The following is a 55,324-nucleotide window of genomic DNA, read 5'->3' on the forward strand; positions in this document are numbered from 1 at the left end:
CCCCTGGAAACATGAACAAAACAGGCTGTATATTAAGATAAGATAAGACTTTATTGATCCCCTTAGGGAAATTAACTTTATTAAGTTACAGCAGTATGAAGACATGAAAAAACAGAAAGAAATACAACTAAGTTAAAATATTGCACACGTAGTGTGTAGTTATTTACTCAAAAAAAATATCTAAAAAAAAAAATAATAATAATAATAATAAAAAAAAAAAAATAATATAACAATTATTTAAAAAATTAAATAAAAATATTTGTTATTTATTTTAAATCAGTTTGCGCCACAATTGTTTGCACCCCTGCAGCTTTTTGAGGGGATCTTACATAGTTAGGACACTCAGCTGGCGCATTACATTACATGATTTCCGAAGTGCGCTTAAAAGTAGCGTCTTAGCCTGTAAACATCCCTTAATAGTGCACTAGCTAGTGAACATGGTGTGATTTGGGACACTGTGGCCCTGATTATCGTCCTCGTCAACGATGCTAACAGCGTTACAGTTTCCATAGCAACATAACAACAAATAGCTTCAGCCGCGGTAGTGCTGGATACAGGCTGCAAATCTAACTAGCTGTTATCTTATCCATATACACATTTCTATTTTTAATAATACACATTATAATTCTTCTTAATGCTGGAAAGAAAGATTTAACTGCGTTGTTCAGTTTAATGCGTTCTGAAGTCTGACAATATGGTAAGTTGCTTACACGTTTGCTTGTTGTTTAATTAGTTACAAAACCACAGATACGAAAAAAAAACCACATTTTGATCATTTTTATTGTTCACATTATGCGAAACCACCGAGCCAATTAAAAGCAAATCCATAGTATGACATTTTAAAATGTCTGGTCAAGGTCGCTGCGGGTCAGGGCAGTGCGCCAGTCCAGCAAGCAGCAGCAGTGTTTTCCTTGCTATGTCCCATTGTTTCTTTAAAACCAATCAGACCTGATTAAAGCACACAATCCAGACATTCATTTAAGGCTACATGTTAAAATGACAACACTTTTTACACTGTTTTACCCCTCATTTCAAGGCACCATAAGGTCTGGGAATTTTAATTTAAAATGTTCTAAACTTTCTACACTTTTTACATTTTAAAACATTTCTATTATTTTGTAGTTGACATTGTGGCCCAGCAGTCAGAACAGCATTTCACTGCCAGTTGTACTGTGTATGACTATGTACAGTGTATCACAAAAGTGAGTACACCCCTCACATTTCTGCAGATATTTAAGTATATCTTTTCATGGGACAACACTGACAAAATGACACTTTGACACAATGAAAAGTAGTCTGTGTGCAGCTTATATAACAGTGTAAATTTATTCTTCCCTCAAAATAACTCAATATACAGCCATTAATGTCTAAACCACCGGCAACAAAAGTGAGTACACCCCTAAGAGACTACACCCCTAAATGTCCAAATTGAGCACTGCTTGTCATTTTCCCTCCAAAATGTCATGTGATTTGTTAGTGTTACTAGGTCTCAGGTGTGCATAGGGAGCAGGTGTGTTCAATTTAGTAGTACAGCTCTCACACTCTCTCATACTGGACACTGAAAGTTCCAACATGGCACCTCATGGCAAATAACTCTCTGAGGATATTAAAAGACGAATTGTTGCGCTACATGAAGATGGCCAAGGCTACAAGAAGATTGCCAACACCCTGAAACTGAGCTGCAGCACAGTGGCCAAGATCATCCAGCGTTTTAAAAAAGCAGGGTCCACTCAGAACAGACCTCGTGTTGGTCGTCCAAAGAAGCTGAGTGCACGTGCTCAGCGTCACATCCAACTGGTGTCTTTGAAAGATAGGCGCAGGAGTGCTGTCAGCATTGCTGCAGAGATTGAAAAGGTGGGGGGTCAGCCTGTCAGTGCTCAGACCATACGCCGCACACTACATCAAATTGGTCTGCATGGCTGTCACCCCAGAAGGAAGCCTCTTCTGAAGTCTCTACACAAGAAAGCCCGCAAACAGTTTGCTGAAGACATGTCAACAAAGGACATGGATTACTGGAACCATGTCCTATGGTCTGATGAGACCAAGATTAATTTGTTTGGTTCAGATGGTCTCAAGCATGTGTGGCGGCAATCAGGTGAGGAGTACAAAGATAAGTGTGTCATGCCTACAGTCAAGCATGGTGGTGGGAATGCCATGGTCTGGGGCTGCATGAGTGCAGCAGGTGTTGGGGAGTTACATTTCATTGAGGGACACATGAACTCCAATATGTACTGTGAAATACTGAAGCAGAGCATGATCCCCTCCCTCCGGAAACTGTGTCGCAGGGCAGTGTTCCAGCATGATAATGACCCCAAACACACCTCTAAGACGACCACTGCTTTATTGAAGAGGCTGAGGGTAAAGGTGATGGACTGGCCAAGCATGTCTCCAGACCTAAACCCAATAGAACATCTTTGGGGCATCCTCAAGCGGAAGGTGGAGGAGCGCAAAGTCTCGAATATCCGCCAGCTCCGTGATGTCGTCATGGAGGAGTGGAAAAGCATTCCAGTGGCAACCTGTGAAGCTCTGGTAAACTCCATGCCCAGGAGAGTTAAGGCAGTTCTGGGAAATAATGGTGGCCACACAAAATATTGACACTTCAGGAACTTTCACTAAGGGGTGTACTCACTTTTGTTGCCGGTGGTTTAGACATTAATGGCTGTATATTGAGTTATTTTGAGGGAAGAATAAATATACACTGTTATATAAGCTGCACACAGACTACTTTTCATTGTGTCAAAGTGTCATTTTGTCAGTGTTGTCCCATGAAAAGATATACTTAAATATCTGCAGAAATGTGAGGGGTGTACTCACTTTTGTGATACACTGTATGTGACAAATAAACCTTCAGTTTTTTATTATATAATAAAGGGTAAAAGTGTCAGTATAAGAGTTGTAGTATGTAATGTGGGTTACACTTGATAAAGTACAACTTGTTTTGGAGCAATTTGGTGCATATTTAAAAAGCTATTGAAGTTATTAATATGCTGAATACTTTAAATGCTATTGAAGTTATAAATAAAAATCAGTTTTTTATTAAGTAATAAAGGGTAAAAGTGTCAGTATAAGAGTTGTAGTATGTAATGTGGGTTAAACCTGATAAAGTACAACTTGTTTTAAAGCAATTTGGTGCATATTTTAAAAGCTATTGAAGTATTGAAGTTTGCTTCTTAGCTATCAAACACCTTTAGAGTCTGCAGTTACCTTTGTTTAACACATACCATTTAAAAATAAGGGAAATTTTCCGCCGCGCGCTTCGAGCCGTCCCACCAGCCCAACCGAGGTTCAGTATCCCTTACATTTTAAGACAGGTTTACAAGAAATCGAAAATAACCACCTGTGAACCACTTACAAACTACAATTAGATGATCAGAATCTGATAGGCCTACCTTTGTTGACACTGAAATGCTGTGGACATTCCTACATATGTAATTCTTATAATACAGCCTAAATGAAAACACAAAAGGGAATTGAAGCACATTTATTTATTTTACATATTTTCAGCATATATACACATTGCTTGTCTTAAAGTGAAACACATTTTATTTTCTTCTCCTCTTTAGAAAGGTAAGTTCGATGTCCCATTTCTCTAGATATTTACATGCAGTCTTTACTTTTTTGGCAGGAATGCCCTCTCTCTCCTTGCATCCATCCATCTCTCCCTGTTCCAGGTTTGTTCCCGCTGTCCGCACTAACCTCGCGAGAACTGCCACTTGCAGCAGCCTGGGTGGCAGTTCTTGCGAGGATAGTGACATTTCAGTTTGGAGAGGCACAGGAATGTTTTTTAAAATTATAATATAATACGGGAAATCTACGGGAAAATACTAATACGGGAGGACGGCGGGAAAGAGGGGTAAAATACGGTAGTTTCCCGGCCAAAACGGGAGACTTGACAGGTATGGTTTAACATGAGGAAAAATCTGTGCCAAAGAAAGTCAAAAATGTCATCATGAGGCTGGAAAACAAATACAACCATTAGGGATTACCAAATCTGTCAATCAACTGTGTTATATCATTAAGCAGAAAGAACGCAACAGTGAGCTCATTTAATAAAAAGGGGCTGGTAGGCCAAGGACGAGCTCCACTGCTAACAGTAGAAGAATCCTCACTGTGGTAAAGATAAACCTCCAACTACACTGCAAGATTAAAACCACTGCCAGTTACAGTTTGCAAAAAAAAAAGTACTTAAAAGAGGCATAAAAATATCTTGTGGATACTGAAAAATAATCTGTCAAGAATCTATCCATGATCCAAAGCATACCACATCATCTGTGGTACGTAATGGCTTGGACACGCATGGCTGACACAGGTACTGACGCACCTATTGTCATGGATGATATACAGTATCTGCTAGAAGGAACTGTGATAACATCTTCTTTTCGGTTCAGGTTCCAGTAAACGTCTCCAATCTTAATTAGCGGCACTTCATCCTTCAGCAAGATAATGATTTAAAACACATGCGGTTTTTTTTAAAGTAGAAATATCGAAAGTTACATGATTTTAATCCCAACTGAGCATGCATTCCATCCTGAAGAGAAAACTTAAGGGAACAAGGCCCTGAAACAAGCAGATATAGCTGAATTAGAGGCTTGACCAAGCATCACTAAAGAAGATACTCAGCACCTGGTGATGTCTATGATTCGCAGATTCGCAAAGCACTAAACATGACAGCTGGGAACACATAACTCCCAAACTGGCTTCCAGTTCAATACCACACACAGTACAAAATACTTTTCTTGGTCTGTAAATCTTTACATGGTCTGGCCCCCGATTACCTTTCTGCTCTACTTACTCCAAACTGCCCTTCACGTTCACTCCGGTCTGCTGATGCCCACTTGCTTTCTGTTCCTTCACCCAAACTACGCTCGTCTGGCGATAGAGCCTTCAGTGTTGCTGGTCCTAAATTATGGAACTCATTACCACTGTCCCTCCGCACATGTTCGCCACTGTCTGCTTTTACGAAGCATTTAAAAACTCGTGTTTCCAAGTTTGTAGTTACTGTTTTTAACTGTGTATTTTCATTATTGGTCTCTTATGTTTTAAATTTCCCTTTTTGTTTTCTTGTTTGCTTTGCTGTTCTTGTGTTGATTGTGTTGTTACCTATATTTTATTGTACATTATTGGTTGGCAACTGGTTTAAATTTTACTGGAGTTGTACAGTGTCCTTGGGTATCCTGAAAGGCTCTAATAAATTAAATTACTGTATATTATTATTACTGGGCGGCACAGTGGCTAAGTGGGTAGCACTGTCGCCTCACAGCAAAAAGGTCCTGGGTTCGATCCCCGGGTGGGGCGGTCTGGCTCCTTTCTGTGCGGAGTTTGCATGTTCTCCCCGTGTCTGCATAGGTTTCCTCTGGGTGCTCTGGTTTCCTCCCACAGTCCAAAGACATGCCGCTAGGCTAATTGGAGACACTGAATTGTCCCGTAGTTACCTAGCCGCTGGTATGCACAGACCAGTGCATTGTAGTGCCGGTCCCAAGCCTGGATAAATAGGGAGGGTCGTGTCAGGAAGAAGCCGGAAATGCTGACCCCGTAACCGAAAAACAGGACAAAGGCTGAGGAACAAGACAAGATTATTATTATTGTTATTATTAGTAGTAGTATTATTATTAGTATTATTATCACTTCTATATCCCAAACATTATGATGCCCTGAAATGAGAGTGACTGTGTAAAAATGTGTTGTAATTTTAACACTTTTGATATTTTAAAACGTGGAGCAGAGAAGCAAATCAAGAGTGTATTGGTTCCAAGCATCATGGAGATATAGAGGACAAAATGATAGTTCACTTTAGAAATGCCAAACACATTAACCAAAAATTATCTACCAGATTTTACCTACTGACACACTGTACTGACCAACTGGCAGTCCTATCACTATATACTGTATGTATGTATGGTATATACGTAAATACTTTATATGGACGAGACCATGAGCTTGTTGGGTACCCCAACACTATTAGTATATATTCTGAATTGCTCCCTCTTTCCTCTGTAGCTTTAATATCATTCACTATAATCATTAAAGGGATATCTTTTTACAAGAGGAGGCCTGGCTTACAATCCAAGTTTAATTTATTCCAAAGATGTTGAGTTGGGTTGAGAACAGGGCTCTGTGCAGGCGACCGGAGCTCCTGTGCACACAGCGTCGTACCAGCTTTTTAATGCCATCAGCAAAAAATTGTTTCCAGTTAAGCTCGTAGCCAAGTTTGTCCGGGTCCTTTCTGTGTGGAGTTTGCATGTTCTCCCCATGTCTGCGTGGGTTTACTCCGGGTGCTAAAGTTTCCTCCCAAAGTCCAAAGACGTGCAAGTGAGGTGAATTGGAGACACTAAATTGTCCATGACTGTGTTTGATATAACCTCGTGAACTGATGAATCTTGTGTATTGAGTAACTACCGTTCCTGTCATGAGTGTAACCAAAGTGTAAAACATGACGTTAAAATCCTAATAAATAAATAAACTGATGCACCGCTCTCACACATCATCATCAGATGAAAATCTTCTTCCCCTTAAAGCTTCTTTGGAGCTAAATCCGGACTATAAGCGTTTCTCAGTCTCTCAGACACGAGCGATTACTCGATTCCCATCAAAATATAAAAGTGCGGAAACTGATTTGTTCACGTGTTTAGAAATGTTTTACCAAACATCCTTTTCAAATGCAATTCCCTTAACAATTCTGTTAGTTTTGCTTCTCATCGTGAAACGGCACAATGCCACCCACTGAGCCATGGTGCTACCCGCCCTTAACAACAAAAGAAATGTCAACATTGATTGTCCTTTGCAGAAGAACTCAAAACATCAACCACATTTGTCAAAACACACAGAGTCAAACAGGTCCTACATTAGTGTTTTCAACTAGAAATCCCCTGTACATTAACAAGTAAAGACCTACACAAAAATGCTAAGTATTTTTTTCCAAAAACCAAACCAGCATGCTGTATCACATGAAACAATGGTCAGCCTGCTTCCAAACATGTAAAAAGAATGCAATGAATGTTAGGAATTCCACTCATCAGCTGGTGGATATCAAAGCTTTCTCACGCAGGATCTGACTGGAAAATCACATTCTGTGGTTTGGCAAGTACTGTCCTCCGGCCCACCTCGCTCAAAGAAAAAAAGACTCATTTTTTGTAAAGACTTGCCTGTTTGACATCCGTTTCCCATTTCCATTCCCTGTGGAAATGATACTAAGTAAATCATTTTAGCCATTGTTCCCAGGATTCGGCTTTGCTCAATATGAAGGATTTACTACATAAAACTGTATTTATGGATGTGATTAAAACCATGTGTGCCAGTCTTGTCAGAAAATAACTTTGCATCAAATATACACTATAGGGTAAAAATATTACTACAGAGCCACAGTTATTAAGTCGATAAATACTTAGCCACATTCACTACTAACAGGTGCATCATATATACACTATATGGCCAAAAATATGTGGACACCCCTTCTAATGATTGAATTTTGTTATTTCTGCCAAACCCACTGCTAACAGGTGTATAAAAATTCATTTAAGGTAAATGATATGCTTTTAACACTGTGCCAACAATTTAAGGAACTCCCTTTTCTCTTTAAGCACGATTATGCCCCTAAGTATTCCTAATTATATGCTTAGTTATTATAGAAAGAGAGGTTTTCTTTTCTTTTTTTTCTTGCTATATCTGATTTCTCTTCAGCCGAGCAATGTTAGAAAACTACTACATTTTTCTCATTCACAAATTCTATAACATGGCCAAATACTTCATTATCAGTATAAATGTTAAGTGCTTATAAAAACAAAACTTTAATTGAATGTACCATTTGAAATATGTCACAACATTCAAGTTAACCACTTTCTTTTGCTGTATTGCTTAAACACACTTCAATATAATAAAGACATGAGTGATTACTTGGACTTTTACTGATTAGTCACATTGCCAGACAGTTTGATGCTATTACTTTTACATTTTATCCAACAGCTACACACACACAGTTTTATTCTGGTTGTTTTGTGTAATGTGAACCATTATTTTTGTCATTTAAGCAATAGAACACTTGAGGTCGTGTGTTATCGCGATTAACATCACGGCTGTGATTCGGTCGCAGGCACGAGCCGAAAGGCGAGTGCCGTAGATCATCACAGCCGTGATGTTATTCGCGATAACACACGACCTCAAGTGTTCTATTGCTTTTATACAACAGCTTTTACAAAATAAAGAAAGAAAATAAATCAAAGAAGCCCTGAATTTCATATTAAATATGCTTTAATATTGACAATACCATCCGCCAAAAAGTAGTTCCACAACGAATATAAAGTTTAACACTACAAAGCAAACATCCCAAGTTGCAAAAACTCATTTTAGGGAGGTAAGAACAACAAGTAGAAAAAGGCGAGAACCTCCGAAAGGAAAAAAAGAAATAAAAAACCTCTCGCACACACCAAAGGATTATGGATGATAACAGAACTCTTAGGAGCTGCTAACTGGGCTATTAAGCTAATAGCTGTTCGCGTTACAAACACATTAATGTTCCCTACATAGTGCACTAGATTGTGTATCAGATCACGCATTCATGTTCACTACATTGTGCACTAGATTGTGTATCAGATCACGGATTTATGTTCCCTACATAGTGCACTAGATTGTATATCAGATAAAGGATTTAAAACGCGATCGGGAATAAAGTCTGTGTCGCCTGCGTGCGCGTTTGTGTGCATGAAGCTTGTCGTTAATGGCAACGCGTCAGCGGAGTAATACAGTTGTGGTGTGAAAAGGCCGTGCTGTTATCACGAATATCAGCACAGTTAGAACGCTTCTCAACCAATCAGATTGTAAGGTCGGAACTACCTGTTGTATAAAATTTCAATAATGAATATAATAACATTGATTTTGGTCTGTGTGGCCTCAGAGCGAGACATCATCATCTGTACGGATGGCATCGTCATCCAGCCATTCATGGCGTTACCGCACACGTGCCTTAACCTCACAAGTGGACGAGACTCTATTTGGATCAGTCAAAAAGGTGGGTGATAAAAGCTCGCACAGACGAGACTCTATCAAATAAATCAGCATGTTTTTGTGAAGCACCAACTGTGTAGCTAATAAAATGCTTTTCACTTCACAGCAGACTACATCTGAAGGTAAAGATGCTGCAAAAAAGGGCACTTTAAACTCCAGGAAACCGTCTCACTCCGCCCCGGCTACCAAAACACAGAAACCGGAGACAATCCGCATCGTCACCAAGGATCTCATCAGAGACTTGAGGCAAGTGCAGCACAGCAATAATACACATTATTAATGTACATTTCTAGATCAGTGACGTTCAAACTGTGAAGCTAGGAGTGAAGATGTGCTGCTCAGGGTGAAGCTTTTTCTTCCTACATCTATCTATCTATTTCCTCGGCTGCTCCCGTTAGGGGTCGCTGGCAGATCGTGATCCGCATTATTGATTTGGCACAGCCTGGCACAACCCTCCCTATTGATCCGGGCTTGGGACCGGCACTACAATGCCAGCGAACAATAATGGTACAATAATGGTGCACTGGTTTATGCATCCTATAGCGGCTGGGTACCTATAGGATAATTCAGTGTCTCCAGTTAGCCTGACTGCATGTTTTTGGACTGTGGGAGGAAACCGGAGCACCCGGAGGAAACCCACACAGACACAAGGAGAACATGCAAACTCCGCTCAGAAAGGACCCGGACCGCCTCACTTGGGGTTCGGATCCAGGACCTTCTCAAATCAAAATCAAGGTTTATTTGTCACATACATGGTCACACACAGTACAACTGGCGGTGAAATGCTTTTGTGACTGCTCCGCCACAGTAATTACAAATTCTACAAAATAGTTAAAAAATATATTATACAAAAAAATATAGAATGTAGAAACATTAGAAAAAATTTATAATATAATTAAAAAGTGTGTAAATATATTGTGTATACCAATCTATGCATATACATACATATATATATATAAAAAAACTGTATACATGCATATACTTATATACACATACATATGTCCACATATATACACATATATATATACATATAAATTAGATTGTGCAAGTTGTGTAAATTAGTCTTAAATGCTATTTTCGTTGAGGACTCGAATAGCTTGTGGGAAAAAGCTTCTTCTCATCCTCTCCGTTTTGGCTTTTAGAGCACGAAAACGCTTCCCAGACCGTAACAAAGAAAACAGTCCATTACTGGGATGACTGAGGTCCTTTACTATCTTCCTGGCCCTTGTCCATCACCGTTTTCTGTATCTTACTGAGAGGCGACAGTTCCACCCACGCCCTTTTTCTTCCTACTTAACCTTTTTAAATATGCAGCCCCAATATGTTCATGCTATAAGCACTAAAACACCCCCATATCATAACACATGGTTGCTTTTACACTTTGTATTGATGACAGGATCAGGATGGTCCTCCTCATTTACGTGGAGAACACACCATCCATAATTTTGTAAAAACAATTTGATTATACTCATCAGACAACAGCACACATTTTCACTTTGCGTCCAGATGAGCTTCAGCACAGAGAAGTTGGTGGCGTTAATGGATGTTGTTTTTACAAAGCACCTCAAAGTCCATGTGTTTATATAAGTTACAGTACGAAGTAATAAACACCAGTGCTATTCAAGCGATATAATGCATTTAAAATTGCTTTTTGGCATTTCCCTTTATGCAGAGTGATTTTTCTAATTCTTTAAATCATTTAATACTGTTATAGAATATATATAGTCACATCTTTGAATTCATTTCAGGGGTTTAACTGAGACGTTTTTAATGATTTTACAAACTTCCCAGTCTTGTGTCTTACTGGCATCTTGAAACTATTGACCTAATGCCAGCTTAAGTGCCCAACACTAGTACTTCTAATTTATATAAACAAAAATATTAAGTTTTTATTCAACCAGGAGAGATTTGTTTAAGGAATCACCAAATTTTACAAGGTGAAAATAGAGCTGTAATGTTTGAGTCTGTAATGCAAAATAAACATGAAATGTTTTTAGTTATTTTAAGTCATTGTGTTTCACTATTATGTCATAAAATTTTAGACCAAACATGTTAAAATCATGTGTGGAATTTAAGGTATAAATATTAACCCAGCATTTCTTTTTACTAAATCTAAAAAAATATTTATTGTTTGGTTGAACTAGAAATCCAGATAAGGACCCATCTGACCAGTCTATCATCCTCCGTCTGACTGAAATCGAGCGCATCAAGACCAAATCGCATATCCTAACAAAAGAGGAGAAGGAAGCGTCATTGGAACGCCAGCGCATTGAACGAGAAGAAGCCATGGTAAGCAGTGAGCTGAACTAATAACTTTAAGAAGTTTGCTCAAACTCAAATTTGCCACTTTTACCCTCCTTTTACCCTGTTCTTCAATGGTCAGGACCCCCACAGGACCCCCACAGAGCAGGTATTATTTAGGTGGTGGATGATTCTCAGCACTGCAGTGACACTGACATGGTGGTGGTGTGTTACTGTGTGTTGTGCTGGTATGAGTGGATCAGACACAGCAGTGCTGCTGGAGCTTTTAAATACCGTGTCCACTCACTGTCCACTCTATTAGACACTCCTACCTAGTTGGTCCACCTTGTAGATGTAAGTCAGAGACGATCGCTCATCTATTGCTGCTGTTTGAGTCGGTCGTCTTCTAGACCTTCATCAGTGGTCACAGGACGCTGCCCACGGGGCGCTGTTGGCTGGATATTTTTGGTTGGTGGACTATTCTCAGTCCAGCAGTGACAGTGAGGTGTTTAAAAACTCCAGCAGCGCTGCTGTGTCTGATCCACTCATACCAGCACAACACACACTAACACACCACCACCATGCCAGTGTCACTGCAGCGCTGAGAATGATCCACCACCTAAATAATACCTGCTCTGTGGTGGTCCTGTGGGGGACCTGACCATTAAAGAACAGCATGAAATGGGGTAACAAAGTATGTAGAAAAACAGATGGACTACAGTCAGTAATTGTAGAACTACAAAGTGCTTCTATATGGTAAGTGGAGCTGATAAAATGGACAGTGAGTGTAGAAACAAGGAGGTGGTTTTAATGTTATGGCTGATCAGTGTATATATACAGTGTATCACAATAGTGAGTACACCCCTCATATTTCTGCAGATATTTAAGTATATCTTTTCATGGGACAACACTGACAAAATGACACTTTGACACAATGAAAAGTAGTCTGTGTGCAGCTTATATAACAGTGTAAATTTATTCTTCCCTCAAAATAACTCAATATACAGCCATTAATGTCTAAACCACCGGCAACAAAAGTGAGTACACCCCTTAGTGAAAGTTTCTGAAGTGTCAATATTTTGTGTGGCCACCATTATTTCCCAGAACTGCCTTAACTCTCCTGGGCATGAAGTTTACCAGAGCTTCACAGGTTGCCACTGGAATGCTTTTCCACTCCTCCATGACGACATCACGGAGCTGGCGGATATTCGAGACTTTGCGCTCCTCCACCTTCCGCTTAAGGATGCCCCAAAGATGTTCTATTGGGTTTAGGTCTGGAGACATGCTTGGCCAGTCCAACACCTTTACCCTCAGCCTCTTCAATAAAGCAGTGGTCGTCTTAGAGGTGTGTTTGGGGTCATTATCATGCTGGAATACTGCCCTGCGACCCAGTTTCCGGAGGGAGGGGATCATGCTCTGCTTCAGTATTTCACAGTACATATTGGAGTTCATGTGTCCCTCAATGAAATGTAACTCCCCAACACCTGCTGCACTCATGCAGCTCCAGACCATGGCATTCCAACCACCATGCTTGACTGTAGGCATGACACACTTATCTTTGTACTCCTCACCTGATTTCCGCCACACATGCTTGAGACCATCTGGACCAAACAAATTAATCTTGGTCTCATCAGACCATAGGACATGGTTCCAGTAATCCATGTCTTTTGTTGACATGTCTTCAGCAAACTGTTTGCGGGCTTTCTTGTGTAGAGACTTCAGAAGAGGCTTCCTTCTGGGGTGACAGCCATGCAGACCAATTTGATGTAGTGTGCGGCGTATGGTCTGAGCACTGACAGGCTGACCCCCCACCTTTTCAATCTCTGCAGCAATGCTGACAGCACTCCTGCGCCTATCTTTCAAAGACAGCAGTTGGATGTGACGCTGAGCACGTGCACTCAGCTTCTTTGGACGACCAACGCGAGGTCTGTTCTGAGTGGACCCTGCTCTTTTAAAACGCTGGATGATCTTGGCCACTGTGCTGCAGCTCAGTTTCAGGGTGTTGGCAATCTTCTTGTAGCCTTGGCCATCTTCATGTAGCGCAACAATTCGTCTTTTAAGATCCTCAGAGAGTTCTTTGCCATGAGGTGCCATGTTGGAACTTTCAGTGACCAGTATGAGAGAGTGTGAGAGCTGTACTACTAAATTGAACACACCTGCTCCCTATGCACACCTGAGACCTAGTAACACTAACAAGTCACATGACATTTTGGAGGGAAAATGACAAGCAGTGCTCAATTTGGACATTTAGGTGTGTAGTCTCTTAGGGGTGTACTCACTTTTGTTGCCGGTGGTTTAGACATTAATGGCTGTATATTGAGTTATTTTGAGGGAAGAATAAATTTACACTGTTATATAAGCTGCACACAGACTACTTTTCATTGTGTCAAAGTGTCATTTTGTCAGTGTTGTCCCATGAAAAAATATACTTAAATATCTGCAGAAATGTGAGGGGTGTACTCACTTTTGTGATACACTGTATATATATATATGTGTGTGTGTGTGTGTGTGTGTGTGTGTGTTTTAGGTTGCTGCAGAGGAGAGGAAGGCACTCATGTGTCAGGCAGACATGTCCCGTCAGAAGAACCAAGGCCTTAGCGAGTTGGAAGCTGAGGCTAAGGAGCGCGCTCAGTACCTGCTTGAGAGGGCTAACACCCTGAGAATGGAACAAGAGGATGAAGTCAAGAAGCTTAATGAGGTCTGAATGATGCTCTTTTTTATTAGTCCTTCATGATTTAGATATGCCACTAGGCCTAAAATGTTTTAGGAGTCTTGCTAACGGATTGTACAGTGGCAGCCTGGCTAGAAATGTCATTTATTTACTCAAAATTAGATTATTAAATGTTATGAAATGCAACTCTCCAGCTGATCCTGGGGGCTCAGTGTCACGTGGTGAGAGATGCTCAGATTCTAGAGAAGAAACAGATCGAGGCTGAGCTGCAGGAGGAGGAGCGACGGCTGGATGCCATGATGGAGGTCGAGCGTCGCCAAGCACTTGCGACTCAAGAGCAGATCGATGAGCTGCGCAAGCAACAGAGGATTCAGTCAGAGGATTTTTTAACATCACTTATTAAATACTAGTCGTTGTATCAACCCAGGAATCCTGACCATTGTTGTGTGTGTGATATGTCACACTAGGGGGAAGATGTGCATCATTAAACAGATCGAGGAGCGCATGGAGGAGCACATGCTGGATGATGAGCTGAAGGAACAGGAAGGGCAGCAGATGCTGAAGAACCTGGAGAGGCTGCAGATGGAGGAAATGGAGGTATCAGATGACTCTCAACCACACCCTCGATTACATGATTAAATTGCAAGAGACAAACATCATAGTAGCACTGAGTAATGCTTTTATACTGGGCATGGTGGAACATGTTTCTGTTTATTTACCTTATGGAGGTTGTGGGTTGGTGACTACAGTAGTGATAAGTACAGGAACAATCACCTATTTAGAAGTATTTATGTAGCCACTTTAGACTTAAATATACAGTAGTAGATAAACACATAAGTACATACATGTTCGAGATATAGAGACATCTCTGGTACAAATATAGAAACTTCCCACTGTCAGTCTGTTAAGGGCTACAGAAACGGGCTACTTAAAAAGAAACCAGTTTTACATTATTATTAATGTTAATATTGTTGTTCTAGGCTTTGTTTTTACTTTATTTATGTTTCCTGACTTCCACAGTTCCCCTTTACTCAGTGGCGGTTCGGGGGTTGGGGGGGGGCAATGGGGGCCAGTGACAACTAGGAATACAATATATGTAACTCAAATTGAATATGAAAAAGAAAAGGACATTTAAGCGGAGCAAATGCCTTAAATGGTGATTCTTTGTTGATCCGTTTACATCAAACTCAAGAAAATGTAGACTGAAAACTGCATAAATAAAATGTTGAATTCTATTGAATATTGACTGTTTCTTCTTAATGCCCACAATGCACATTTGGGCAGAAAGTAATTGGCCCCTCGAACCTAGCCTCTGGCCCCTGCCTGGCCCCCCATCTCACATGGTCTAGAACCGCTACTGCCTTTACTGCCTCCTCAGTCAACTGCTTAGGAGAGCCAACTGTTTCTGAGTGTTATCACAACATATAACATATAAAATGTCATAAAATTAATTACACTTTTTGTAATTAGCTCACAACGTTTAATGATCATGAAACTTTCTCATTTGTTTTCTCAAGTCCTTTTGATGCCTTACATCTGGAGAGGGGCGGCACGGTGGCTAAGTGGGTAGCACTGTCGCCTCACAGCAAGAAGGTCCCGCGTTCGATCCCCGGGTGGGGAGTTTGCATGTTCTCCCCGTGTCCGCGTGGGTTTCCTCCGGGTGCTCCGGTTTCCTCCTACAGTCCAAAGACGTGCAAGTGAGGTGAATTGGAGACGCTAAACTGTCCACGACTGTGTTGGATATAACCTTGTGAACTGATGAATCTTGTGTAACGAGTAACTACCGTTCCTGTCATGAATGTAACCAAAGTGTAAAACATGACGTTAAAATCCTAATAAACAAATATTCAAACATCTGGAGAGATGCCCACACTTTCATGTGCAACACAATAATTTCTGATGGTTGGCACAGACAGTTAGCAGGCTTATTTCCATACCTCTCCTTATCATACTAATGTGATTCAGTAAAAATTCGGTCATCCTGTAGTCTTTTATAATGCACATATATAGAAAAACAGTTCTTATCAACAAAACATCAGCTTCATGGTTGCTTTAAGAGTCCATCACTACCAAAATATTTATCACTGACATCGCTCAGTCCTTTTATGTGCACTTTACGTTCCCTAAATCAGTGACTTAGCACTTTATATACAGTAATTTCTCTTTTTTTTTTATTCTGTACATACAGTCATGAAAAAAAGTTTCATTTTCATTTCATGTTTGCTTCCCAAAACCTCGATGTGCTGTGAATGATTAACTTTTTTTTGTGTGTATGCTGGTGTGTGTGAACGGAAATCATTGTTCTAGGCTATAGAGAAGAAAAAAGCAGAGCAGAGAAGGTTAAAGCATGAGATTCTGAAGATTAACCAGGAAAGTCTTCGGGCCAGGGAGCGCAGAAAAGAGGAGGAACGGCTGGCAGAACTTCAAGCTCTGGAATATACTCGCAAAAAAATGGTAAGCAAAACCCAGATGAAAGGACAGAACATGGTCACAAAGAGTGCGTCTGTCTGACATACAGTCAGTTTCATTCATTAGGGACTGACGGAACAAGTGAGCTTTACATCACCAAATGCTTTCCAAGTCGTCAGGTCGCTGTACAGTTCACACTGCATGACGATCAAAGTTTGTGCTCTGATGTGTAGCATAAAAACAAGAAGGAAAACTTAGAACAGCTTGGATTGTTCTAAAGTGAGTTGGAGGTTAATAAATATTTTTGCAATGCAGTGTGGGTGTTTTGTAGAGAACGATAAGGTCAGAAATACTGTAAAACTTGTGTGTATGTCGATGCATTCTGATATAAACTATATTACGCACCTTTTTACACTCCTCCCCTGCGTTTTCCCTCACCCACCCTGTGTCTTGCGTTTTCATTGGCTGTTCGAGGCCGCACTCATTGCCAGTCGGGCAACTCAGATCCAGATATTTGACAAGCTAGATATCTCCGCTCGGCGAGCCGCTCGAATCGAGTTGTTGAGTAGTTCACACATAGTGATTGAGGGCCGAGTTTCGATCGATTACACTGATTCGACTGATTACACTGACAGAGAAATAGCAGAATCATTATCGCATGGCCTGTTGTATACCTGCCTTTATGCGTATTGCAGTTTAAAGCTTGCTTGACTGTAAACGGATGTCACCCATGTTCCCGGTGCTTCTGGGCACAGTGTTTTTGCTAGTTCTTCTTACATCTCAGATGGATGGATGGATGGATGGATGGGAGGACGGATGGATGGATGGATAGATGGATGGATGGATAGAGAGACGGACAGGTAGGTAGGTAGATAGGTAGGTAGGTACAGACAGACAGACCGGTCGGTAGGTAGACAGACAGACAGACAGACAGACAGAGAGACAGACAGGCAGGCAGACAGACAGACAGATAGATAGATAGATAGATAGATAGATAGATAGATAGATAGATAGATAGATAGATAGATAGATAGGCAGGCAGGCAGGCAGGCAGGCAGACAGACAGACAGACAGACAGACAGACAGACCAAATCAAGTTTAATTTATTTGTTGCAACACTAGCAAGGAAAAATCTCCATAAATATTAGAAGAAATAATACTTCAGAGGAACTATCACCCTTAGATGGAAATTATTAGAAATTAGAAATCATTCTTCAGTTCAGTCTGAAGTAGAATGTTTTTTCAGGCAAGGTACAGGAAACTGGAGCCTCGTGTAATTAGACAGGCCAGATATTTGGCTTTCAACTGTTCACCCCAAGAGACTGTCTAGACAAGACTGAAGTCTGCAGATTCCAGCTTGAACGACATTCTAAATCTGAGACCAGCTTTTAATATATTTATATCACTGTCTAAAACCTAACTAGTGTAAGCATATTGCACAATTTTTTTCATTCTCTTCTACACGTGATTTGTCTAGACAGTACTTTGTGGTGAACAGTTCTGAGGAGATGTACAGTAAATCACTACAGGATGGGAGTGTTGCGTGAGCCCCATTATAATTTCAGTCTCAACAAATTAACTGGGGTCTGGAGAGAATCCTGTATCCATCTGAAGTAGGTTAAGAGGTACTTAGATACACCGATCAGCCATAACATTAAAACCACCTCCTTGTTTCTACACTCACTGTCCATTTTATCAGCTCCACTTACCATATAGAAGCACTTGTAGTTCCACAATTACTGACTGTAGTCCACCTGTGTCTGTGCATGATTTGTTAGTCCCTTTTCATGCTGTTCTTCAATGGTCAGGACCCTCACAGGACCACCACAGAGCAGGTATTATTTAGGTGGTGGATCATTCTCAGCACTGCAGTGACACTGACATGGTGGTGGTGTGTTAGTGTGTTGTGTGTAAACACCTCACTGTCACCGCTGGACTGAGAATAGTCCACCAACCAAAAATATCCAGCCAACAGCACCCCGTGGGCAGCGTCCTGTGACCACTGATGAAGGTCTAGAAGATGACCGACTCAAACAGCAGCAATAGATGAGCGATCGTCTCTGACTTTACATCTACAAGGTGGACCAACTAGGTAGGAGTGTCTAATAGAGTGGACCGTGAGTGGACACGGTATTTAAAAACTCCAGCAGCGCTGCTGTGTCTGATCCCCTCATACCAGCACAACACACACTAACACACCACCACCATGTCAGTGTCATTGCAGTGCTGAGAATGATCCACCACCTAAAAAATACCTGCTCTGTGGTGGTCCTGACCATTGAAGAACAGCAGGAAAGGGGGCTAACAAAGCATGCAGAGACACAGATGGACTACAGTCAGTAATTGTAGAACTACTAAGTGCAGCTTTTAAATGATCATTCCATTTATTAAAGAAAGATTCATTGAAAACCGAAATCACCCATGTGAAAATATAATCGCCCCCTAATCCTAACATCTGGTGGTGTCACACTTGATAGTAACAATTGCAATTAAATGTTTGCGATGACTTGCGATGAGTCTTTAACATCACTGTGGAGGAATTTGACGCCCTTTTCTTTGCAGAATTGTTTTAATTCAGCTGGAGAATGTGTTGCAGGAATCAAATTTGAAGTATAAGTATATAGTTTTTTTAATTGTTTGTCAATTAAAATCGCTGTCTGTTTTTACTAGCATTTCTTGCACTGTCCCAGTATTTTTGGAACTTTGATATGTAAAAGCAATTATTTTTTTAAACGTTTTTCTTGTTGCAGGAACGAGAGGCAAAATATGAGGCTGAACAGAAGCGAATAAAGAGAGAGAAGGAGAAGGACGTGGCACGGCTGAGGGCTCTTCAGGAAAGATACAAAGATCATAAAGCTGAACAGGTAAAAGAGCCTTAACTATTCTTTTGTTTCTACACTGTACTGTAGACTTTGTGCCATTACTATCCCTCTGTTTATACACTCTATTTCCTCAGCTGCTCCCGTTAGGGGTCACCGGCTGATCGTGATACGCGTTATTGATTTGGCACAGTTTTTACGCCGGATGCCCTCCCTGACACGCCCCTCCCTATTTATTGGGGCTCGGGACCAACACTACAATGCACTGGTTTATGCATCCTAGCGGCCGGGTACCTATAGGACAATTTTAGTGTCTCCAGGTAGCCCAGCTGCATGTTTTTGGACTGTGGGAGGTAACCGGAGCACCCGGAGGAAACCCACGCCGACACGCGGAGAACATGCAAACTCCGCACAGAAAGGACCCGGACCGCCCCACCTGGGGATCGAACCCCGGACCTTCTTGCTGTGAGGCGACAGTGCTACCCACTTAGCCACCGTGCCGCCCTCTCTGTTTATACACTGTAGTACAGAATTTGGACCCTGGTGAAGCATCCTGCATAGTGGGTTTATCAGTTTCTGCAGGTGTGAAGCCACAGTGGTGAGGCATGTTCTGTCCCGTTACTCTCGTGCCTGTGAAGTAATTAATCACAACCTGCTACAATCTGTTGTGCAACCTGTGACAGAACATCCACTTTTTTTTCAGGTTTGTATTGACCCGGGGCAAATACAAACAGCTAGTAAAACATCCACACCCTAACTAATTTAGGATTCGCGTGTCTAAAAACTTGTCCGGTCAGATTTATTAACTTAGCTAGAGAGAATCTGTGTATTGGGAAAAAAACATTTCAGTACAAGGAGTCAAAAAGGCACATCTGTGCCCTCGGCCATGACTCGCTTAAATTAGCAACAAAATAATGATGCATGACAACTTAAATTGTGAACAATAAAATGTCATTTTATTACCACATTGATCACAAGTTATAAACAATGTTCGTGTAAAGGGCAAGCCGTAGCCTAGTGGTTAAGGCACAGGACTAGTAATCCAAAGGTTGCTGGTTTAAGCCCCACCACTGCCGGGTTGCTGCTGTTGGGCCCTTAAGCAAGGCCCTTAACCCTCAGTTGCTCAGACTGTATACTGTAACTGTAATGTAAGTCGCTTTGGAGGAAGGCATCTGCTAAATGCCGAAAATGTAAATGTATAAATGATGGGCAAAGATAACAGATTTGGACTCACGGTGTATGTAAAATGGAAAATACAGAGCAGTGTCAGTTCAGGCTGATTCATTTAGCACCTACAGATTAAATGAACAAGAACGTGTATGTCGGTTGTGAGTTGCTCAGTTTTTTTAACCCTTTCTATTATGTTAGAAAAAAATTACATCCATAATGTTACCGGTCAAATTGACCTACACGGTTTAAATACACTCAAATCAATGCAAAGGATCAAATCAAAACTGTAAAACTTTATTAAGAATTATCAGAAGATTCAGAAACATAAATTATGAGAACATATGGTATATGAATTTTTTTTCCCCACTTTTCGCCCCCAATTTTTCTCCCCTAATCTAGTTGTGTCCAATTATCCTGATTGCGTCCTTTATACTGATACCGCTGACTGAGGACGCTTCTCAACTGACAGTCACGTACAGTCAGTACAGACTACATTTTTCACCCGCACGAGTCGAGTTCATACACCGACGGGCACCGTGTACGGAGGGCCACACCCCCATCAGCATTATTCCTCAGCCCTGCGCAGGCGCCATCGGTCAGCCAGCAGGGGCCGCAGTCGCACCAGTTATGAGGACCTATGATCCGACTTTTTTTTTACCCTCTAACCCTGAACAACAGCCAATCGTTGTTCATGCAGCCGCCCCAGCCCAGTCGGAACGCAGAGCTGAGATTCGATACGATGTACTCGAAACCCCAACTCTGGTGTGCTAGCGTACTTTACTGCTGCGCCACCTGAGCGACTATGGTATATTAATTTTTAACAGTTATTTATTAAACAATAATCTGTAGCATTGTAAACATAAGGTTAATAACATGGTAACATAGATTTGGATTTGGATAATTTTTGGATTTTGTAGCTTCTCAGGTTATGGCTGGTCCTTTATTTCTCCCCACATGATGTAGGTATATTTCCTGCAGATGTATTTCCTGCACTGGACACATGTGGTGCTGGTTTTACTACCTTGTTAAAAGGAGCAGTCCTGGCACCTTCTGCTCTTATTGTCATACCCTGTACCCACTGGATTCATTGTTTGCTGTTTGGCTGTATGTGTTGATACACAAACATTGTACAGACCTTAGACAACACATCAGTGTGACCAACATTTGCAAACAAGTTCAGAAAAAGAAAGGGTGACCATTATTTCAGACAACATAATATGAGGGTTAAGCTGGATTTCCCACAGATAGAAAAAATACCTGCAGGGAGGACCAGTGCGACGGTGGCCTTATATTTTTGGTGACGTGAAGAGGGGTGATGTAACTGGCTTGTGGTAAAATCCTAAATATTGAGGTTTCATTTGTTTGTTTGTTTGTTTTTGGCTGTCACTTCCCAGGATGAGCTCAGGGCTCGTAGGAACCAGGAGGGTGCTGAAAGGGAATGGAGGAAGAAGGAGAAAGAGCAGATCAAAAAGAAGCTGGAGGAGGAGGAGAGGTTAAAGGTTGCTCGTCTACAGCAGGTTGTCCATAAGGAGCGCATGCTGTCTATCGAGGCCGGGCGGGAACGGGCCGAGTTCGAGAGGGTTCTAAGGTAAACCAAGACTCCACACCTTACTAATGTCCCTTCCACAGTGGAATCCACAATAAAATGCAGGACCTTGGTTGTTGGTGCTCACTCAAGCTCGAGAAGAATTGCTTTGTGGGTCCTTGTGGATCTTCAGGTGGGCAGAGATCAGTCCTATGGTTGCATATTTTGGTGCAGTGGTAGCACGTCAGTTATAATTAGTTTGTTTATCTTTCGCAGCATGACTGTCAGCGCTGTGATTCTCTCGAGAATATTTGCTTCCTCTTTTCTCAGACACTTTTAGTTCCTTTTTTATATCGTTTCCACTGTTTCCCGGAGTTCAGCACCCTGTGCGAACCTGGAAGTGGAGTACTTGATTTCTAAGGCGGGTGTCAGGTGTGCAAAAAACTTTTATTTTTGCTGGTGTTGCTGGTCAAGTCTCATTGCTCAAGAATGCGATTCTCTTGGGAATGATTGTGTCCAGATCTTCCTGTCTTAACCACGTCCTTCCATGTCACTTAAATTACATTAATTTGAGGTTATTCTTGTAAAGCTTCCTCTGACTTTCCGTAATTCGGCAGCCAGTTGGGCCAGTTTGGCAGGTTTTTGGATTTTTGTACTGACCTTAGGGTCACAGTTTTTTTTAGCTTTAATGAGCCAGTACTTGCACAGCTAAGATGTTGGTGTATTTTGTTGTCTATAGCTGGGATGGTATGGTACCTACTTAAAGTCTTAAACTGAATCAGCACTGAATTACAGATCAGCCATAACATTAAAACCACCTCCTTGTTTCTACACTCACTGTCTATTTTATCAGCTCCACTCACCATATAGAAGCACTTTGTAGTTCTACAATTACTGACTGTAGTCCATCTGTTTCTCTGCATGCTTTGTTACCCCCTTTCATGCTGTTCTTCAATGGTCAGGACCCCCACAGGACCCCCACAGAGCAGGTATTATTTGGGTGGTGGATCATTCTCAGTGTGTGTTGTGCTGGTATGAGCGGATCAGACACAGCAGCGCTGCTGGAGTTTTTAAACACCTCACTGTCACTGCTGGACTGAGAATAGTCCACCAACCAAAAATACCCAGCCGACAGCGCCCCGTGGGCAGCGTCCTGTGACCACTGATGAAGGTCTAGAAGATGACCGACTCAAACAGCAGCAATAGATGAGCGATCGTCTCTGACTTTACATCTACAAGGTGGACCGACTAGGTACGAGTGTCTAATAGAGTGGACCGTGAGTGGACACGGTATTTAAAAACTCCAGCAGCGCTGCTGTGTCTGATCCACTCATACCAGCACAACACACACTAACACACCACCACCATGTCAGTGTCACTGCAGTGCTGAGAATGATCCACCACCTAAATAATACTTGCTCTGTGGTGGTCCTGTGGGGGTCCTGACCATTGAAGAACAGGGTGAAAGCAGGCTAAAACAGTATGTACACACACCCCGGACAGGATGCCAATCCAGCGCAGGTCCTCGGCCAACGCCATTCCACGAGACAGAGCCAGTCTTGTTTGTATGTAGATGCCCGGCCGTCCAACAGCAGCGCTAGAGACTAGCTGTTTATTCAAATTTATGATCAGCAGCGTCTTGGCAGAAGCTGTAATCGTATTAATGTGTGGTATTCATAATCTTATTTTAGAACTTTTGGCCCTCTCTGATCACAAGGCATTTGTAGCCTAGCGGTTAAGGTACTGGACTAGTAATCAAAAGGTCGCTGGTTCAAGCCCCACCACTGCCAGGTTGTTGCGGTTGGGCCCTTGAGCAACCCTAAATTGCTTAGACTGTATGCTGTCACGGTACTGTAAGTTGCTTTGGATAAAAGCATCTGTAAATGCTGAAAATGTAAATGTAGGACACTCTTGGCTTTATATTATATTTAGATTTACATACATCATGTTAGTCATGTCAATGCTCCAGCACGCAAAAAATGTCTGGTCATTGAGGGTCATATGGGGGTCCCTTTCCATTAATAAATACGGTACACAGTAATTGTATGCCACAAAACTCATCTGTATGGTAGGCAGCTTATCAAATAATCAAAGAATGAATGTACCAAGTAGGTGCAGCTAATAAAGGTCTTTGTTTGTTTGTTTATTAGGATTTTAACATCATGATTCACACTTTTAGTTACATTCATGACATGAACTGTAGTTGCTCATTACACAAGGTTCACAAGGTCATATCAAACACAGTCACCACAATTCACCACACTTGCTTGTCTTTGGGCTGTGGGAGGCAACCGGAGCTCCCGCATGAAACCCACGGAGACACGTGGGTTCTTTGTGAGTGTATGAACAGTGTAATGGCAGCATTGTAAGGTGACTGTTAGTTAATGTGCAAATGTAAATGTACAATTAATGAAGGGACCAGCAGTGAACTAGTCCTAGTAAAACGATTCTGGGTGAAAGTTTAAAATGATTCTGTGAGTCCTCCTCAGTCACTGTATTTGGTTAATGTTGTTCAGAAGCAGTGGGTTATTCCCAGTGTTAAGCTCTGGAGATTTCATCACTTTCTGAGAAGCCTTGCAATCGTGTATCGGGGCAAACCGTAACGAACTGCAGCTGTTCAGGAGGCTCTCTAAGGAGCAGCGGAGGAGGTTTAGGAGGATTCCACATCAGTGTAATAAAACAGTGTCAGCAATATGGACTGTGAAAAATGTAGGTAGATTTGTCCATGTGAGTTGCCTTAGGGTACTTCTCCTAAATTGGCCCAGTTATATGTAAGTAAATGTGTAAAAGTGTTCCACTGTGATGGACTGATGCGTATTTATTGCACCTTGTATGGGAATCTCTGTAATCCTGTCTCAGATTTAGCAATTAGGAAAAATTCAATGTGTAGTCCAGCAATTAGAGAGCATTTAAATATATATAAATATATGTTTTCTCAGTGGTCAAACATTCATCCATTCATTGTTTTACCACTGCTTTATCCTGGTCAGGGTTGCAGTGTGTCTAATTTTTTGGGCAAAAGGCAGGACAGGTTGCCTGTCTATCACACGGCACACACACACACATGGCACACACACACACACACGGCACACAAACACAGGGCAATTCTAGTACCTCTAATGCATCTGACTGCATGTGTTTGGACTTGTGGGAAGAAACCGAAGCAAAGGTCTTGTTTTGCTGTTTTAATGTAGACCTATAATGACTTGTTATCTTTATTGGTCTCTAAGTAATTGAGCAGACTATTGTACTATTTACACAAACCCTCCCGACATTAAATAGCAACATAGCTCACTGTTCATGCTTTTAAACGGTTATAAGGATTATTACAGTGGAAGGAATTTGGGAAGGGCACACATATTTTTGCAGTCTTGTAATGCAGGTGGTGAGAGTTTGTTTGGGTTAATCCTGGAAAAATGCAGTTCCACCCTGATTGGTATGTGTTAGAAAACGTTCGAACAGAGATCAATTCCAGATACGGAAAAAACAGTTTCGGAAAACTGGCATGTCAAAGAAATTATTTTGCCTCTCCCACATTCCATTTATTATCTAGAGAACTTGAAATGACTGTAACTGTACCTATTTATAGCTTTATATATTGTGTGGATAGCTTAAGTGGATAACAACAAAAACAAGAGTTCATGTGTTATTGAGCCGAAGACCCAGGTACAGACATGTAAGAGGACAGGGGTCAACAACCGAAAAATAAAACAAACATTGCAAAACAGATCAACCGAGATCCTGCACAGGAATAAGCAGGTCGGTGGTAAAAAGAAATCATGTGCACAAGGTTTACATTATCCCACATGTCCAGCAAGCTCATGGTAAGGTGTACACATACTTTTAGCCGAACATGGCACACAGCCATAGCAAGTTCACAAGTTCAATGTCAAACACAGTGATCTCCAATTCACCTCACTTGCACGTCTTTGTATTGTGGGAGGAAACCAGAGCTTCCGGAGGAAACCCACTCAGACGCAGGGAGAACGTGCCGCCCCCACTGCATTAAAGGCTTCTGTTAAAGCTGTGTTGTAACGAGTGGCCATGTTACAGGTCAGATTGTTTGTTTGTTTATTGAGGTTTTAAAGTCATCTTTTACACTTTGGTTACATTCATGACAGGAACGGTAGTAACTCATTACACAAGATTCATCAGTTCACAAGGTTATATCAAACACAGTTCACAGAGACAATTTAGTGTCTCTAGTTCACCTCACTTGCACGTCTTTGGACTGTGGGAGGAAACCGGAGCACCCGGAGTAAACCCATGCAGACACGGGGAGAACATGCAAACTCCACATAGAAAGGACCCGGACCGCCCCACCTGGGGATCGAACCCAGGACCTTCTTGCCGTGAGGCGACAGTGCTACCCACTTAGCCACCGTGCCACCCCTACAACTCAGATAACGTGCCAAACTGGTCTGTTATCAGAAAATAATCTATTAAGCTGGGAAAAAACTTGTGCTGCTTTTACATTTTACGTTTGTTTCCTCCTGGCACTTCAGGGCCCAGCAGGAGTCCATCGCAAAAGAAAAGGCAAAAGAGGAGCACCATCGGCAGCAAGTTCAGCGCCACGCTGAGGGTGTGTGGCGTCAGGTCCGAGAGCATGAGGCGCAGGCCATTGCCCGGCGAAGAGAGCTCTTCCGCGAAGGAGAGAAGCTGGACGAAGAGGCCCGCAGCCGCAGAGCCCGTCTGGATGAGATTAAAGAGAAAAAGCTAAAGGAACTGAAGTAAGTGCTGAGAATTGATGCTTGATTTATAACAGCATTTGCTTTGTCAGATGAGTAAACATGCATCCTAATCATACCACGTTTAGTTATTAAGCCATATAACATATGAGGATCAATAATAAATAACTAATCAATAAGTGAAGCATTCCTACCATTCGCCATGTCCATGCCAATGAGACGCACCCCCATGGAATGATACTGTCACCACCATGTTTCACAGATGGTATTACCCAGGTGTTGTGCATTTTTGCCAGACGCAGTGGCTTTCTGTTCAGCCCTCATCTTATCGTATGTAATAATTTTTTGTGTGTTGCTTGAGTGCTTTACATGCCATTTATTAAACTCCATGTTATTAAACTTCTTTTTTGCCTCTCTGCCATAAAGGCCTGATTTATCGTGTGCCTTTTGGATGGTTGTTTATCCAACATGCTCCCCCATCTTTGCACAGGACTTTCAGGGACTTTTAGGGGCCAGTGATAGCTCAGTGGTTAAGGTACTGGACTAGTAAACAGAAGGTTGCCGGTTCAAGCCCCGCCACCACCAAGTTGCCACTGTTGGGTCCCTGAGCAAGGCCCTTAACCCTCAATTGCTCGTTGTGTAAGTCGCTTTGGATAAAAGCGTCCGCTGAAAATGTAAATGTTTTAGTGTGACCTTGTGTGTGAGTTATTTGACCTTTTATTTATAAGCAGTTTTCACAGTTTAACAGCAGAAAGGAATAAGAAGCAAAGCAATGTGCATGAGTGATACATAAGGCTATTGAAAGTAAGTAAGTGATTACAAGTTTGCCAACTGGAGACACTGGAAACTGCCATAAGTGTGAGTGTGTGTGTGTCTGCCCTGTGATGGACCAGTAGCCTGTCTGGGGTAACACACTGCGACCCTGACCAGGATAAAGTCAGGTCAAGTCAATTTTATTTGTATAGCGCTTTTTACAATGGACATTGTCTCGAAGCAACTTTACAGACTACAGGACCAACAGACCAAAACTTTCTGTTGAGCAAGCCGAGGGCGACAGTGGCAAGGAAAAACTCCCTTACAAATACAGGAAGGAACCTTGAGAGGAACCAGACTCAGCAGGGACCCCCGTCCTCTTTGGGTGGCCTGGAGGACAACAAGAAAATGAATGGATGGGATACCATAGTATAACTTGCTTATAAGACCTTATCTTATATATAAGATAAAATAAGATAAGAAGATAAGAAAAGAAGATAAGATAAGAAAAGATAAGATAAGATGAGATGAGGAAAGGAGATGAGAAGATAAGATAAGATAAGACTGAAAGCAGGACAAAAACAGAAAAAATTACAACTAAGTGAAAAATATTGCACACATAGTGTGTAGTTATTTACTCTAAAAAATATTCCCTTTAAAAACAGTGATATACATATATCAACGTAAAAATATAATATATACATTAAAAATATGAATAATATATTACATATTGCACTTTTTGTATTGCACCATAGATGTGTAAGTGTAATTATGAGAGACATATCACATATTACATATTATTATTGAAAGCCCTGATGGCTGCAGGAATGAAGGACCTGCAGTAGCGCTCCTTCTTGCGCAGGGGGTGGAAGAGTCTGGTACTGAAGGAGTATGAGTGAAAATGTATAGCTCACTTACATTAGAACATTTGACCTCTTTACAAAAAATACTTACTTAGCTGTAGATACCAATAAAATATATTAAACCCATTGTCTATATATATTCAGTTTTGCAATGCTGGTGTAGCAGCTTAAACTCTCTTTGGGGGTAGCTGTCACCTCACAGCAAGAAGGTCCTGGGTTCGATTCCCATGTGGGCCGGTCCGGGTCCTTTCTGTGTGGAGTTTGCATGTTCTCCCCGTGTCTGCGTGGGTTTCCTCCGGGTGCTCCGGTTTCCTCCCACAGTCCAAAAACATGCAGGTGAGGTGAACTAGAGATACAAAAGTGTTTGATATAACCTTGTGAACTGATGAACTCTGTGTACTGAGCGATCACTGTTTCTGTCATGAATGTAACCAAAGTGTAAAACATTACAGTAAAATTCCAATAAACAAACAAACATAAAATATAAAATATTGTATTGTATATAAAATATACACTGCCTTTTTCACTACACTGACTATTAATCTCTGAAAGCATGACTGGAATCCAGTGGCTGCTGCCTGTGGTTTTGTGTTGGCAGATGTTTGAAATTCTTCTTTTCGAAAATCAGTCCTCTTTTTCCAGGCAGACGCTTATTAAAGGCGTCTCACTAATATTCCCTAATGTTGCTGTGCCGAAGTCATAAACATATTTTCCACATCTGTGTGCCAGCCAACTCCCAGTCTAATTATAGAACTGGAACGTTGACCTGTTTTTAGGGGAAATATGCTCAATGTTAACAGTGAACTGTTTATAGTCTATTGCTTATTTACTGTGTAACTGTTGTTCCTGGTGTTAAGGTACATAATTTACTGCTGACTTTTATTTTACTGTCCCTATCATGTACAATGAAGTTCTTTCTTCAGGTATCCCAGCTCATGTATCCCAGAGCGCAGGGTCAGCCATCGTACAGGGCCCCTGGAGCCGACAGGGTTAAGGGCTTTGCTCAAGGGCCCGACAGTGGCCGGGATTCGAACTCTTAACCTTTTTACTTGATAGCCCAAAGCTCTACCCACTAGGCTACCACTGTCCCACATTATTATTATTGTTTTGAGTTGTATAATGCACTTCTCCATGGACAGTTTGTGATTCGATTCCATAAACTTTCCACTTGTGGTTTGTAAAAGCAGCTAAACTGACAGGGACGTGTAATGCCAAGTTCACACTACACGACTTTCCAAGTCATCAGGTCGCTGTACAGTTCACACTACACGACTGGATCTCTTGTAATCGGGAGTCTTCCAAGTCGGTGTTTATTTCACACTACACGACTGATCGGCAATACAGGGTTTCACACTCCACCATCTATCACCAACTGGAATCACAGGCGAGCTTCTCTGGTCTCCCAAACTACGTCCTGTCACGAAAACAAACGCGAGAAGTGACGAGAGGTTTAATGATACCACGTCCAGGCCGCTCAGGTGGCGCAGCGGTAAAGTACGCTACTGCACCAGAGTTGGGGTTTTGAATACATCGTATCGAAGCTCAGCTCTGCCTTTCCGACTGGGCTGGGCGGCTGCATGAACAACGATTGGCTGTTCAGGGTTAGGGGTAAAAAGTCGGATCATAGGTCCTCATAACTGGTGCGACTGCGGCCCCTGCTGGCTGACCGATGGCGCCTGCACAGGGCTGAGGAATAATGCTGATGGTTGTGTGGCCCTCCGTACACAGTGCCCGTCAAGTGTATGAACTCGACTCGTGCAGGTAAAAAAATGCAGTCTGTACTGACTGTATGTGCCGGAGGGGGCGTCGAACCTCAGTCAGCGGTAAAGGGTCGAATCAGTATAGAGGACGCAATCAGGGAAATTGGACACAACTAGATTAGGAGAGAAAAAATTTGGGGGAAAAAGTGGGAAAAAATTCGATCAAAAATGCGAATAAAGTTTGTGCGCTGATGTGCAGCGTAACATCAAGGAGAAAAAATGAATGAATCCGAGTGGACTTGGCCTGGATTGTTCTACAGTGAGTTAAAGGTTAATAACGCCGAGTTGCTCCCAAGCCGGGAAATCTAGCGCCAACCAGTCACCGAGCGAAAATCTGGGCAAAAGTCGTGTAGTGTGAACTAGGCATAAGTTGTTTGCTATGGCTCTGTAGCAATAATGTTGTTTCTGAGAATGGCAGAACGCTCTTTAACCTTTATGATGATTTGTTAAAGCGTGTATTTGTTGTGTGAAGTCTTTGCAATCAATGACAGTCTGTTGTATTAATACAGATGCAGTTTGAAAGGTAAATACACTATTTAAATCTCGTATTGCAATACTTAATTGTATTAAAAGTGCTGTTTTACGATTGGCCATGACCATCCTCTCAGATCTCAGAGCAGTCTGGTCTGAACACTCATTCCTGCAGCTTATAAAGCCCCTAAATTAGACACGCCAAAAAAATGACCTCTGGCTCCTGGACAAAGTTTCTTAAGTGGACCGGAATGCTTGATCTCTCACCACATCCATTAGGCTTCATCCCACACAAGACATCTGTCCTCTTCTACTGCCGTTTTGGCTTCATTTCAGGTTTGGATTTCTGGTTGATCTTTAACTTTTTTTTCTTTTTTCGTTTATAGGGCAGCTGGGCTTCCAGAGAAATACTGCAGCGAGGTGGAGCGGAAGATACATACCTTACCCGCCTTGGTGCTTTAAAGAACAAAGAAATATATGAACAGTGTGTGTGCAAGTTAAAGACATTTGGAATTTATTTTAAAATGTCATGAAATAAAAATAATCTCTGGTTAAGGTAGTTAAGCGGTAGATGTGCGTTTCCTGTATGTGTGGCGAACATAATTAATAATATTGATATAGCTGCTTACTGCCACTGCTAATAAAAAATACTAGTAGAGCACAAACCATTAACAATATAATATAATCAAGAACATAGTAGGAACAGAAGCTAATCTTTGTCTTGGTGGAGATCTATTTCACAGCCTGTACTTCAGAACTTTAATAAAAGGGAAATAAGGGAATTAAAATTCAGAAAATTATAGGGTGCATCTGGTTCTGCATTTTATCTACCTATATGCCAGTAAATTGACATAATTATTAATCTATTACCATATTATAACAAGTAATTGTGAGCATTATTTGGTTTCCTACAAACATAAATTCATTCAGAAGCAAACTTGATGAAAGTACACACAACAGACTACCTTCATCATGCTCAGGGGTCCAGATTTTGTGTTTCTTACACCAAGTTATGCATATTTACACGTAGACATTTACTAAATAATTGTAATATTCGATGTTTCTAAATGGCATACATACTGTACATTTCAGCTTTAAAACAACAAAGTTTAAGCTGATACTGGCTTACAGGTGTGTTTATTTAATTCTGTGGATAGTTTTGGGCATTAGTATTTAGCAAGTGCTGGCTATCCATGTTACTGGGTCTCCACTTGTGACCGCTGTTTCCTTTTTGCTGAAAGCAGAGGTAGCTTAGTGGTTAAGGTATTGAACTAATGAACAAAAGATCGCTGGTACAGACTGAACACTTTTGGAAAGAATTAAACCTTGATTAGCTGTTAGCCAGGCTTTCTCTTCTTTTCTCCTCCAATATCGGTGCCTGATCTCAATGACTCTGATGCCTGAATGGGCACAAATCCCCACAGACACACACCAAAGTCTTGTAGAAAGGCTTCCCAGAAGAGTGAATGATACTAAATCTAGAAAGGAAAATGGAGTAATTATTATTATAAAAATAAATACCCATGGGTTCGGAATGGGATGTTCTACACGCATACGGTCAAGTGTGTCTTTACTTTTGTCCATAAGGTTTTGTAACGCTTATGTGGGCTAGACGGACAGGAGGGGCGGACACACACGCAGAGCTGTATAAACTAAGTATATTTATTGAAAACTAAGACAGAACAGAGGAATACAAACTAACATACAGGACAAACAAGGCTGATAGGGCTAACAAGGCTAATTATGCTAACAAATACTAAACAGGCTAACAGGCTAACTGGACTAACAGGGCAACCAAACAGACTAAACAGGTTAAACAGACTAAAGCTAACGAACAGAGACAAGGGTGAAACAGAACTACAAGAACTAAACACAAACAAACAGAATTAAAGTTAATAAACAAAGGCTAATGGGGCTAACATGGCTAAAGGGGCTAAACAAACAGAACAAACAGAACAAACAAACAAACCAAATAAACAAACCGGATGAAACCGCAAGGAGCAAGGTTCAGAAACAGATAAGGAATACCCAGGCAAAAGAACCGAGTCGCAAACAGAGTTACCAAGAATAGTCTCCAAAGTCTGTACAAAAGCTGCCTCCTTTAAAAAGGAGCAGCTGGGACCAATTAGTTCAAATGAACCAATCAGGAACAGGGGTGTGGCAGGAGACAGCGTGTGCTCCCAGTGAGAGAGGGGTGTGGTACTTGTGCACACAGAAGCACACTGGAGCACACAAAGGCTCCAAATGTGACAGATGCCCCCCCCCCAAAGGCACTACTCCTGGAGTGCCTTTAAAAAACAAACAAGGAGGTCCTGGACCCTGAGGGGCAAATTTGAAGTAGTTAAGAAAGTTCCGAGGCAGGCATGACAAAAATGCTGTAAAGCGGGCTGTCGACGAAAATCCAGAAGCGCCGTCGGGGGGCGCTGACGAGGAACCAGGAGCACCATCTAGGGGTGCCATTGGGAGTTCAGAAGTGCCGTAGAAGGGCACGCACCAACTGGGGCGTCGACTTTATAGCAGAAGCGCCATCTGGGGCACCAACGAGAGTTTAGAAGCATCCTCTGGAGGTGCCGGGCTGAGAAGAGAAGCGCCATCATGGGCGCCAACTCGGGAACAGGAGCGCCATCGGGGAGCGCCAACTCGGGAACCGGAGCGCCATCAGGGGGCATAAGCTCAGGAACAGGAGCGCCATCGGGGGGCGCCATCTCAGGAACAGAAGCGCCGCCGGGGGGCGCCAACTCAGGAACAGAAGCGCCATCATGGGGCGCCAATTCGGGAACAGGAGCGCCATTGGGGGGCGCCATCTCAGAAACAGTAGCGCGAGTTTAGAAGCATCCTCTGGAGGTGCCGGGCTGAGAAGAGAAGCGCCATCATGGGCGCCAACTCGGGAACAGAAGCGCCGCCGGGGGCGCCAACTCGGGAACAGAAGCGCCGTCAGGGAGCGCCAACAGAGAAACAGAAGCGCCGTCAGGGGGCGCCAACATGAGGGCTGGAATCCCATCTAGAAGAGCTGATTTGGAACCTGGCGAAGAGGCATCGAGAGTCAGCTGCGTGGAACCTGGCGTAGAGGCTTCGGGAGTCAGCTGCGTGGAACCTGGCGAAGAGGCTTCGGGAGTCAGCTGCGTGGAGCCTGGCAAAGAGGCTTTGGGAGTCAGCTACGTGGAGCCTGGCGTAGAGGCTTCGGGAGTCAGCTGCGTGGAACCTGGCGAAGAGGCTTCGGGAGTCAGCTGCGTGGACCCTTGAGAAGAGGCATCCGAAATAAGCTGCGAAAACACTGGAGAAACTTCATTAATCAGCTGCTTGAACCCTGGAGGGACGTCATGAATCAGCTGCTTGAACCCTGGAGGGACGTCGTGAATCAGCTGCTTGAACCCTGGAGGGACGTCGTGAATCAGCTGCTCGGAACCTGAAGATTCATCTTGAATCAGCGTCTTGGAACCTGGTGAGGTTTCTTGAATCAGCTGCTTGGAACCTGGAGAGGTTTCTTGAATCAGCTGCTTGGAACCTGGAGAGGTTTCTTGAATCAGCTGCTTGGAACCTGGAGAGGTTTCTTGAATCAGCTGCTTGGACCCTGGAGAGGTGTCAGAAGTCAGCTGCTTGGACCCTGGAGAGACTTGAATCAGCTGCGAGGACCCTGAAGAAGCGTCCTGAATCAGCTGCTTGGACCCTGGATACACTGGAATCAGTTGCGAGAACACTGGAGAGGCGTCCGGAATCAGCTGCTTGGACCCTGGATATGCGACAGAAGTCAGCTGTTTGGACCCTGGAGAAACTGGACTCAGCTGCGAAAACACTGGAGAGGCGCCCGGAATCAGCTGCTTGGACCCTGGATATGCGTCAGAAGTCAGCTGTTTGGACCCTGGAGAAACTGGACTCAGCTGCGAAAACACTGGAGAGGCACCCGGAATCAGCTGCTTGGACCCTGGATATGCGTCAGAAGTCAGCTGTTTGGACCCTGGAGAAACTGGACTCAGCTGCGAAAACACTGGAGAGGCGCCCGGAATCAGCTGCTTGGACCCTGGATATGCGTCAGAAGTCAGCTGTTTGGACCCTGAAGAAACTGGACTCAGCTGTGAAAACACTGGAGAGGCGCCCGGAATCAGCTGCTTGGACCCTGGATATGCGTCAGAAGTCAGCTGTTTGGACCCTGAAGAAACTGGACTCAGCTGCGAAAACATTGGAGAGACGCCCGGAATCAGCTGCTTGGACCCTGGATATGCGTCAGAAGTCAGCTGTTTGGACCCTGGAGAAACTGGACTCAGCTGCGAAAACACTGGAGAGGCGCCCGGAATCAGCTGCTTGGACCCTGGATATGCGTCAGAAGTCAGCTGTTTGGACCCTGGAGAAACTGGACTTGGCTGCGAAAACACTGGAGAGGCGTCAGAAGTCAGCTGCTTGAACCCAGGAGGGGCTTCTTGAATCAGCTGCCTGGAACCTGGTGAGGTTTCTTGACTCAGCTGCTTGGAACCTGGAGGTGGCAGCAGCAGAGCTGAAGGAGAATTGTCTGTAGTAGACTGTGGCTTGAACTCTGCAGGCTGGAACATAACGCTTGGAACTTTGACAGGAAACAGGAGAAAACTGGAGAGGACTTGGAACTGTTCGACTCTGTCTGGGTGGCAGGAGGGCCCGAAAGTATAGACAGACCATCCCTGAAACACTGACCTGCTGACTGACACCCACGGCCGACAGAAACAGATGAACACGGAACCGGACTAGAGAAACTAGAACTAGAGAAACTAGAAGAGCAAGGAGCAAGGTTCAGAAACAGATAAGGAATACCCAGGCAAAAAAACCAAGTCACAAACAGAGTTATCACAGCAAACAGAGTTACCAAGAATAGTCTCCAAATTAATAGTCTTAATATTAATTTTAAGAGAATAGTCTCTAGCGTGTGCTCCCAGTGAGAGAGTCGTGTGGTACTTGTGCACACAGAAGCACACTGGAGCACACAAAGGTTTATTCTTATAGTGTAATGCCATTAGAAATACTAAGATTTATAAACATTTATACATTTGTAAAACAGGCATCCTGTCATTCCATAAAATTAACCACAGTATCCAGCATTTTGGCTGCAAACCTCCGTACTTATTAGTAGGTAAAATTATTGGTATGTTTATGGTTTGGTTAGAATTCTGTGAAAGGATGCAGCCTTTCAAAATACTACTTAGCTACTTAGCAAGCCAGACTCAGCATCATAGTATTTATTTTCTTCTTATTAGTTTATTTAATGGCAGCCAGATGGGTATAACTTACAGCCTAGGTCACTAGCTGCTTAACCGCGCTGGTATTGCTACAGGAATTGATGAGTACTTCTCGTAATAATTAACCAAATAAATAATTACATTTTTTGCACTGTGTACCAGAAAGACATTTATCAGAGAGCAGATCTACATCCTGGACGGATCATTTTAAGAATATTTGGGAGGAAAACACTGTGTGGGAAGAAGCCCACAAGTCTCTGTTCCGAACAGAAGTTCTCATGGGTTTTGATTATTTGGCCAGACGTTGTGGAAATTCTAAATCTGTTGAAGTGCTTTCAGAAATGAGCCTTAGACATTTTCAGTTTTGTCAGCAGCATGTTCTTCCAGAGACAAACAGCCAAGGAGGTGAATCAGCTTCCAGCTTTGCATACTGTAGACATGGCTGTCTGTGTTTAATGAGGCTGGTGGCACCACTGAGACTATAAACCTAGGACACATTGCTTAAAATTGGAAAGTGTTAGAGCTTATGGGTTTTTTTTTTGTTTTTGGTTTTTTTTACCTTAATCATACTATGGTTCCTGATTTACCCACAAAATCCAGACGCTTTGTATGTAAAGGTCAGGTATGTTTACAGTTACAGCACAGAAAGCTTTATAATTTGATAAAATTATGTGCCGCAACCTCCAAATTCTATGTTAGTTATCATGATTGACTATAGTTGGTGACTCCTCTGTGCCCATATGAATGAAATTAGATAAAACACACTCATTAAAAAGTACAAACATATATTCTCTGCTAGGGACATACACCAATCAGGTATAACATTAAAACCACCTTGTTTTTACATTCACTATCCATTTTATCAGCTCCACTTACCATATAGAAGTACTTTGTAGTTCTACAATTACTGACTGTAGTCCATCTATTTCTCTACATACTTTTTAGCCTGCTTTCACTCTGTTCTTCAATGGTCAGGACCCCCACAGAGCAGGTATTATTTAGGTGGTGGATCATTCTCAGCACTGCAGTGACACTGACATGGTGGTGGTGTGTTAGTGTGTGTTGTGCTGGTATGAGTGGATCAGACACAGCAGCTCTGCTGGAGTTTTTAAATACCGTGTCCACTCACTGTCCACTCTATTAGACACTCCTACCTAGCTGGTCAGAGACGATCGCTCATCTATTGCTGCTGTTTGAGTCGGTCATCTTCTAGACCTTCATCAGTGGTCACAGGAGGCTGCCCAAATGGCGCTGTTGGCTGGATATTTTTGGTTGGTGGACTATTCTCAGTCCAGCATAATGTGGAGGTGGTCTTAATGTTATGCCTTATCGGTGTAAGTGTACTTTATAGTACAATGGGCTTCCAGGCTCTAGTAATTACCAGTAGATGAATTTTGCTATATCGCTTATAAAGATTTGAGTTATTAAGATGAGATGAGATGAGATGAGATAAGATAAAAGATAAGATAGACTTTATTGTCATTGTAGTTATACAACAAGACTTTGTTTGGAAACGACTACGTGCACTGATACAACTTTTTTTCTTATGTGAAGCAAATCATTTGGACTGTTGCATACTTGATCTGTTTCCAGGCTGTTGGATCATCAATCTTCACTCAGATGTTTGAGCACAGACGGGACCGCCTAGAGTTATGTGGGTTAGAATATCATCCCTTTTGTTATGTTGCAGAAGGAAACCTCCTCTGTGTGGGTGGCACATCATGTAGATCATTTCCTGATTCACACAGACGTTATCAGCAGAAGTCAGTTAAACTGACTTTAAACTGAGAGGAAACTGGCAGACCATCACACAAAGTTCAAAACAAATACAGAACCTTCTACAGCCTTGAACTAATGATTAATATACTGTAGTTGCTTCATTTATATTTTAATGAGCCATCCAAGTGAAGAAATTAAACATAAACTGAGGTTTTGACTTCATATCATTATCACTACTGCTTTAAACATCCTACAGACAGTGATATACTAGCATAAAAAAATGCTTTATAAACACTATATGACTTCTTTGGCAATGAGTTGTGTAAGGTTCTGTGGCGTCAGTGGTACTTACCACTCTTCCCTGATGTCACAGAGCCTTACAGAGCTCAGTAGAGGAAGGCCTTAAATAATAGGCCTTCCAATTAGGGCGAATTGCCTGCAGCTGTGGGCTGGCTTACTTAAGCCAGCTCTGCACAGCAGCGGGTGTCGCACCTTTTGTCTGCTTTTGTTTCTTTTGTTTGTTTTTTCAGTTCTCTGGAGGCAGCGCATCCACGCTGTTATAGGTTAGACGGTATCCCCTGGTGGCATGTGCCATTAGGGTGTGTAGACTGCAAGGTCGAGGTAACATCTTTATTTAGCCTATTGCTTTAGCGTGGTGCGACGCCGTGCAGCCCTCGTGCTGCCTTTTCTTTGTTCGGTTAGCGTTAGCGGTGCGGCTAAACAGCAAGCGATATCGCTTGCAGCCGTATCCGCATTATCCTCTCATCTTAAGTGGTCATTTGGTTTCGTAACCGCTGGATGGCGAGGCCGTTAAGTGTTCGGCTCTCGCGTTAACATCCCCGGTTCGAATCCGCACTTCTGAGGTTGCCTAACTGATTTGTTCTGTTCTTTTCTTTTCAGATCGGCGAACTTCATTAGCTGCAACCTTCAGCGAAGCCACGCCGATCGCGTTCTTCCCGTAGCCCACCGCCGTGCGGGGGGCTATTGATGTCCGGGAGTTCTTAACTCCCGTGTCATATTGCTGTAGTGCCTTAGCGCTTTCAGCTTGGTGGGTCAGTAACTGCCTGATGGTGATGCCGTCAAGCGCTCGGCTATAACGCCATTACCCGGTTTACACCCACCGCTTTATTCTCAGCGATAGTGGGATTAGTAACTGCCTGATGGTGATGCCGTCAAGCGCTCGGCTATAACGCCATTACCCAGTTTACACCCACCGCTTTATTCTCAGTGATAGTGGGATCAGTAACTGCCTGATGGTGATGCCGTCAAGCGCTCGGCTATAACGCCATTACCCGGTTCATACCCACCGCTTTATGTTTCAGCGCCTGTAGGTTCAGTAACTGCCTGATGGTGATGCCGTCAAGCGCTCGGCTATAACGCCATTACCCGGTTCATACCTAGCGCTTTATCTTCAGCGTCTACACACACCCCCTCACCCGCGCTACGTTAGCGCGGTGGCAACACAACCGCCATGCACCGGCGCGACCCGGGTTCGCGCCTTGCATTAATCTTTGTTTTCCTTTTTCAGTTTTCGTTGCCTGCATCGCCCAGCGGTCTCCAGCGGGGTTCATTATTGGTTTTGTTTTTGTTTTGTGTTTTGTGTTTAATTTTTCATTTAAAAAATAAAATTATTATTTAAGTTAATCTCCGCACTTGAGTCCTTACTCTCCCACGTGACAGAAAGGTGCGACCATTTCTGGACTCAGCGGAGAACCCCTGTTCTCTCCCAAAACATTTTTTGGGGGGGCACTCCCCCGGTTGCCTGTGGCGGCCTGGGGGAATTGGACCGCTGGGCTAGAGACCTCAGGAGAGGTCTCTTTAAGGAGGGGGTACTGTAAGGTTCTGTGGCGTCAGTGGTACTTACCACTCTTCCCTGATGTCACAGAGCCTTACAGAGCTCAGTAGAGGAAGGCCTTAAATAATAGGCCTTCCAATTAGGGCGAATTGCCTGCAGCTGTGGGCTGGCTTACTTAAGCCAGCTCTGCACAGCAGCGGGTGTCGCACCTTTTGTCTGCTTTTGTTTCTTTTGTTTGTTTTTTCAGTTCTCTGGAGGCAGCGCATCCACGCTGTTATAGGTTAGACGGTATCCCCTGGTGGCATGTGCCATTAGGGTGTGTAGACTGCAAGGTCGAGGTAACATCTTTATTTAGCCTATTGCTTTAGCGTGGTGCGACGCCGTGCAGCCCTCGTGCTGCCTTTTCTTTGTTCGGTTAGCGTTAGCGGTGCGGCTAAACAGCAAGCGATATCGCTTGCAGCCGTATCCGCATTATCCTCTCATCTTAAGTGGTCATTTGGTTTCGTAACCGCTGGATGGCGAGGCCGTTAAGTGTTCGGCTCTCGCGTTAACATCCCCGGTTCGAATCCGCACTTCTGAGGTTGCCTAACTGATTTGTTCTGTTCTTTTCTTTTCAGATCGGCGAACTTCATTAGCTGCAACCTTCAGCGAAGCCACGCCGATCGCGTTCTTCCCGTAGCCCACCGCCGTGCGGGGGGCTATTGATGTCCGGGAGTTCTTAACTCCCGTGTCATATTGCTGTAGTGCCTTAGCGCTTTCAGCTTGGTGGGTCAGTAACTGCCTGATGGTGATGCCGTCAAGCGCTCGGCTATAACGCCATTACCCGGTTTACACCCACCGCTTTATTCTCAGCGATAGTGGGATTAGTAACTGCCTGATGGTGATGCCGTCAAGCGCTCGGCTATAACGCCATTACCCAGTTTACACCCACCGCTTTATTCTCAGTGATAGTGGGATCAGTAACTGCCTGATGGTGATGCCGTCAAGCGCTCGGCTATAACGCCATTACCCGGTTCATACCCACCGCTTTATGTTTCAGCGCCTGTAGGTTCAGTAACTGCCTGATGGTGATGCCGTCAAGCGCTCGGCTATAACGCCATTACCCGGTTCATACCTAGCGCTTTATCTTCAGCGTCTACACACACCCCCTCACCCGCGCTACGTTAGCGCGGTGGCAACAAAACCGCCATGCACCGGCGCGACCCGGGTTCGCGCCTTGCATTAATCTTTGTTTTCCTTTTTCAGTTTTCGTTGCCTGCATCGCCCAGCGGTCTCCAGCGGGGTTCATTATTGGTTTTGTTTTTGTTTTGTGTTTTGTGTTTAATTTTTCATTTAAAAAATAAAATTATTATTTAAGTTAATCTCCGCACTTGAGTCCTTACTCTCCCACGTGACAAGTTGTAGGTATGTTATGCACATGTTAAGATCTTAATCATACAATGGGAATTCTAAAGCAGACATCCCAAGTCTCCCGAAAGTTCTGGGAGTCTCCCGCATATACGTAGCGGCTCCCTGATGCCCGCAAGTCAGATAAAATCTCCCGGAATCTAGAACGAGCGACCAAGAGCGACACAAACGCGCACGCTTATTAAATCCGTTATCTGATATACAATCTAGCGCACTGTGTAGGGAACATAAATCAATTGTCTAATATACTGTCTAGTGCACTATGTAGGGAACATAAATCAATTGTCTAATATACTGTCTAGTGCACTGTGTAGGGAACATAAATCCGTTATCTGATATACAATTTAGTGCACTATGTAAGGAACACAAATCATCATCTAGTTATACTTTCTAGTGCACTATGTAGTGAACATAAATGCATTATCTAGTACACTATCTAGTGCACTATGTAGGGAACATAAACCAATTGTCTAATTCACTACCTAGTGCACTACATAGGGAACATAAATTCATATCTAAAATACTATCTAGTGCACTATGTAGGGAACCTAAATCCATTGTAAGAAACATAAGTCTATTATCTAGTACACTATCTAATGCACTAAGTAAGGAACATAAATTCTTTTCTAATATACAAACTAGTGCATTATATAAGGAACATTAATCTATTATCTTTCACACTATCTAGTGCACTATGTGTTTGTGACTCAAACAGTTAGCTTAGTAGCTCAGTTAGCAGCTCCTAAAAGTTCTGTTATCACCCATAATCTTTTGGTGTGTGCAAGAGGATTTTTTTTGCTTCTTTTTGTGTGTGTGTGTGTGTGTGTGCAGGGATACCTCCCTGAAATTAGTTTTTGAAACTTGGGATGTCTGCTAAAGGAACTGAGGTTTTGTACAGGAATACAGTAACAAACAGTGTGAGTGCAGCTAGAGTCTAAGAGTTCATGGAGAGAATAAAGAGATTATCATGAGGTTGCCATAAGTTCACTTAGCAGATGTAGGGTCAAATGTTCATGTTTTAAACGGTTTCTCTCTCTTACGTTCTCTCTGTCTGTTTCTCTCTCTTTTAAATAATGCAATAACATTAGATTTTGAAAGTGAACAACTGTTAACCTCTGAATTAATGCCTCTAAGTTGGAGGTAACAATTTGGGGAAGGCTCATTCTTCATTTAGAAACACACTATCATTATTATAATGATCAAGCTTTGGGATCATTTTTGGGATCAACTTATAATACAAACCAGACCTTCTTGTCCAACATCAGTACTCGACCCCGTGTGCTCTGAATGTGCACAAATTCCCACAGACCCACTCCTTAACCTTGTAAAAAGCCTTTCCCCAAAGAGAGAAAGCTGCAAATGGGAAAGAAGCAGCTACATAAATATGTTCATGGTTTAGGAATGGGGTGTCCAACAAGCTCCTATTGTGTGATTAATCTCATACCAGGGGGGCACGATTGGTAAGTGGGTAGCACTGTTGCCTTACAGCAAGAAGGCCACAGGTGGGGCGGTCCGGGTCCTTTCTGTGCAGAGTTTGCATGTTCTCCGCGTGTCTGCATGGGTTTCCCCCGGGAGCTCCTGTTTCCTCCCACAGTCCAAATATTGCCCTATAGGTGAATGAGTGTGTATGTGTGTGTATGTGTGTCTGCCCTGCGATGGAGTGGCGCCTCGTCCAAGATGTTCCAAAGCTGCTTTACAAGCTGATATGAACACCAACTGGACCATGCAAAATGATTCTATGCACCATGTATTTCCCTATCAAACCTGCTACAGTGAGGACAGTGTTACAGTTTAATGATACACTTTCTTAGATTTATACGTGCAAGTTTATTTGCATCATTTTGAAAGCAATAAATTAAATATGTATACAGTGACTACACAGTGCATTTAATATTCATTTAAAAAAAACATAAAACACTCTGAAAAGTGCTTAAAATTGTGTTTTTACTGCCCAATTTACATATATTTATGCTCGATTGGTCACTCATTGATTACACGAATTACTGTAATTACAACTGAATTACAGCAGATGTCGCAATTACACTGTTCAGCCTGTGCATATACCAAGAGGGGGTAAAGAGGGAAACGTCCCAAATTATACCATACACCCTACTCCCTACTTAGCATGAACACTTTCCCTAGGTTACAACAGTGTTCCAGGTAAATGTTTCTCTGTTTATCTATTATTTAAATGAAACTGGCTAACATAAAGTATATGTGTTAGGTCTGAAGTCGCGTATAAGTGTACTAAATAGTATGTCAGTATAAAAGGTAAGCATTTCTTATCCTATATATCGGTGTAATAGAATAACAGTATGCTGCGTGAGACCAAGCTAAAGCTAGCATGATAACTTGCTAGGTTTGTTAGCTTTATATGCAGATTTTATGACCTTAACACAATGTTGACGCGTTAAAAGGTAAAAACACACATTGTCTTATAAAATTTAACGTTTCAGGTCGTTTATTAACCTGTATTATAGTTTTCAAACACAATTCCTTGCAAATTGGCGTCGATTGTTTATGTTAGGGCCGCGTCCCAAACCGCGCATTTTGTACTTCAAAGTGTGTAAAACTAGTGCACTATTAAATGCTGCAGATTCTCGTTTGACACACTATGCAGTGCACTTGAGTCTGATTTGCGACGCAGCCATGCGAATGCTAACCAAACTCGAAACGTTTTTATTTTCATTTTTAAATCACGTATTTCTTTGTTTAGGGATACGAATTGACACCCGAATGTCATCCTAACGTACATCTCTGTGTTTTATGTGCCACAGTTGGTCAACTGTCAAAATTCAGCCTGTTTCATGAGATGGACCCTCTTAACAGCCTGTCCAACTTTGAGTCAGAGATGGAGACAGACGGACAGGGAACTTATTCTCTCTTCCCAGCTTTGGACAACATGACGAGTCTGGCAGCAGCATCTGAAACTCTGGAAAGGTGAGTATTAGGATTGATCATGTCGGTGCATTTTGTAGGTATGCAATCTTCACTACCCCTAATTCCACTTTAGTATTGTCTGCATTGATCTTAACACAGCAATAACAAAAATGTATTTAAAAATCCAAACAACACAGCTGCACCCAATGCAGTGTGGAACAAAGCACAATCAGTTTGGATTTGGAAGGTCCTGGCTTCGATCCCCAGGTGGGGCGGTTCGGATCCTTTCTGTGTGGAGTTTGCATGTTCTCCCCGTGTCCACGTAGGTTTAACATGACGTTAAAATCATAATAAACAAACAAAACAAACTGCTAAGAGTGATGAACCATCCTAATAATAATAACAATAATAATAATATGGTGTGTTGTTTTGTTGTTGTTTACAGTGAACCATCTGAAGAAGTTGTTGACAAACCAAACCTCACATGGCTCGATGCTGCTCAGGTTAAATTTTTTTCCTCAGCAATTACTTCCAGTTGTTATTATATCATAACTTTGTTTGTTTAATGTTAAGCTTGGTCACGTCTGTAGTGAACTAAAAGCAACCACATTCGGATTGTTTTAGATCGTTCTGGAAGAAGCCGGGCGTCCTATGCACATCAAGGAGATCAAACAGAGGATCATAGATCGTGGATTGGTTCAGTCCAAGTATAAAAATCATTTATGCACTTTGTAAGGTCTTATGTGTAATATTTAGTCATTTAAGTTTTAATAACATTTTTGTCTTCTCTAGTGCAAAGTCTAGTCTGGAGGCTGTGATGTACCGTGAGGTAAGACACAGACGATAGGGTGTGCACACTTCATCAACCCTTCATGATCATGCCAATTATGATTTTTAACCATGTTCCATGCATTTCATTTACACCATTTGTTATTTTACACCATATTATGTATGTTTTATGTTTTTACAATAGAGTATAGTCGTTAAATCTGCAGAGAACTCTTTTTTACATATAAAAATCAACAAAACAAGAAGTGCCATGAGTGTTAAAACTGCATAAGACTTTATACTGCTGTAGATCTGTAGACCATGAGAAGAAGGTTTGCACCATGGTGTGCTGTGTGTAGAGTTCAGCCCTCAGGTGGCTCGGTGGGTAGCACCGTCGCCTCACAGCAAGAAGGTCCTGGGTTCGATCCCCAGGTGCAGCAATCTGGGTCCTTTCTGTGTGGAGTTCTCCGGTTTCCTCCCACAGTCCAAAAACGTGCAAGTGAGGTGAATTGGAGATACAAAATTGAACTGATGAATCTTGTGTAACGAGTAACTACCTGTCCTGTCATGAATGTAACCAAAGTGTGTAAAACATGACGTTAAAATCCTAATTAAATAAATAAATACATAAATATTTCAGACACAGAAAGGTAGCAGGCGCTTCAAGAGGATTGAGAACAGAAACGGAGTCTTTGCTCTCCTGGTAAGTTTGTTTTGTTCCATGATAATCTCAGCCTATAATCCTCCTCTACACTAAATGAAAAGGGACGTAACGGCCACATTGTTGGTCAATCATGTTTTAGGTTGAATGATTAACAGAAAATATGTGTGTAAGGGTTGTATTAACAACTGGACTGCTGCCTTCATTGGCCACTTTATTAGGAACACTTCAGTAACTGGGTTAAACACGTCTTTGCTCTTATTTTAGTTCATGTTGTCATTGTTGACAGATTTTTAGTTCTTTCACATCCTAAACATGCTCATATTGATCATGTAGTGGTCGAAGTACCAGGTCGAGACCCAAGCTTTAGGGAAGTTCTCAAAAGGTTACTCACATTTTGTCAGTTCCGATGGACTGGCTGTGATGAATTGGCGTCCCAGCCAAGGTATGCCTGCCTGGTGTTATATTGTCCAGAATAACATTATGACCACCTTCCTAATATTGTGTTGGCCCCCCTTTTGCTGCCAAAACAGCCCCGCAACTGTGATGCTCTGTGTATTCTGACACCTTTCTATCAGAACCAGCATTAACTTCTTCAGCAGTCTGAGCCTTGGCCGCCCATGACCCTGTCGCCGGTTTACCACTGTTCCTTCCTTGGACCACTTTTAATAGATACTGACCACTGCAGACCGGGAACACCCCACAAGAGCTGCAGTTTTGGAGATGCTCTGACCCAGTCGTCTAGCCATCACAGTTTGGCCCTCGTCAAACTCGCTCAGATCCTCACGATCGCCCATTTTTCCTGCTTCTAACATCACTTGCTGCCTGATATATCCCCCCCCCCACTAACAGCTGCCGCGATGAAGAGATAATCAGTGTTATTCACTTCACCTGTCAGTGGTCATAATGTTATGCCTAATCTGTGTAAAGTGTCTGATGACATTCAAAAGGATAACATAAAGGAACAAGCATACACCTAATATATTCCTAATAAAGTGGCAGAAAATATTATATTTGCACCTTTTTTTTTTTTACATTCTAATCATTCTAATCACCCATATCATCTGTCATCATTTGTTTTAAATGTTAAATTGCTCATTGTCTTATTTTGTGTATGAATGTCCAGTAATTGGTGAGTGAATTGCAGGAAAATGTGGCTCAAAATCCTGGTTTGTAGGCATGTGATAAGTTTTTTTTCAATGGCATTTTATTTTGCACTCAGACCGATGAGGAGAGACAGCAGGCTCTGCAGGCGTTTTCCGCTCCGACGGCCTTCCAGAGCTCAGGTCCGTCTCTGCCATCCGTGCCTTCGGTATCGTCCCCGCACAGTCACTCTGAGCCCAGACCAAAGGTCAAGAAGCCCGTCCGCAGGAACCACAATGAGAAATACAGACTGAAGTACCTTCGTCTTCGCAAGGCTGCTCGCACCATGATCTTTGTAAGCAGGTTTACACAGAGGTTGATCCAGCTCTTAATGATATTATTTCAGAAGGTGTTTATAAAGATATAATGTGCTGGTGCATGTTTATCTGCAGGAAAATGCAGCTTTATGTGATGAGGTTGCTCGCTTGGAGGAGAAGTTTGTACGTGCAAAAGAAGAGAGAAGGTGTGTGGAGTTTCTTATTTACAAACTTTATTTTTATCCAGTCTTACCCTCTGTATACAAGATGTAATATAAACCCTCCACAAGGAGGCGTTTGTGTACAGCTTTATTTAGTTATTATATTTCTCTGCATCCTATTTTTTGTACGGCTGGCGACCCACCTAAGGGGCACGACCCGGGGTTTGAAAAGCTCTGACCTAGAGGCATCTTACTGCAAAAGCCATGGTTCACAAAGAGCTTACAAAGCATGAAATGGAGTTTTTTCTACATAGCGTAGTCAATTTATCTTTCGCATTGCAATCGAGGAGGATATATTGCTGCTCACGTGCCCTTCGACGCATACGCAGTCCTAGTGGACCCCTTCTTTACACCCGTGCTCCTGCACGGCCGCCTTTATCCGTTCACCAGACCCCACCCACTTAGTTCGGTCATTTCCCCAACCGACAGACAGGGTGGCCAATTTGTGTCCGGTAGCAGAGCCGAGACTCGAACCGGGGTGTTCAAAATCTCGTCGCTGGCGTGCCTCTCCCTAAAGGGAGCCTATTGTTGATAGGTATCGGTCAGGAGAAGGGTACGAACATTTCCAAGGCGTAAAATATACCATGGTACTCAGTGAAGATGGTCATCAATAAATGAATAAAATATGGAACAATAGTAACATTAAGAACTGGACGTCCTTCCAAAAATCCCTGAACTTGGATAATAATAATGAGGTGGGGTGTCCACATACATTTGACCGACCAATATGACTGACCAATTTTTGGCATTTAGTGGACGCTTTTATCCAAAGTAACTTACAGTATACAGTCTAAGCAATTGAGGGTTAAGGGCTTTGCTCAAGGGCCCAACAGTGCTGGCAGTGGTGGGGTTTGAACCAGCAACCTTCTGCTTACTAGTCCAGTAAACACACTTAAACTAGATATATCCACTGAAAGATAAAACATAGTCCTGTTCAGAATATAAATTTTAAATCTTAAATATATGTTGCTCTTTGTTCTTTACTTGTGTTTGTTTATAAATGTATAAAGTTGAGCCTTTGAGAATCAGACCATTGATATTTTTTCTTGCCCCAGGTTTCTCCTGAAGACTCTGCTGCAGTACCAGTCCCTGACAGAAGGAGAGCTGCTCTCACATCCAGCATCCGTTTCTCACACTCCTGTGGCGTTCAGCTCCACTACGGCGGGGCCGGCCGCTGTGTCAGCAGGCCAAAGCCAGGGACCCGGACCATCGGGGACTGAGGAGAGCTTTCCTAAGAAACCCAAGAAAGAACGAAAAGAACGAGGGAAGGAAAACGGAAGAGAGGAAAGTAAGGGTCCAGGTCCTTATTGTTTGTACCCTGTGTATCATCGTATTTAGTGTTTCTGTAAATATAAATTAAGGACGCTTGTTTTATATCACTAAACAGCTTAATGGAGTGACAGAAGGCTTTTGGGATGCTTATAACTTGTCATGCATGTTTATAGATTGTATAGAAATTCTAATTTTTAATGTAAATGAGTTGAAATTCATTTGATAATTTCATTTGCATTGTTATGAAGGTTTATTTGTTTTCTGACTTTAGCAGCTCTTTATAGTCGTATCATGTTTACTGGGTATTTTCCTCATTTCTTTGTCCTCCCGTTTCTATTCTCAGTGGTGAAGAAGATTTCCAAAAAGAGAAAAGTGGCGGAGAGCGGAGCGCGTAAGATCGTTCAGCCCATCCCGCTGGACTCTTCTGGTAGACCCGTGTTTCCCATTGTGCTGGGAGGACTTACTGTCTATAGCCTGGGTGAGGTCAGTAATCAATCATATACAAATTAAACACTTGTAATTCTAATTAATTCCTCTTTATTTAGGCCCCGTATTCAATAGGTGTGTGTGTGTGTGTGTGTGTGTTTTTAGATCATAACAGATCGGGCTCACTTCCATGATGAAAGCGCCATTTACCCTGTGGGCTTCTGCAGTACGAGAGTGTTTGCCAGCATGAAGAACCCGCAGCAGCAGTGTCTCTATACCTGCCAGATTAAAGATGGTGGCCAAGGTCCACAGGTATATATTCTGTTCTAAGGTTGTGATAGATGGATGGATGGTTGGATGGATGGATGGATGGATGGACGGACGGATGGACGGACATACTGACAGATAGATGGATGGATGGATGGATGGATATATGGACGGACATACATATAGATAGCTGGATGGATGGATGGATGGATGGATGGACGGACGGACTGACAGATAGACGGATAGATAGATAGATAGATAGATAGATAGATAGATAGATAGATAGATAGATAGATAGATAGATAGATGGCTGGGTTGATGGATGGACGGACGGACAGACTGACAGATAGACGGATGGATAGACAGAGAGACAGACAGGCAGGCAGGCAGATAGATGATAGATAGATGGATGGATAGATGGATGGATGGATGGATGGATGGATGGATGGATGGACGGACATACATATAGATATATGGATGGGTGGATAGATAGACGGATGGGTGGATAGATAGATGGATGGATGGATGGATGGACGGACGGACAGACTGACAGATAGACGGATGGATAGACAGAGAGACAGGCAGGCAGGCAGATAGATGATAGATAGATGGATGGATGGATGGATGGATGGATGGATGGACGGACATACATATAGATAGACGGATGGTTGGATGGATAGATAGATAGATAGATAGATAGCTGGACGGACGGACGGACTGACTGACAGATAGACGGATGGTTGGATGGATAGATAGATAGATGGCTGGGTTGATGGATGGATGGATGGACGGACATACATATAGATAGACGGATGGATGAATAGGTGGATGGATGGATGGATTGATAGCTATACACTGAGTGATTGATTATCCCAAAGGAAATTATTGAGCTACCAAAGGGGTTTCTAGAAAGTATTTAATAAAGGGTCCAAATAGTTGTTTTTTTTATATATATAAACATATTTTATAATAAAAAAAATAAAACTGTAAAAGCATGTTTGCAGTTTGTCGTTGTGGGTTATTAAGTGATGGCAATTACATCCATCCAAGTCAGATCCACAACACAAAGATGTGCAAAACAGTCAAAAGGTCTGAATTTACTGTGTAGTGAATAAACATCGTTTCTTTTGTACTTATTAATGACAGTTTGAGATTGTACCTGAAGACGACCCACAAAATTCCATCGTCGGCTCGTCCGCTCTGAGCTGCCATGCAGAGCTGCTGAAAGCTATTGCTGCAAAGAGGTAAATACGTTGTGGTATTTAAAATAATCTCAACTATTTATTTCTGTGCACTTAATTGATTGTGCATTTCCAGTAGCAGTCTAATCTTTTTTGTTGTTAAATAGGGGAAAACCTCTGGCCTATGTCAGCCCCACTGGTGCAGACTTTTTTGGTTTCTCGGTACCAACGATTCAGAACTTGATCCAGAGCTGTCCCGGAGCTCGCAAGTGCAACGAGTGAGTGAACGTTTCAGATTTAAAAAGACTTTACGAACTGTTTCTGAACTCGCGTGGACTGTGTGTTTATGGCTTTGTTTAGTTATCAGTGGGTTCGCTTCGAGGTGTGTCGATCGGGGGACGGACGGCCTCCTCACGTGCTGACCGAGGATGATGCGTCGGTGAATTTCGAAGCCTTTCAGCGGCTGCTGGGTAGTGAGGAAGGTGGGATCGGTCAGGGCGTTACTCCTGACCAGAGCAATATCGGTGAGCTGCCCAGTAAGATGACGTTCAGTCTGCAAGATTTAGCCTTTCATTTTGATGTGCTATTTAATTTGCAATTTATCTGATACATTTACAAAATACAGTATATATACAGTGTATCACAAAAGTGAGTACACCCCTCACATTTCTGCAGATATTTAAGTATATCTTTTCATGGGACAACACTGACAAAATGACACTTTGACACAATGAAAAGTAGTCTGTGTGCAGCTTATATAACAGTGTAAATTTATTCTTCCCTCAAAATAACTCAATATACAGCCATTAATGTCTAAACCACCGGCAACAAAAGTGAGTACACCCCTTAGTGAAAGTTCTTGAAGTGTCAATATTTTGTGTGGCCACCACTATTTCCCAGAACTTCCTTAACTCTCCTTGGCATGGAGTTTACCAGAGCTTCACAGGTTGCCACTGGAATGCTTTTCCACTCCTCCATGACGACATCACGGAGCTGGCAGATATTCGAGACTTTGCGCTCCTCCACCTTCCGCTTGAGGATGCCCCAAAGATGTTCTATTGGGTTTAGGTCTGGAGACATGCTTGGCCAGTCCATCACCTTTACCCTCAGCCTCTTCAATAAAGCAGTGGTCGTCTTAGAGGTGTGTTTGGGGTCATTATCATGCTGGAACACTGCCCTGCGACTCAGTTTCCGGAGGGAGGGGATCATGCTCTGCTTCAGTATTTCACAGTACATATTGGAGTTCATGTGTCCCTCAATGAAATGTAACTCCCCAACACCTGCTGCACTCATGCAGCCCCAGACCATGGCATTCCCACCACCATGCTTGACTGTAGGCATGACACACTTATCTTTGTACTCCTCACCTGATTGCCGCCACACATGCTTGAGACCATCTGAACCAAACAAATTAATCTTGGTCTCATCAGACCATAGGACATGGTTCCAGTAATCCATGTCCTTTGTTGACATGTCTTCAGCAAACTGTTTGCGGGCTTTCTTGTGTAGAGACTTCAGAAGAGGCTTCCTTCTGGGGTGACAGCCATGCAGACCAATTTGATGTAGTGTGCGGCGTATGGTCTGAGCACTGACAGGCTGACCCCCCACCTTTTCAATCTCTGCAGCAATGCTGACAGCACTCCTGCGCCTATCTTTCAAAGACAGCAGTTGGATGTGACGCTGAGCACGTGCACTCAGCTTCTTTGGACGACCAACGTGAGGTCTGTTCTGAGTGGACCCTGCTCTTTTAAAACGCTGGATGATCTTGGCCACTGTGCTGCAGCTCAGTTTCAGGGTGTTGGCAATCTTCTTGTAGCCAAGGCCATCTTCATGTAGCGCAACAATTCGTCTTTTAAGATCCTCAGAGAGTTCTTTGCCATGAGGTGCCATGTTGGACCAGTATGAGAGAGTGTGAGAGCTGTACTACTAAATTGAACACACCTGCTTCCTATGCACACCTGAGACCTAGTAACACTAACAAATCACATGACATTTTGGAGGAAAAATGACAAGCAGTGCTCAATTTGGACATTTAGGGGTGTAGTCTCTTAGGGGTGTACTCACTTTTGTTGCCGGTGGTTTAGACATTAATGGCTGTATATTGAGTTATTTTGAGGGAAGAATAAATTTACACTGTTATATAAGCTGCACACAGACTACTTTTCATTGTGTCAAAGTGTCCTTTTGTCAGTGTTGTCCCATGAAAAGATATACTTAAATATCTGCAGAAATGTGAGGGGTGTACTCACTTTTGTGATACACTGTATATATATATATACCGACAAGGCATAACATTAAGACCACTGTAAACAAAGCAAGCCGGCGGAGGCAATGTTCTGCTCCAAAACCTCGGGTCCTGCCATCCGTGTGGACGTTACCTTGACACATAGCACCTACCTAAGCATCGTTGCAGACCATGTTCACCCTCTCATGGAGACGGTTCCCTGATATCTGTGGCCTCTTTCAGCAGGATGATGCTCCCTGCCACAGAGCTAAAACGCTTCAGGAACGGTTTGAGGAGCACAGCGACCAGTTTGAGGTGTCGACTTGGCCTCCTGATTCCCCAGATCTCAATCCAATCGAGCATCTGTGGGACGTGCTGGACAGACAAGTCCGATCCACGGAGGCCCCAGCTCACAACTTCAGCTGTGCTTGAATAAACTTTCCTCACTGTATATATAAATAATGTTAAATGTACTGATTATGTGTACACTAAACCCCTGAACAGGACTCTAGAGCTTTCATAATCAGGTCTGATAAGGTGATGCATGTGTTGTATTGTGAAAATGTGACTTTATATCCTCACATCATGATCATTAGGATAGTCGTCAGTCATTTTCAGCCTTAAGTGGCCAGAATTGACACTTTAAGTGTGATTAATTGAAAATAACACTGTTATGACATCTTGCATTGAGATTTTCGGGCCTATTATGCTGATATGGTGATAGGTGTGGCTATAATGTTCCAATATTTCTATACCAACAATTATATAATGGGATTTTCTGTCGTGTTGTTTCTACAGTACGACCCACGCTACCCAGCATTCCCTCTCATCAACGCTTACTGAGCTCAGCATCTCTTCAGACCACTGCAGCCGGTGCTCTCTCCAACACCTGAGCCCTGGAACACTGACCGTGGGCTGTAATACTATTGCGCTTCTCACGGTTCATAAGCGGACTGATTAGGTTAGGCTGCATTTATGCGACACGAGGCAAAACCGCTTCGCGCCGGCTGTGCCGTTGTTTAATAAAGAACGAGGTGGTCCTGCTTGCCCGGCTTGGTCTTTAGTGCTCGATGCTCTGATGCAACGAGACATTTATATGATGGTAATAGAAGCGAAGCACAGACACGACGGAGAGAAACTTATTGTTTAATTCAACCCTGAATGTAGGACGGTTTGCATTTAGCACACGCTTTCATCCAAAGCGACTTACAGCTGTGCTTGAGTACATCGCCAGCAATTGACGCTTAAGGGTCTTGCTCAGGAGATCAACCGGCAATATGTACTAGTGAGGCTTAAACCAGCGGCCTTCTTAAGCCTAGTCCGGTACTTTAACCACTAAACTACCGCTGGAATTGTGAAGCATACTAAAGTGTCATGTTCTTTTGCTGGGTTTTTATCTTCTCACGGCTCCAAATATATACCATTTATGATATTAAACTAAAATAGATGTCATACGAAACTGCATCTGAATAAACTCCCAATAGTCTTAGTGTTGTCAATAGTGTGTATTATGTTATTATATCAAGCTTTCCACTCAACTTGGCACAGCCAGCAGAAAGTGGTTTTGAAACCCATGGAAAATTCATGACTCGGTGAGAAGAGTGCACTAGATAATGACCCTGGATAATCAGGGGAAATTCTGTAAAAGGAATGTTCTCAAATAAAATGTTTTTGAAAGAGATTAAGTGGCATTTTTTTTAATTAAGCGGCGCCAGAAGTGTTGCATGTTCTGATATTTTTATTATTATTATTTTTGTTATGAGTACTGTGGTGGAAAAACCCTTAATAAAATAGCTCAGAGACTTGACTGAGAGTTGAAAAGAGTTTTAATCTTGTCTGCAGAGAAGGATCACACCAACAGAGGCTTTGTGAATGCGATATCAACTGATAAAATAAACATTTAATAATCTGTTGTTGGTGACCTTGTAGGTCAGTGGAAGATTCCACAGTTAACACAGGAACTGGTCTAAATCAGCTAGAACTGGGTTTTGGACATCATACAATGCAATTGATGCACTTCTGATCATGTACACCACGTGTGTCAAACTCAAGGCCCGCCACGCCATTTTATGTGGCCCGTGAGAGCTTGAAAGGAGTATAATTGTGCTAAAATATATTGTAAAATTATACATAAACTACATCTTCCACAATGCATGTCGATTTTGTAACCCATGAAGTGACCGTATCCCACCACTAGATGGCGGTGTTTCCACATCATCGTTTAACTGAGGCGCTTTTCCAACAAGTGATGCTGAGAAGTTTCTACAAATAATCTCAAGATTGATCCAGAAATAAGTGAATTTAATGAAAGATAGGAAAGCAAATACGAGTTTGTGCTTCAAGAAGAAAAAGCTTAACGTCTTGTGTGTTATGAGGCCGTGTCTGTGGTAAAGGAGGACAATTATAGATATACTGTACAATACACATTTGGCATTTTTACACCAAACACAGAGCTACGTATATGCTAGATTTAGCCTCCAAGAAAAACAAACTGTCCAAGAATTAAAAGGCAGACTGCAATCACAGCAGGATACGTTACAATCGACTCTTTGAGGGCCACCATAATGCTGAAAATGAGTGACACCCCTAAATGTACACCATGTACACATCCAGTAACATTCTATTGTTGCAGTATTCTTGGAATATTCATGCCCTAAATATATCTACACGTTCTAAGTAGTAACTGATTATGTATTAATGCGTCTAGTGTAAATTAACATTTTCTCTCACAGTACAAAGTGACAAAAAGACAAAAATCGAGCCTAAATATTTGTTTCCATCCCGCTTTATGTAGCAGTGAAGTATTTTGGAACTGTAGTACCACTAGTAGCCACTAGATGTCGATATTTGCATGTTAAAAACTCCGCTTAGTTCTGATAATAAGTTTGAATTTTTACACCAGTGCAGCTGATCATTCACAACTTCTGTAAATATGAGAACTTTCCATTTGGTTTTGTTAGTTTTTCTATTGTTTTAAAATCAAAATTACATTTTATAGATTTAGATTTAGTTCTAGAATTTATTTGATTTAGTTCTAGCAGTTTTATTTATTGATCACAAGTGGCACAGCTTTGATTTTAAGAAAATAAAAATACTATTTACATTTACAGCATTTAACAGACGCTTTTATCCAAAGCGACTTACAATTATGACTGAACACAATTTTTGAGCAATTGAGGGTTAAGGGCCTTGCTCAGGGGCCCAACAGTGGCAACTTGGCAATGGTGGGGCTTGAACCGCCAACCTCCTGGTTACTAGTCCAGTACCTTAACATAAACTTGACATAAATACTTATGACACCTTTATACATTTATACAACAACATGATGGCAATAGTGAATAAAAAAATAAATAAAAAAATTAATATGGTTTACCCAGACAAATCTTTGTTAGCTTTAGAGGCAATATTTCTCTTTCTATCACATTTCGATAGTTTGCACTTGATATTACTTTGATGCTAAACTGGTAGATCTTCTCACTTTTTTGTTGTTTTAGCCTCGTAAGACCAGTGCACAACAAGGAAAGCAGGATGATTG

At 42.4% G+C, this 55,324-nt stretch overlaps 2 protein-coding genes across 4 annotated transcripts; both read left to right on the top strand.

Moving 5' to 3' along the window:
• Positions 1–531: 531 nt before the first annotated feature.
• cfap45 (cilia and flagella associated protein 45) lies at positions 532–30,926 on the top strand. The gene is made up of 12 exons (XM_063004876.1): positions 532–697; positions 8,888–9,001; positions 9,104–9,243; positions 11,142–11,286; positions 13,766–13,936; positions 14,104–14,282; positions 14,377–14,506; positions 16,217–16,363; positions 19,069–19,182; positions 21,702–21,895; positions 26,338–26,562; positions 30,754–30,926. Exons 1-12 carry the CDS (start codon positions 695–697, stop codon positions 30,827–30,829), a joined length of 1,638 nt encoding a protein of 545 aa, XP_062860946.1. The 5' UTR covers positions 532–694; the 3' UTR covers positions 30,830–30,926.
• Positions 30,927–42,621: 11,695 nt separating this feature from the next.
• tbrg1 (transforming growth factor beta regulator 1) lies at positions 42,622–53,470 on the top strand. Of its 3 annotated transcripts, none has more exons than XM_063004882.1 (15): positions 42,622–42,649; positions 43,267–43,429; positions 43,815–43,872; positions 43,994–44,076; positions 44,162–44,198; positions 44,778–44,840; positions 46,021–46,236; positions 46,334–46,404; positions 47,475–47,707; positions 48,035–48,174; positions 48,283–48,429; positions 49,531–49,628; positions 49,733–49,843; positions 49,926–50,089; positions 52,588–53,470. In XM_063004882.1, exons 2-15 carry the CDS (start codon positions 43,302–43,304, stop codon positions 52,680–52,682), a joined length of 1,644 nt encoding a protein of 547 aa, XP_062860952.1. In that variant the 5' UTR covers positions 42,622–42,649; positions 43,267–43,301; the 3' UTR covers positions 52,683–53,470. The 3 variants fall into 3 exon arrangements, with proteins under 3 accessions (XP_062860952.1, XP_062860953.1, XP_062860954.1); XM_063004883.1 differs by lacking the exon at positions 52,588–53,470 and adding an exon at positions 52,033–52,569; XM_063004884.1 differs by lacking the exons at positions 42,622–42,649; positions 43,267–43,429 and adding an exon at positions 43,597–43,691.
• The last annotated feature ends 1,854 nt before the right edge of the window (positions 53,471–55,324 follow it).

Source organism: Trichomycterus rosablanca, chromosome 11 (assembly GCF_030014385.1).
Source record: "Trichomycterus rosablanca isolate fTriRos1 chromosome 11, fTriRos1.hap1, whole genome shotgun sequence".
Lineage (NCBI taxonomy): Eukaryota > Metazoa > Chordata > Actinopteri > Siluriformes > Trichomycteridae > Trichomycterus > Trichomycterus rosablanca.

What these genes read in the sequence shown, in the direction of transcription:
- cfap45 (XM_063004876.1), top strand. An exon ending in GATCTCATCAGAGACTTGAG is followed by an intron (nt 9,244 to 11,141) that starts GCAAGTGCAGCA and finishes TGGTTGAACTAG; the next exon opens with AAATCCAGATAAGGACCCAT. An exon ending in TTGAACGAGAAGAAGCCATG is followed by an intron (nt 11,287 to 13,765) that starts GTAAGCAGTGAG and finishes TGTGTGTTTTAG; the next exon opens with GTTGCTGCAGAGGAGAGGAA.
- tbrg1 (XM_063004882.1), top strand. Translation starts at nt 43,302, where the DNA reads ATGGACCCTCTTAACAGCCTGTCCAACTTTGAGTCAGAGATGGAGACA. An exon ending in ACGGAGTCTTTGCTCTCCTG is followed by an intron (nt 44,841 to 46,020) that starts GTAAGTTTGTTT and finishes TTTTGCACTCAG; the next exon opens with ACCGATGAGGAGAGACAGCA. An exon ending in CTGCTCGCACCATGATCTTT is followed by an intron (nt 46,237 to 46,333) that starts GTAAGCAGGTTT and finishes GTTTATCTGCAG; the next exon opens with GAAAATGCAGCTTTATGTGA.